General features: G+C 44.0%; 1 protein-coding gene and 1 pseudogene across 1 annotated transcript; both read right to left on the bottom strand.

The window, feature by feature from the left end:
• Window positions 1-2783: 2783 nt before the first annotated feature.
• On the bottom strand, window positions 2784-3197 carry LOC136131542 (2-iminobutanoate/2-iminopropanoate deaminase pseudogene; annotated as a pseudogene).
• A 29118-nt stretch (window positions 3198-32315) lies between these two features.
• On the bottom strand, window positions 32316-45583 carry RBX1 (ring-box 1). Its single transcript, XM_065887508.1, has 5 exons — window positions 45499-45583; window positions 43513-43591; window positions 38540-38610; window positions 35282-35367; window positions 32316-32504 (listed from the first exon to the last, which is right to left on the bottom strand). The coding sequence occupies exons 1-5, from the start codon at window positions 45574-45576 to the stop codon at window positions 32492-32494; spliced, it is 327 nt and encodes a 108-aa protein (XP_065743580.1). The 5' UTR covers window positions 45577-45583; the 3' UTR covers window positions 32316-32491.
• Window positions 45584-65843: the final 20260 nt, after the last annotated feature.

Here is a 65843-nt window from a genome sequence, read left to right on the forward strand (position 1 = left end):
TGGGGATAAGCTGGTCTTCCTTCCCTCTCAGTGCGGTTGAGAAGCAGAATCTGAGGGAACCTGCAGAAGTGACCTTGTTACCACAGTAACAGCCCTGTCATTGCAGCTAGGATTTTGCAGGCAGGATATCAGCCGTACCAGCACATGCCCGCCCTGAGAAGTTCAGGCAGCACCAAAGGGGCTGCACCTGTTAGGGTTCCAGGGCGGTGAGTGGGGCAAAGTCACAGAGGTGGGTCCAGGGGTGAGGGGCCCTGCTATATTGTGTCAGACTGAGGCAACTTCCAAAATATACAACATGCAGGACAGTGCCCTTCGTGGAATAATTGCTTTTCTACTCAAAAACCTTCAGTGGCTCCAAATAATCTGCTGTGATTTACCCTTTTGGGATGAATAGGATGTAGACTGGCCATAATGTGTTTTCTCACCATTAAAAACAAACATCTAGGGAGTTCCCTGGCGGCCCAGTGGTTAGGACTTGGCGCTTTCACTGACGTGGGCCGAGGTTCAATCCTTGGTTGGGGAACTCAGATCCCGCAAGCGTGGCCAAAAAATAAAATAAAAAAATAAAAAGCCATCTAGATTCTAGCTCTGCCATTCCTCTCCCATCTGGGCTTCTTTCTCACCCCCGCACCCCATGGATCCAGCACAGACCTACTTTAATTTTCACCTTGACTGCTGTGATAATTTCTCCCTTATTCTCCCACTACAAGCATCCGTTGGCACAACAAGTATTTCTTAGCTGGAGGATGTGCTTATAGCTGGGGACTCCAAAGAGTAGGCCCACTCCTGCCTCCTGGAACTGGTGGTCCAGCAGGAAGTGCCTGCAACACCAGCCATTGTCTAAACCCAGTGTAAAGCTATGGGGAGCTCAGGTGTTCCTGAAATGCTTAGAAGGACAAAGGTGAGCTAGGGGAGGCATGGGGTGAAGGGCAGAGAGATGAGAAGCTTGAGGGCTGGGCAGGGCTGGAGCCCAGAGGGCATCATACACATTACACTGCAGGCAATGGATGCGGGGTCCACTGAGGGCAACAGGGAGAGGCAACAACTTGTCCAGTTTCTTTTTGTTTTTGGCTGCACCATGTGGTGTGCGGGATCTTACTTCCCTGACTAGGGATCGAACCTGTGCCCCCTGCAGTGGAAGCATGGAGTCCTACCACTGGAACACCAGGGAAGTCCCAACTTCGTCCAAGTTCTAACCTGATTACCCCACCATGGGCTCACCAGGATAGCCCTGGGACCCGATAACAATTCCAGCCTTGGTCTCCCTTGTAAAAAGGGGGGACTGGGTGAGATAGTCTTTCAAATCTTTGAACAATTTTAAACCCTAGAGAAAGGTCAGATTTGCAACAAAGAAAGTTTTCTCAGGCTGGGGAAAGGCTACGCCAGGCCTCTCTTGCTGCTTCTCCCTAATCCATCCTAGGATACCTGAGGTTACAATAAAGGGCCCACACCTCCTCCCCATTAACTTGGAATGTTGGACTTTTTATTTTTCAAAGTAAATTAGAAGTTTAATATATAATGGAATAGAGCTTTAAAACGTCAAGTCACTATAACACTAGGGATACTTTAATAGGAGGTAACTGAAAAAAACAATCTTGGAACGTTACAACCACAGTGAAAATGGATGAACTATATCTGCATAGACCAACCAGGAATGAGCTCTAAAATGTAGCTGAATCCAAGAAGGTTTCAGGAGGGCCTGTGGAGTATGAACCCATATGTTTTGTTTGTTTGTTTGTTTTGTTTTGTTTTTGGCTGCATTGGGTCTTCGTTGCAGTGCACGGGCTTCTCATTGCGGTGGCTTCTCTTGTTGCAGAGCACGGGCTCTAGGCGTGTGGGCTTCAGTAGTTGTGGCACGTGGGCTCAGTAGTTGTGGCCCGTGGGCTTAGTTGGTCCGCGGCATGTGGGATCTTCCCGGACCAGGGATCGAACCCTTGTCGCCTGCATTGGCAGGGGGATGAATAACCACTGCATCACCAGGGAAGTCCAATTCCATATGTTAAAGTTCTCATTTTTTTTCCAACTATAAAATGAGGATATAAAATAGTGGGACCTCACAAGTTAGTTGTGAGGATTTAATGAAGTTATGCTCCTATGACAGGAACAACGCCTGTAACTTGGTAATCACTCAGTAGATGTTAGGCATTCTTACTGTTCTTAAAATTATTTTGGAAACCGTTGGAAGTGTGTACCCCACAATCATAACAGTGGTTGGTGACCCAGACATTATAAGCAAGTAAACACTCACACAAACATGTAATTTTTTAAAATCTGCATGCTATTTTAGTTCCATTAGAAAAATATTATCTATATAAAATTTGGTCCAGTTTCTTCTCCTTTACCTCTACCGTTCAAACTTAAATGCTTTAATTTTACTCAAGTAAAAGCAGAATCATGTATCTGACATGAGAACTAAATAGTTCACACCATTAAATTAATAGAGTCTAATTGAATTAGGTGTGCTCTTTATTATTTCTCAGGAATAGTAACTCATCTTTCCTACATGCTATTTCCCTTTACTTTTATTTTTCTGAGTAACTATGTAATGTGTGTCTCTTTTCCCACATCCAGTAATATGAGTGTTATAGAAGTGTAATTTATAACATCAGTAACTAGATTCATCATTAATCTTCAACTCATGTTCAATCCCCTTATTATATGGTATTTCCATAATAACTTCAGATATTTCAGTCAGCCGTACACTTTCCAACAAATACTGTAAAAATTAAGATGTTAATTTAAAAACATTATTAAAATTCCAGACTGAATAACACTGGGCCCACTTAAAGCGATGCTGTCACGAGAGGTCCTTGGACAGCTACTGCTTCAATCTCAACACGGCCTCCTTTGGGCAAAGCAGCAACCTGGTAAGCAGCTCTTGCAGGAAAGCTACTCTGGAAATATTGCTTGTAGATGTCATTGACAGTATTGAAGTCGTTTATGTCAGCCAACAAAACAGTTGTTTTTACCGCATTCGTGAAGTCACAGCCTGCTGCTTTCAGAATTTCACCCACGTTTGTAAGAGCTTGTTTAGCCTCTTCTGCCACCCCTCCTGGCACAAGCTCTCCACTTGCAGGATCCATGCCTAGCTGTCCTGAAATGTAAACGGTCCTGTCGACTAACACAGCCTGACTGTAGGGACCAATGGCCGCTGGGGCTTTCGCGGTGCTGATCACCTTTCTGATCAAAGACGACATGGCTAATCCTTTTTCCTTGCTGCCCCTCGGAGACAACTACCACGTATGCTGCTTCTACTCGTGTCTCACGGGTCTCATGTGATTGTTAATTATGATAAACGCAAAGCAGGAAAACGGACCTGAGGGACAAGCGTGGGAGTCAGCAAGCAAAGGGGAGGATACAGGCTTTGGGGTCTCCTACCCAGACCACAGGAATTCAGTACTCAGGAATTAGGGAAAATGAGACTTCATGCTGAAGGGAGAAAGGTTACTAAAAAGAAGCTGAGAGGGCTTCTCTGGTGGTGCAGTAGTTAAGAATCCGCCTGCCAATGCAGGGGACACGGGTTCGAGCAATGGTCCCGGAAAAGCCCACATGCCGCGGAGCAACTAAGCCCATACGCCACAACTACTGAAGCCCCCGAGTGCCCGTGCTCCCCAACAAGCGAAGCCACCGCAATGAGAAGCCCTCGCACCACAACAAAGAGTAGCCCTCGCTCGCCGCAACTAGAGAAAGCCCGTGAGCAGCAACGAAGACCCAAGGTAGCCAGAACTAACTAACTAAAAGAAAATTAAAAAAAAAAAAAAGTAAAAACACCTGCAATCTACAACCTAGAGATAACAGCTATTAACATTTTGTAGTCTACCAGTGTCAGTATTTAAAAAAATATGTGTATGTGCCTGTGTATTTTACTAAATTTGGATTATACAATGTATAATCCTTTAGCAACCTGTTTCTGTCATATATTGCCATACCAGTAAATAACCGACCCGTGGATACTTTTTAAGTCTTTTACACCCTGGGTGCTGCAGATGCAGAGTTAAGCCTGATTTCCCACTTCCAGGGGAGCCTGCGATCTAAGGGAGTGAGCAAACGCACCCCTGTGACTCAGTTTGCCCCTCTCTACAATGGGAGTGCCCTTTCTACCTCCCAGCTGTACAGTTTCAAGGACAGAATATTCACTCTGCTGCCCAGGCCTCCCTTCCAAGGGAGACCTGGACTTGATTCTAGGCAGGGAACAACTGCCAGGATCCATCCCGGTGGCCTCCAGGCCTCTGAAGGACAGTGCCCCTTGCATAGTAGGCACTTAAAGTAATATATTCCCTAGCTCCACTTCAGCGCCCGGGGCCTCATTGAATTATCACTACTTTATTGTCCTTCGCATGTTTCTCTGCGCAGCGTCCCTGCCTTCCAGGCTGCAGCAGGGACTCCTCCGGGGCCCAGACCGCCCCCTCCCCCACCCATGGCTGCAATGTGGTTTGCAGTCGCCTTTCTAGCTTCCCCGGCAGACCCCGGGCTCTTCAGGCCCCCAGCGCCTGGCAGAGGGTCCCGCCCAGAGGAAGTTCTCATAAATGTGTGTTGACTAAACAGGAAAGAAAAGCCATCGGCGTGCAGGACCAGGAGGGCGTGTGTTTAATCAAACTCCAAACCCCAATACCAACTCCTCAGGGACGCTTTAAAAATGGAGCGCCGAGAAGTTGAGGATTAGTTGGACGAACTGTTCCCCCCTTTCCTTGGGAGGCGCAGGAGGAAGGATGAAGGGGGAGGGAGAGGTGCTGGTTCTGGGCAGGAGGAAGGGCCCCTTCGTCCAGCCACTGTGCTCCGCTCCGTGAGTCCCTGGGGTTGAGAAAGGGGGCAGGAGGCCCCAGGCGGGTGTCTGGGGCTGGCATCTCCCGTGTGGTAATCGTGATTGCTCCAGAGCCAGCACTCCCCCTCGCCCACACTTCCTCCCAATCTTCCCACCCCTTGGCCCTGGGCCCGCACCCCGGCCTCCCTCCTTGGGGCTTGTTTATCTACCTGGCCAGGTGTGGGATGCTGTGAGGTGTGCTCCTTCGGCCTCGCTCAGCCTGGGGGCCAGGGCTATAGCGTGGGAAGCTGTTTTGTTTCTACTGTAAATGAGGGACATCAGTTCAGATGGTCTCCCCTTTAGTAGAGCTAATGAATTGCTGGGGAGAGGGAGCCCCCTTGATCAGTTTACAAAGCCCGGGGGACACGTTGCCCAGACCTTAGGACCTGAGCTCCTCGCAGCAAGATCCAGACCCACCTCTGTGAGGGTCCCCAGTCGGCTGTACAGGGCCTGGGCTTTCAGCGGGGAGGGGTGCCGGAGGCTTGGGAAATATTTGCTCAATGAATGAATGAGTGAACAATGTTAAGTACAGCTGCAGTGACCACAGGGTAAAGTAGAAAAGAGCAAGAATTCCAAAGCCAAGCAGACAGGCTTGGGTTCCAATCCGTTCTCTGCCAAGTATAACTGTGTGACTTGGGAGAGCTGTCTAACCAGGTTCCTGTAAAACGGAAGCAAAAGCATTTAACCTTCTTTATGAGATTTGAGTGGCATCTTTGTAGGGTATGTGGCACATAATAGGCTTAATAAACGGTTACTATTGTTGTTAGTATTGTTTAGTAATTCGAGAAATGTGCATCAAGCACCTACTATGTGCCGGGTGCTTTCTAGGTACTCGGGCTGATCAAACTTTCTAGGTACTTGGAGTTCACTGAACAAAACAAAAGACTCTTCTCCTCATGGGGTTTGCATTCAGGCAGAGGAGAGAGAGACAATAATACAGAGTGAAGTAAGCCAGAAAGAGAAAAATAAATATCACATATTAATGCATATATGTGGAATCTATAAAAATAGTACAGATAAACCTGTATCCAGGACAGGACTAGAGACACAGATGTAGAGAACAGACACGTGGACACAGGGCGGGAAGGGGAGGGTGGGACAAACTGGGAGATTAGGGTTGAAACATATACGCTACCATGCGTAAAATAGCTCGCCCATGGGAACATGTTATGAAGCACAGGAGGCTCAGCTCGGTGCTCTGTGTTGACCTAGATGGGTGAGATGGGGGCGTCCAAGAGGGAGGGGATATAGGTGCACATATAGCTGATTCACTTCATTGTACAGTAGAAACTAACACAACATTGTAAAGCAATTATACGCCAGTGAAAAATTTTTTTTTAAAATACAATTGATTTTTGTAAAACAAAACAACAACAACAGCAACAAATGAGTAAATGAAGCTGCATGTTTGAAAGTGATAAAAGCCAAGGGGGAAAAAAAGCAGAAAAGTATGAGGAATGAGGAGTGCAAGGGGTGGGGCTGGAGTGTCATTTTAAATAGGGTGACAGAGTGGGCCTCATTGAGAAGGTGGTGTCTGAGTGAAGAATTTAGGTGAGGGAGACAGATGTGCCAGTATTTCAAGGAAGAGTATTTGCACAGAAGGCACATGCCCGAGCAAAGCTCCCCAGGTGAACCGTGCCTGGTTTGGCCGGGGGCAGAGTGGCGTGGAGGCAGTGAGCTGGGTGATGACGTCAGAGGTCAGGCGTCCAGATCCCACGGGGTAGTGCGGGCCACGGTGAACTTGGCTTTTACTCCAGTTGGAAAGGGGCCACTGCAGGGTTTTGAGCAGAAGAACAACGTGATCTGACTTACATTTTAAAAGGATAACCTGGGCAGCCAGGTTGAGCATAGACTGAACAGGGTGAGGGGTGAGTTTGGGAGAACAGGGGCAGAGGTCCCGGCGGGGCAGTGGTGGCAGTGGTGGTGGTGAGAAGTCGTCAGATTCTGTATTTTGAAAGTGGGGCCAGCTTGGTTTCCTGAGGGTTTGGATCTGGAGTGTAAGAAAGGGAGGAGACCCGGATGACAGCGGTGCTGAGCCTGAACTAGCAGAAGGAATCAGGTGCCACCAACTGAGATGGTCAAGGCTGCAAGTGAACCGGGTTTGGGGAGGAGATCCAGAGTTCAATTTGTATGTATTAAGATCTAGATGCCAGACATGCGCACAAAGATATCTAACAGGCTGCTGATGTGAAACAGAGTTGTTAGTGCTGCTATGACTATTTTCCTCCACTTTCACACCCAGTCCTCATGCCAGCCAGTGAGGACGGCAGGCAGGGGTTATTCCCCCAGCTTGACAGAATGGAAATCCTATAGAGTGTATACCCAACAGAATCGAAAACAGGTATTCAAACAAGTACTGGTACATGAATGCTCACAGCAGCACTATTCACAGTCGTCAAAAGGTGCAGATAACTCACATGTCCAGCAGTAGATGAACAGATGTGTAAAATGTGGGAGACACATACAATGGGATATTATTCAGGCATAAAAAGGGATGGAGGACCAATACACGCTACAAGGTGGATAAACCTCAAAAACATTATATTAAATGAAAGAAGCCAGTTGCAAAAGACTACATATTATGATTCCATTGATATGAAGTATCCGGAATAGTTAAATCTATAGAGACAGAGAGCAGATTAGTAGTTGCCAGGGATTGGGGGGAGGAGGAAATAGGGAATGATTACTTAATGGGCACAGGGTCTCCTTTGGAAGTGATGAAAATGGTTTGGAATTAATAGGGGTGATGGTTGTACAACACTGAAAATGCACTAAATGGCACTGAATTATACGCTTTAAAACGTTTACATTTAGTTATGTGAATTTTATCCCAATGGAAAAAAAAAACCCTCTATGAAGAACCTGATGCCAGGCTTATAGCACCCTGCACCATGCAGTGACTCCCACTGCCATTTTTCCGGAAGCCTGTGAAGGACTATCGCCAGTTCCCCATCTCCCTTCTGAGTAAAGTAGCCCAGTGAAGCAAAGGAATGTATCCCCTGCAAGGTACAGTTTACGGCAATTGGATTTTCCAAACTCCAAACCAGGGAATCTGGTCTGACAAGCATGGTATGCACATCTGAAATCAGCACTGCCCTGGAAAACCTGTGTCTGGGGGTTGCTGGTGTCCCAGGGAAGCTGTACTTCCGGGTCTGTTCCAGTGGGGAAGGAAGGAGCAGAAGTGGCCAACCCGGCTGCTCAGAGCTGCCCTATTTAACCCTTCAGGGTCAAGGCTCCTGAGCTGGAAGGGACTTTATGGATCATCTATGAGGAAATGGAAACTCCAGAAAGATAAATACCTTTTCCCAAGTACCCCAGCCAGTAAGCGGCTGAGCTGAGACTAGGAGGAAGGGAGCCATCGTGGATGTGGCACCCACTCCATGTCCAGGAGCCTCAGGGACATTACCTCAACCACTCTGGCAAACAGCTCTTGGCAGCTCCATCTGCAGATGAGATTCAGGGAGGTTTAGGGACCAGGCCGACATCATGCATCTATTAAGAGGCAGGGCTGGCAGCTGAATAGAGGTCTACCTGACTCTTACAATCTGTAATTTTTGCTAGGCCTTTATCTGTCTTCACATATATATCCCCAATACGGAGGAAATGGATGAATGAACCAAGCTCTTTCCAGTCTCCCACACCTCCATCCAGCTTCACCCTGATCAGAGTTAACAGACGCTCTGGGGCTGTCACATGGTTGCCATGGTAACTGAACTTTTAGAACTTTTAGAAATAGCAGCTGCAGGCAATCCAGGACAAAACCAGTGAACCCTTCTCTTGCTGCACTAGTTAAGGCATTTCTGTCCAAGCTGACAAAGGTTAACACAAAGCAGCAAAGACGAGAGATTCCTTAACGTACCTTATTGTTCTTGACCATCCTTGTTGACCAAGGACCCTTTGTTTGCCCCACCACTGCCGCCTTCACCACACATCCATGGTTTAAAAAATGGTATCTACTGAGGACATCTCCCTGTAAGTGGTAATGAAATTGTAACCCCGCTCTTTATACATCAACAGTTACAGAGCTACCACCCGAGCTTCACATCAGCAGGAGACAACCACCATCCCCCCCACAGGGTTGATAGCATTTTAGCCCAAAGTCAGAAACTTGACAGTTTTATGAAGTAGTGCATGCCTGTAAGGGTTTGGACTTTTTGAAATATGGAAAATAGCTTCTTGAGTCCATTCCAAACAAAATAAGAAGTGAGAATGAGGAAATAACCAGAGCTACAAAGAGCCTTAAAAGAGTTGTGATTATTTTGTAAATGAGAAAGCCTGAACTAAACGGGTGGTTTTCTGGGAAACCATAAATTACCAAAATCAATCCTTGGAGACCATTAAATTTTAAACAGACCAAATATCGCATAAGAAAATGAAAATGTTATTAAAGAGCTGTTCTCCCATACACAAAGGGGAAAAAAAGTAGCAAGTCCAAACAAGACTTCAGGTGAGTTCAACCAAAACTTTAAAGAGTGATGAATAAAAATGCCATTCAAATGGTTGCAAACCCTAGAAATTATAATAAGAAAGCCGCTACATTTATTGAGTCCCCACGTGGCAGATACAGTTCTGAGTGTTGTGTTCATTTAATTCTCACAATAACCCTGTTAAGAAGATAAATTATTGTTCTCATTTTAGAGATGAAAAAACTCAGGCAAAAGCAGTAAATAAATAGTTCAGGGTGACACAACTAGTAAGTGGCCGATCCAATTTTTTTTTTTTTTTTGCGGTACGCGGGCCTCTCACTGTTGTGGCCTCTCCCGTTGCAGAGCACAGGCTCCAGACGCGCAGGCTCAGCGGCCATGACTCACGGGCCCAGCCGCTCTGCGGCATGTGGGATCTTCCCGGACCGGTACACGAACCTGTGTTGCCTGCAACAGCAGGCAGACTCCCAACCACTGCGCCACCAGGGAAGCCCTGGCCGAGCCAAACTTGAACCTAGTGAGTTTAGTTCCAGAATTCACTTTTTAAATTATTATTTTTAATATTTATTTATTTATGGCTGCGTTGGGTCTTCGTTGCTGCGCGCACGCTTTCTCTAGTTGTGGCAAGCGGGCGCTACTCTTCGTTGTGGTGCACAGGCTTCTCATTGTGGTGGCTTCTCTTGTTGCGGAGCATGTCGTCTAGGCGCGCCAGCTTCAGTAGTTGTGGCACACAGGCTTAGTTGCTTTGCAGCATGTGGGATCTTCCCGGACCAGGGCTCAAACCCGTGTCCCCTGCATTGGCAGGCGGATTCTTAACCACTGCACCACCAGGGGAGTCCCCAGAATTCACTCTCTTAACCACTATGCCGGGTCAACTCTTCCAGATTCCTTTTATGAATATTACATATCAATACCCAAATCTGTCAAAGATAGCACAAGAGAGGAACACTACAGACTATCTCATTTATGAATATAACAGCAAAAGCTGTAAACCTAATATTAGCAAATAAAATCCAGCCACACACAAAAAAATATGTACTACAGCTGAGTAGGGCATACCAGGAAAACAGGGTGGTTCAATATTAGGAATACCATTAATATTATTCACCATATTGACAAATCATTGGAGAAAAACTGCATGATGATTATGACATAGATGTTGAAAAGATATTTGAAAAAATTCAAAAATCCATGCTTGATTTAAAAAGAAAATCCCTTAACGATTGGAAGGGAAGGATGCGTCCTTAAAATACAATTACACCCCCCACACACATACATATATACCTCAAGCCAGAAAGCCAACTTGTAAGAGTAAAATATTAAAAGACTTCTCATTAAAGTCAGGACAAAACAAGGATATCCACTACCATCACTTTTTTAAAAATTTATTTTTATTTATTTATTCTGGCTGCACTGGGTCTTCGTTGCAGCACGGTCTTCTTTAGTTGAGGCTTGCGGGCTTAGTTTGCAGTATGTGGGATCTTAGTTCCCTGACCAGGGATCGAACCCTGGCCTCCTGCATTGGGAGCACAGAGTCTTAACCACTGGACCACCAGGGAAGTCCCTACCATCACTTTTATTTATCAAATGAAGAGGAATAAAGATTAAAAAAGTGATATAATTATTATTTACAGGTGATGTGATACAATTATATTTTAGAAAACCTACAAAATTCAACTAAAAAATTGTAGCACAAGGCTTCCCTGGTGGCGCAGTGGTTGAGAGTCCACCTGCCGATGCAGGGGACACAGGTTCGTGCCCCGGTCCGGGAGGATCCTACATGCTGCGGAGCGGCTAGGCCCGTGAGCCATGGCCGTTGAGCCTGCGCGTCCGGAGCCTGTGCTCTGCAACGGGAGAGGCCACAACAGTGAGAGGCCCGCGTACCACAAAAAAAAAAAAAAAATTGTAGCACAAAGAGAATTCAGTAATGCATCTAGGTACAAATTTCATATACAAAAATCAATAGCCTTACTAGATATGAAAAAGATTGTTTTGAAAATATAATGGAAGACTTACATTTTGACCCAGCAATCCCACCTCTGAGAATTTATCTTACCAACATACTTGTGCATTCATTCATTCATTCATTTATTCATTCATTCATTTATTCTGCAATTATTACTGAATGCTTACTTATTCAGTATCAGATACTTTTCTGAGTGCCCAGAATACAAATAAACGAACAAACTGACAAAAACAAAACAAAACAAACAACAAACCTTTGTAATCTGGTGGTAGGAAACAGATAATAAATATAATTTTATTTAAAATTTTTTTAAAGCATTTATTTATTTGGCTGAGCCCAGTCTTAGTTGTGGCACATGGGATCTTCATTGCCACGTGCGGGATCTTTAGTTGTGGCATGCGGGATCTAGTTCCCTGACCAGGGATCAAACCTGGGCCCCCTGCCTTGGGAGCACAGAATCTTAGCCACTGGACCACCAGGGAAGTCCCAATAAACATAATTTTAAAAGTAAATGATACAGTGTGTTAGAAGATGGTGATTGCTATCAGCATAGGGAAATTGGGAGCACTGGGTGGTCAGGATGGACCTCCTGGAGAAGGAAGGAGGTAAGGGAGTGAGCCATGTGAATATGGGCAGGGGGCAGGCACAAGTTCCTGGGGTGGTATTGAGCCTGGTGTGTGCACACAAAATGAGTCATGTGTGTAACAGCAAAAGATTCAAAGAATAAGTTATTCATCTATAGGGAACCATTTAAGCAAAGGTACATCTACCAAAGTCTAAGGAAACTCTCTGTGATGTGAGATGGGAAGATCTCCAGGATATATTGTTTAGTGGAAAAAAGCAAGGAGCAGAATAGATTATAAGTTATGCTAGCTTTGTGTACCCAATAGAGGTAAATCAATGTTAGAAAGATGTCAATTCTTTTTCAAATAATTTATAAATTTAATATGGGCTCCCCCAGAAGGAATCAGAAAAGCTAGTTTTTAAGAGCTAAGAAAATTCTTTAAAAGGAGAGTACGGAGGGGGGCTAGCCCAACCAGATATTAAAACATATTGTAAAACTATGGTAATTAAAATATTGGGTTGGCCAAAAAGTTCGTTCAGCTTTTTCCATAAGATGTTACAGAAAAACCCAAACGAACTTTTTGGCCAACCCAATACTTTTGTATGGGAACATGAGTAGAGATCAATAGAATACAATAGAATATCCAGAAACAGATCCAAATACACACAGGAAATAATAATTATGTAATAACTTGTCCTGGGAATGTTGAATAGCTTTTCAGAAACAAATATATTTGTATCCTTCCTGCATTACTTACACTAAAATAAGCTACAAAAGATATAAATGTAAAATATGAAACCATAAAAGTACTGGATTAAAAAAAATTTATAATCTTGCAGTGGGTTGGGCTTGCTTAAGCATGACTCAGAACTCAGAACTCATCAATTCTGACGGCAATAAAAGTTTTAAAATTTTCCATGGAAAAAATAACAAAACAAAAGACAACAAACCAAGCAATAACTTATGCAACACATGTAACAGACAAATTTCTGTAACATAAAAGCAACTCCTATATATCAAAATGCAAAAGTCTATGATCCTATAGAAAAACAGTCCCCGGATATGAACAAAGAGTTCACAGAAATGAAAATTAACATGGCTCTGATATATATATATATATATGTGTGTGTGTGTGTGTATATTTAAAAATTTTTATTCATTTATTTATTTTTGGCTGCATTGGGTCTTCGTTGCTGCACGCGGGCTTTCTCTAGCTGTGGCGAGCGGGGTTACTCTTCATTTCTGCGAGTGGGCTTCTCAATGCGGTGACTTCTCCTGTTCTGGAGCACAGGCTCTATCCGCATGGGCTTCAGTTGAATAGTGCTGATCTAGACTGAAACAAATGCTCCCTTCAACTGCTAAGTCACTGAGCTACAGGGCCTGGAGGACTGGTCCTTCCGTATCCACCAGGACCACTGTGGGAGCCTTCTGAGGCCCAGGCACGGATGTTCATCCCACCGTGCCTGTCGTCCTCGGTCACTGCCCCAAATATCAGCTCTTTTGGCCGTTTCTTTTCTCCACACTGCTCTGTAATTCCCCTCTTGTTTTAACAACCCTCTGCTCTCCACCTTCTGGAACCTTTTTCCTTGGCTCTTTGGAAAGCTGATTCTTGGGCAAGAAAATCACCTACACCCTCACTCTTCTGCCGGCACAGCCTAGGGTTTACTCTGGGGCCCAGCAGGTAAAGAACACGCGTGAAGTGTGAAGGTCAAGGGGTGAATGCCGGTGCCCTCACTGTGTGGTGAGAACTGGGCAAGCTGGAGAGTTCCTGTGCCCTGACGCAACTCCAGGCTGACTGTCGGCACGTAAGAATGTGGACCCAATAGGGCCAGACCTTCAGATGGTTCAAGAGAGGCCAGAAACCCTCATATACCCCTGACGGGAATGTAAAGTGGTACAGCTCTGCCGAAACCGTTTGGTGGTTCCTTAGAAAGTTAGACATAGTGTTACCATATGACCCAGCAATTCCACTCCTAGGTATATACCCCAGAGAACTGAAAATGGTTCACACAAAAACTTGGACATGAATGTTCATAGCAGCAACATTATGTCCAAGAAGTGGAAACAACCAGAAAGTCCATCAAGGGATGAATATATGAACATGTGGTCTAGTCATGCAAAGGAATATTGTCCAGCCATAAGGACAAATGAAGGACTGACACGTGCCGCAACATGGATGAACCTTGAAAACATGCTGAGTGAAAGAAGCCAGACTAAAGGCCACTAATTGTATGATTCCGTTCATATGAAATGTTCAGAATAGGTAAGTCCATAGAGACAGAAAATAGATGAGTGGTTGCTAGGGGCTGGGGGAGAAGGGAGAATGGGGAGTGAGTGCTAATGGTACAGGCTTTCTTTCAGAGATGATGAAAATGTTCCAGAATTAGATAATGGTGATGATTATACACCTTTACAGATATACTCAAAACCACCGCATGGCACACATTAAAATGGTGAATTTTATGGTATGGGAACGATATCTCAGAAACAAAGAGAAAGAGGCCAGCAATCTGGCTCTTTGTGAGAAACCTGATATTTTTCATATTGACTTAATTTTTGAGCAAGCAAAGCAAAGTAAGGTTTGGCCTGTAGGCTACCAGTTCAGAACCTCTGAACAGAAATCACGCTCTGCTGTGAGGTCACCACCCCTTCCTAGCACCCCTCCCGCGCGCAGCGGTTCCTTTCTCCCTGCTTCCTGGCTCCTCTTGCACCCGCCCCAAGGCTTCTTCCAGACCATCGTCCTTTCCTGCCTCCTCTGAAGTCCTTGTCTCTCACTTTCTGTCTTCCTCTCTCCCCCAGTCCCTCCTTTGTTCTTTCTTTTTTAAATATTTATTTATTTGCTGAGCCGGGTCTTAGTGGCAGCATGCAGGACCTTTGTTGCCGCGTGCGGGGTCTTTTGTTGCACGTGCGGGATATTTAGTTGTGGTATATGGGCTCTTAGTTGCAGCAGGTGGGATCTAGTTCCCTGACCAGGGATCAGACCCGGGCCCCTGCACTGGGAGCACAGAGTCTTAGCCACTGGACCACCAGGGAAGTCCCCCTCCTTTATTCTGCTCTCTTCGTGTCCACATCTGAGCCCCTCCCTACTTTCCAGCTGTTTGTTCGTTGCTCAAACTTCCTGTTCTTTGACTCCACTCCTGTCCTCACTTCCTTCCCCTCCCTCACCGATTCCACAATTCCCCACCTTGGCCACTCTCTTGACAACATTCTGACTTCTCTCAACCTGCCTCTCTGTTGTACCTGCCTGGAAGCCCCAACTCTGGGTCAGTCTGATTGCCCTTCCTCTCCCGGGGAGCACCTGGGCCCTGAGGTCTGTTGAAGAAAATCACAGCACCACAGAGTCTGGTGCCATCAATTCATGGACGGTGACCATAACCGGGCCCACAAATACCGTACACCAACGATGCTGTCCTCCTTGTCGGCTCACCCTGCCACCCTCCACAGTGGCTATTGAAAACCCTCGCCACTCTCCCCAAACCTCTGACCTCACCTTCTATTCCACACAGAAACTGGAGGCCTTCAGACAGGAACTCTCCCATCATCCGGCCACTGATGCATGGATTTGACAGGTATTTAAGAGGTTAAAGTTGATGGAGATTGGCGGTAAGTTGTATAGATGAGGGAGAAGGGAGATCAAAGGAGACGCCCATGGGGAGCTCCCTGGTGGCCTAGTGATTAGGATTCTGGGCTTTCACTGCAGTGGCCCGGGTTCAACCCCTGGTCAGGGAACTGAGATCCAGCAAGTCGTGTGGCACAGCATGGCCAAAAAAAAAAAGGAGAGAGAGAGACGCCTATGTTTCTTACTGGAGCCTAGATGGATGTGGTGCTGTTTATGACATGGGGAAGACTTCACAGGAAGAGGCAGAGGAAGAAGGACAGACCCTGAACCAGAAAGCAGGAGGGAAATCTGGGGAGTTTGGCATCACAGACATCAAGGCAGATACCAAAACTGAAGTTACAGAACGTGCGATGGGCTGAGCGCAAACCTTTGCCACATATATAACAGATTCGTCATGGAAAATACAGAGGCTCTTGAAAGAAACAGGAATGAAAAACAACCCAATAGAAAAGCGGGCAACTCATATGAAAGGGCGATTTGCAGAAGAAAGGATCCAAATTTTCAGTAAACATATGAAAAGATATTCGATGTCCGTAAAATTAGAAGAATGTAAATATTATGGGTTGAATTGTGTTCACTCCCCCCTGCCCCCAAATATGCTGAAGTCCTAACCTCCAGTACCTCGGAATGTGAACTTATTTGTAAATAAGGTTGTCACAGATATAATTAGTTAAGATGAGGTCATACTGGAGTGGAGTGGGCCCCTAATCCAATATGACTAGTGGCCTCCTTATAAGAAGAGGGCCATGTGACAACCGAGACCCAGGGAGAATGCCCTGTGGGGACAGAGAATCAGAGTGATACACCAAAGACTGACAGGCACCACCAGAAGTTAGGAAGAGGCTAGGAAGAATGGTCCCCTATGTCCCTAGGTTTCAGAGGGAGCACCGCCCTGTTGACGCCTCAATTTCAGACTTCTTGTCTCCTGAACCATGAGACAATACATTTCTGTTTTTTTTTTTAAGGCACACGTCTCCTGAACCATGAGACAATACATTTCTGTTTTTTTTTTTAAGCCACTATGTTTCTAGTACCTGGTTATAACAGCCCTAGAAACTAATACAGTAAATTAAAATAACACTGAAATGCTTTCTTATTTTTCCCATCAGCTTGGAAAAACAAAAACAAAAAAGATGATAACATCCAGTGCTGTCAAGGACATGAGACAATTCCCCCCATGACTGCCCACTGGAGTGGAATTTAGTGATGCTTCATGGGAGGGCATTTGGCAGTAAACCATCAAATAAAAATGAAAAGGCCCATGACCTAGAACTTGGCAATTCCTATTCTTTCTGTCCCTGGAGAAATACACGTGTTCGCAAAAGAGTTGTGTGTAAGAATGTTCTTTGCAGGAATTCCCTGGCTGTCCAGTGGTTAGGACTCCGAGTGCTTTCACTGCTGGGGGCCCAGGTTCAATCTCTGGTGTAGGAACTAAAGTCCCGCAAGCCGTGTGGCCAAAAAAAAAAAATGTTCTTTGCAGTACTGTTGTAATGGCGCATCCATCCTGTCCACTGGTAGAGAATGCTTACATAAACTTGTCTCTTCTCAGGGAGGATTCGCTATGAAGTTAATGGAGCTTAAGCTTCAGGGCCCCTCACTTGCAGCAGCCCAGGAGAGAATCTAGCAATTTCTCAATGTAACTTTGTAATATTTTTCTTAAAGAGGTTCCCCGCAAATGCATAAGCTTCAGGACCCAAAAAACTTGAAACTGCCCCATCATACTATATAATGCATGGCAACAGTTAAAAAGAGATGTGGCATGGGCTTCCCTGGTGGCGCAGTGGTTAAGAATCTGCCTGCCAATGCAGGGGACACGGGTTCAATCCCTGGTGCTGGAAGATCCCACATGCCACGGAGCAACTAAGCCCATGCACCACAACTACTGAGCCTGCGTGCCACAACTACTGAAGCCCATGCACCTAGAGCCTGTGCTCCGCAACAAGAGAAGCCACCGCAATGAGAAGCCCACACACCACAACAAAGAGTAGCCCCTGCTCACTGCAACTAGAGAAAGCCTGCGTGAAGCAACGAAGACCCAAAGCAGCCAAAAATGAATAAATACATAAATTAAAAAAAAAAATAGATGAGGCAGACAACATGACAGTGGAGGGTTTCACCAAGTGCAGGTCTGAATTCTTACAGAGAAGGACTGAAAGTGGCAAGTTGGTTTGTTATTGGAAGTTCCTGTTGACCTGGGTGGGCAGTTTCAGCGGAATGATGGGTAAGAAATGTCAGACTGCTAGGAGGGATGGTGACAAAGTAGGGACTGTGAATGTGGACAGTCCTTTCAAGAAATCTGGCTGTGAGGAGAGATGAGCTGCAGGAAGAAGTCTCATGAGGGAGGAAGAGGCTTGAGCCACGGTGTTGAGGACAAAGAACCTGGTAGGCCTGAACATTGAGGTTAACAGCAATTCTGAGAGCATTTGTCATGTGGTTGCCTAGCCTCCAAACACTCTTCCAATTTGGGGCATTATCTCAAGCCCCCATCTCCTATCATAGGAGCAGAAATGGATCAGACATCACCCCCTTCCACCCTCCCAGAGTAGCTAGCCAAATTTTTTGAAATATTTGATTTCTACTACTGCTTGCTTCAACTGGAATTTCATAAAAATTGGTACTTGATCTGACACAGTTTGGTATGGCATGCCTGCACGGGCTTATTTGTTGTGGGTTTAGTATGAACCCCCATCTTGTGCTCTGCCATTCAGGAACCCAGAGTCCTGAAAGTCTGAGGCTTCCTGGACAGATCCCTTTCCACTGTGAGATAATCCACCAAATAGGAAGATTCTTATAACACTCAACACTTTGAGATTTGGGTTCCCTGTGTAAGAGGCAAAATGGTTGAGACTTCGTGCAAGTCTAAGCTTGCCTTTGACTAACTGTGCGCCTTTAGGCAAGACTCTTAAATGCTCTAAGCCCCAATGTCCTCGTTTGTAAAGGGGGATAACTGTACTCCATCCTACTGATGATCTGGGAGACCTGAGACTGAAGAAAGAGTCCGAAATGGTCCTTGTGAACAAGTTGTTATGTTTTATTCCTGGGACCTCAGAAATGGGGACTGAGAGATCGGGGCCTGTGGCCAGGGCAGCCAGTTTTGGAGGCCAGTGCCTGATGAGCTGGGTGAGTGTGAAGAGCCCTGCCCAGTCAAGACGGTGACTCCACCAGCCACCCAAGCTTCTCTGGAGGACAGGTTACATGCAAGACCTACACAGAGACTTGGGCAGCAGAGTGACACAGAAACCCAGAGGTGCCCAGAGATTAAAGCCAAAAGTAGAAGCCTGCTGCAGTGGAAGCTTTGAGCGTGCAGAACTCATGAAGTAGTAAAGGCGGAGAGGCGGTAGGTGGTGGTAGCTGCAGACGCTATTGGTGCCCTGCCCGGCAGCCCCTCCGTCCTTCCTAATTTACCTGTAGGTACAGGAGATGCTTTTCTGCATGCACGTTTTTTTAAAAAATTAATTAATTAATTTTTGGCTGTGTTGGGTCTTTGTTGCTGCGCGCAGGCTTTCTCTAGTTGCGGCAAGCAGGGGCTCCTCTTCGTTGTGGTGCGTGGGCTTCTCATTGCGGTGGCTTCTCTTGTTGCGGAGCACGGGCTCTAGGTCTGCAGGCTTCAGTAGTTGTGGCTCGTGGGCTCAGTAGTTGTAGTGCACACGCTTAGCTGCTCCGTGGCATGTGGGCTCTTCCTGGAGCAAGGCTCAAACCCATGTCCCCTGCATTGGCATGTGGATTCTTAACCACTGTGTGCCACCAGGGAAGTCCCTGCATGCACTTTTTACCTCTAGTATTCTCAGGGCTCTGCTTCTCAGCTTGAGGGTTTTTTTCTGGAGTTGTGGGGACTTGCTCAGCCCTTTGTGCTGGGCAGCCCAGAAGGGCCAGAGATTTGAAACCTCTAGGGCAGTGGGAGTCAGTGGATAAATGCCTCAGGAGCACAGCGCTGTGCTGAGTTCTGCGAGGCTCCTCCCAGTAAGACTGGGCCCCAGCTGCCCACAGAGGCTTTCCTCACTTCCTTCTCCCTTTTACTTTCTGTCTCACTTTCCCTTTCCCTTGCTGTGCTTCCGGGAATCTCCTCCAAAATAAGTTATCAAGTTCTTGTCTCAGGGTCTTCTTTGGGGGAATGTGAATTTAGACAGTAGCACTAGAAGAGAGAAGCAAAATGGAAGATCTACTTCAGGTGCGGAGAAGCAGTGGACACTTGCTCAGAGACAACCAGATGATGGCCTGTTGAGGCATCTGGTCTCCCCAGGCTGACTGTGCAGATGAGGATGGTCTCCCATTAGACAAACTTCCCAGTGTGTCTGAGGGAACCTGAGTGTGTCCCTGGTCCTTCCAGCCTGAAAGCACATAACCAGCCTTCCCGTAAGGATAGTTGTCGTTTGTTAAGCACCTACTATGTGCCAAGCTCTGCGCCAGGCACTTCACTTTCATTATCTCTCATTCTCATGACAACTTGCAAGGGGGGTAATATCCTTTTATAACAAACAAAGCAGTGTGGTACTGGCATGAAGACAGACATGTAGACCAATGGATTAGAATAGAGCACCCAGAAAGAAATCTTCACATATATGGTCAAAAGACTTTTGAGAAGAGTGCCAAGACTATTCAATGGGGAAAGGACAGTCTCTGCAACAAATAGTGTTGGGAAAACCGGATATCCACAAAAAATGAAGTTGTGCCTTTACCTTACACTATATACAAAAATTAACTCAAAGTAGATCAAAGAGCTAAATCTAAGAGCTAAAACTATAAAACTCTTAGAGGAAAAAATAAGAGCAAATATCCATGACCTTGGATTTGACAATGGTTTCTTAAATATGACACCAAAAGCATAGACAATGACATTTTTTAAAAAAAGATAAATTAGACTTCATCAAAATTTAAAACTTCTGTGTATTAAGGGACATTATCAAGAGTGAAAACAGAGCTCACAGAAAAGGAGCAAGTTTTTGCAAATCATATATCTAACAAGCATTTAATATCCAGTTTATATAAAGAACTCCTACAACTCATCACCAAACAACCCAGTTAAAATGGGTGTGTGTGGGGGGGCACTTCCCTGGTGGTGCAGTGGTTAAGAATCCGCCTGCCAACGCAGGGGACATGGGTTCGAGCCCTGGTCTGGGAAGATCCCACATGCTGCGGAGCAACTAAGCCCATGCGCCACAACTACTGAGCTTGTGTGCCCCACAACTACTGAAGCCCGTGTGCCTAGAGCCTGTGCTCCACAAAGAAGAGTAGCCCTTGCTCGTGCAACTAGAGAAAGCCCGCGTGCAGAAATGAAGACCCAATGCAGCCAAAATAAATAAATAAATAAAAGTTATTTTTTAAAAAATGGGTGAGAATTCCCTGGTGGTCCAGTGGTTAAGACTCTACACTTTCACTGCCGAGGGCATGGGTTCAGTCCCTGGGTGGGGAACTAAGACCCCCCAAGCCACGTGGTATGGCCAAAAAAAAAAAAATGGGTAAAGGATTTGAATAGACATTTTGCCAGGGAAGACATGCAAATAGCTAATAAGCACATGAAAATATGCTCAACATCATTAGTCATTAAAGAAATGTAAATCAAAACTACTATTGCTTCACACCCCCTAGAATAGCTATTATTTTTTAAAAATGGAAGATAGTAAGTGTTGACAAGGATGTTGCTATGGATCCAGTTGTGTCTCTCCCCCATCGCTAATTCATAGTTGAAGGCATAGCCCCCAATGTGACTGTATTTGGATATAGGCTGAGGGAATTTTTTGTAAATATTTATTTATTTATTTATTTGGTTGTGTCGGGTCTTAGTTGTGGCACTCGGGATCTTCGCTGTGGCATGCAGGATCTTTCATTGTGGCTCGTGGGCTCAGTAGTTGCAGAGCTTGGGCTTAGTTGTCTCACAGCCTGTGGGATCTTAGTTCCCCGACCAGGGATCGAACCCGCGTCCTCTGCATTGGAAGGCAGATTCTTAACCACTGGACCACCAGGGAAGTCCCATAACGGAGTTAAAGTCAAATGAGGTAATAAGGATGGGACCCTTATCCAATAGATTTGGTGCTCTTTTAAGAAGAGGAAGAGAAATTCTACTCAGTGCTCCCTGGTGAGTAGAAGGAAATCCAAAAAAGAGGGGATATATGTATATGTATAGCTGATTCACTTTTCTGTACAGCAGAAACTAACGCAACATTGTAAAGCAACTATACTCCAATAAAAGTTAACTTAAGGGCTTCCCTGGTGGCGCAGTGGTTGAGAGTTCACCTGCCGATGCAGGGGACACGGGTTCGTGCCCCGGTCTGGGAAGATCACACGTGCCGCGGAGCGGCTGGGCCCGTGGGCCATGGCCGCTGAGCCTGCGCATCCGGAGCCTGTGCTCCGCAATGGCAGAGGCCACAACAGTGAGAGGCCCGCGTACCGCAAAAAAAAAAAAAAAAAAAAAAAAAAAAAAAAAAAACAAAAAAAGTTAACTTAAAAAAAACATAAAGAGGAAGAGAAACCAGAGTTCTCTTTCACTTTCTCTGCCTAAGTTCATGCACCAAAGAAAGGACATAGCCAGAAAGTGATTATCTACAAGCCAGACAGAGAGCTCTCACCAGAAAGCAAATTTGCCAGAACTTTGATCTTGGACTTTGCAACCTACAGACCTGTGAGTCATACATTTCTGTTGTTGAAGCTGCCAAGTTTGTGGTATTTTGTTATAGCAGCCTGAGCAGACTAATACAGCTGTAGAGAAATTAGAGTGCATTGCTAGTGAGAATGCAAAATAGTGCACTGCTGTGGAAGACAATTTGGCAACTCCTCAGAAAGCTAAAATTTAACATTTCCACTTCCAGCAATTCCACTTCTAGGTATTACCCAAAGGAACTGAAAGACGGGCCTCAAAGAGATATTTGTACACATCATGTGCATTGCAGCAGTAGTCACGATAGCCAAAAGAAGGAAAAAAACCAAGCGTCCATCAGCAGGTGAGTGCGTAGACACAATGCGGAATGTACATACAATGGAATATTATTCAGTGAAAAAAGGAATGAAATTCCAATATGTGCTACAGTATGGATGAACCTTTAAAACTTAGTGCTAATGAAGTCAGTCAGACACAAAAGGACATATATTGTATGATTCCACTTATATGAGGTACCTAGAATAGGCAAACTCATAGAGACAGGAAGTAGAACAGAAGTTACCAGGGGCAGGAGGGAGGAAGGAGTGGGGAGTTACTGTTTAATGGGTAGAATTTCTGTTTGGGATGATGAAAAATTTTTGGAAATAGTTGGTGATGGTTATACTATGTTTGAGTGCACTTAATGCCACCAGATTGTACCCTTAAAGTGGTAAATTTTATGTCATGTATATTTTATGTCACGTATATTGTATATTTTATTGCCATTTTCAAAAACTTGTAAAAAACAAAAACAAACAACAACAAAAGCATGGGAAACAACCCAAGTGTCCTTCAACAGGTGAATGAATAAGAAAACTGTGGTATCTCCATGTGATGAAATGGATAAAATGGAACAAACTATGCACACACGTGATAACTTGGATTAATCACAGAGGTATTGTGTTATAGTAAAGAAGTCAGTCTTGATAGGTGACATACTGTATGACCCCATTATATGACATTCTTGAAAAGACAACACTGTATGGATGGAGAACAAGTCAGTGGTCCTCAGGGATTAGAGGCGGGGGAAAGAGAGCGCGCGAGGGAGGTTTGGGGGGCAATGGATCGTGGTGATGATTATACTAATCTATATATACATTAAGACTCGTAAAACTATTCACCAAGATGTTTTACAAAGTTCAGTTCATTGTATGATCATTTCTTTTTTTTTTTTTTTTTGCGGTACGCGGGCCTCTCACCGTTGTGGCCTCCCCCGCTGCAGAGCACAGGCTCCGGACGCGCAGGCCCAGCGGCCATGGCTCACGGGCCCAGCCGCTCCGCGGCATGAGGGATCCTCCCAGACCGGGGCACGAACCCGTGTCCCCTGCATCGAAAGGCGGACTCCCAACCACTGCGCCACCAGGGAAGCCCCTGTATGATCATTTTTTAAAAAATGAGTGACTCAGATCAAGTGACCTGTCCAAGGTCACATGACTCCTCGGTGTTGGGCTGGGATGTGGACCCAGGTTTATCTCCTTCCTAGGTTGCCTCCTCTCCACCAGCCCAGGCTGCCTCTCCAAGGGCTAGTGTGAGGGAAACATGAGATAATGGAGTGAAAGCCCTTTGTAAATGGTTAAGGGCTACACAAATGTCAGGCCTCCTTATCAATCAGGGAACATGGCTGTTCCTCCAAGCCCCAACTTAATGAATAGCATTAGTATTATTGATTTGTACATTCAACTCTGACCTTCAATATATTAAGAACTGAGCTTCTAAAAAAACAAAGCAAGCAAACAAAATACAACAGGTGGCATCTTCACTCCTTCCCTAAAGGTCATGTCTCTAGAAGAGAAAAGAGCTTAAAGGAGGAATATCTGGCCACAGTTTAAAATAAAAAGACTGCCTACTCTGGGTCATGGATGACAGCATTGCAGGGTGGGCAGGCCTCTGCAAGTGTGAGGTGGAAACATCATCACCAAAGACCAACAGAGGGTGAGCTGAATCCCCTGGGTGCAGGTAGGGGGAGGGTTCAGTGTCAACTGTGGGCCTGGGGAAGAGCACACAAGTTTTTGTGTCAGACCAACCTCAATGAAAAGTTTGTCTCTGCCATGATTCCCTACAGTGAGAACTTACATAGTCATTTAAGCTCTCTGAGTCTCATTTTCCTGATCTGGAACATGGTCCAGAGCAGCACTAATCTTAAAAATAGATTTTATTTTTGTGACGATTAAGTGGATGGTAAAGTTCCCGTCTATGGCTGGCACATCATTAACAGTCAATGAATAATAACTAGTCATAAAAATAAACATCAGCAATAATTACCAAGCTCTTAGACTTATATATAAAAAGATAACACAAAAATAATTTCAAAGCGAACCACAACTATTACAGGAATCAGAAAAAAATACATCTACACCATTGGTTTAATACTCTTTCCCAGTAGACCACCAAACCCTGATCAGACAGTTGGCTTGGTAGGCATGAACAAAATAAATGAAAGAGCAGTTTATTTGCTCATTCCTTTGTTTTTTTATTCAACTAGTGAAGGCACTGTGGTAGGTGCTGGAGATTCAGGGGTGAATAGGACAGGTGAGGTTTTTGTTCTCCTGGAAATTCAGAACCAGGTAAACAAGTGATCACATAAGAGACCAAGACAATGTAGATCACTAAGTGCTGTGCAGACAATAAAATGGGTTGATGTGATAGAGTGAATGGGGTGGCAGGGAAGTCCTCCTTGGGGAGGTGACAATTAAGGTGAGTTCTGAGACCTGGAGAAGCCAGCCATGCAGAAATGCGGGAGAGCCCCAGGCAAAGGCCAATGGCCAGGTGATGACTCCCAGAGGTGGGGAGAGGGATGGAGCTCTGCGAATACCAAAGGGAATGACATTCTTAGATGACCTCGGGAAGGAAGCCAGGGTTCAGCTCACCTGGGGATGAGCTGCTCTGGGTAAGAAGTTTCAATTTTAGTTAAGTTCAATGGGCGGCCAAGGAAGAGCTCTTTAAAGTTAGTTAGATGATGCATATATTTAAAGCAGACTAAGTTCTCCAAACAGAGGTTAGCTTTGTCAATGGGCTGTTACTAGTCGAAGCCTATTGGCCAAGACTGCTTCTTCTGCAGAGAGTAGGGGTGGGCACTGCCTACTTTTGCCTCAGTGAGGCTCCAGTTTTAGGTTTCCAAGATTAAGCCCCTTTAGGAGTCAACGTGTTATTTATTTGGATATATTAACACCCTCAATCCCTTTACAGTCCATTCTTGCTTGCCTAGGATCTGCTTTTTCTCTGTCTGCCCGTCAGTAATCCCAGGTCTGAGCTCTTCGATGTTAATTTCAGCAGGTAATCTAATTTTCTTTGTTTCTCACTTTTCATCCCTAGGTATACCATTTTTATTCTTCTGCCTATTTAATTTTTTTTTGGCCATGCCACGAGGCTTGTGGGATCTTGGTTCCCCCACCAGGGATGGAACCCGCGCCCCCTGCAGTGGAAGCACGGAGTATTAACCACTGATCTCCAGGGAAGTCCCTCTTATGCCTATTTTAAAGATGAGGATGCCAGGCTCAGAACCTTGTTCAGAGTCACCTCGTGTGTTGGTAGCAGAGCCAGGATTTTAACCTAAACTCATTTGACCCTTCACCATGGGAAGACAGTGGGGATGAAGAAGGCTTTAGGGAGAAACCTGAGTAGGAGTGTGAAAACACACAGATGATGCTGTGTACTCAGGAGGACAGGGATATAACGAAGTAAGATATAATGACAGCAGAGGAGGTGCTTGGAAACTCAGGTAAAGCAAGAGAGAGAGAAGGGCTCCAGAGCTTTACAGCATCTGCCATCTTTATAGCAACACACGGTGGGTAAGTAATGAAGAGTGAAGTTGTCAGTGTGACACAAGGGGCTAAACGCAGTCTCAGGTGTCTCCAAGATGCCCCAGGATGGGAGTGGAGACAAGGAGCCCAGAAACTGACTTTGTTTAAAAGCAAAGATCCGATAGAAGCAGTGATTAGGTAGATCAGATGAGACTGTGTATATGAGAGCACGATGGAAGTGGTGAATTGTGAGGCTCATCCTTCAAGAGCTTGAGTCACTGATCTTGGTAAGCAGAGCTTTCCCGAGTCTAAAGACAATTTAGCATCTTGGGGGGGATTCTTTTTTCCTTAGTTTAAATGTGAGAGAAAACATAGCAAGGGTAAATGAAACATGGTTATAAACAACCCACAGTGTAATCTACCTAAGTGCAATCTCATTTTTGCATGTTGTATGTATTTTTTACTGAGGTATATTGTAGATTTCTTTATATTGTTGCGATCACAATGCCCATGATAATTCTATTTCCTTTCGGCATCATATAATAAATGCTTTCCTGTGTTTCTTATCAGTTGGCACAATTAAAGAAAATATACTACCCCATCGAAGTCCCATCGTGTAATTATTATTCCACTTGATTAGTGTTAGAGCATTTCCATATGTTTATACCTTTTGGGCAATTGTATTTTTAAGAAGTTCTAAAATTCAGTGATGGGAATTCCCTGATGGTCCAGTGGTTGGGATTCCACCCATCCACTGCAGGGGGCGCGGGTTTGATCCTTGGTGGGGGAACTAAGATCCCACATGCTACGTGGCGCAGCCAAAAAAAATAGTAATAATAAATAAAATAAAATTCAGTGAGATTTAAACATTAATGGTATAAAGAAATAAATAGTTGGCAAAAGTAACCTCCTTCTTCCTTTGTCTTTGCCATGTTCCCCAACAGCTTTGGATGAATGCAGATGCCTTCTGCAGACTCTTGAGAATATAGCTCAGAAGATTCAGGGAACATGAGTTTGTTTAAGGGGCAGACTCTTTAGACAATATAGAACTGGGCCTTCTGAATTATGCTTTTATGAGATTTTCTATTATTAGGGCTCCTAAATCTTTTCTTTTTTAAATAAATTTATTTATTTATTTATTTTTGGTTGAGTTGGGTCTTCGTTGCTGTGCGTGGGCTTTCTCTAGTTGCAACGAGCAGGGGACATTCTTCGTTGCGGTGCACGGGCTTCTCATTTTGGTGGCTTCTCTTGTTGCAGAGCACGGACTCGAGGCACGTGAGCTTCAGTACTTTTGGCTCACAGGCCCAGTAGTTGTGGCGCACGGGCTTAGTTGCTCCGCGGCATGTGGGATCTTCCCAGACCAGGGATCAGACCCATGTCCCCTGCATTGTCAGGTGGATTCTTAACCTCTGTGCCACCAGGGAAGTCCCAGGGCTCCTAAATCTTGTAGGTGAGGAGAGTAACGGACTCATTTCAACAATTCAGATGATGATCAAGGCCTGAATAGTGGAGGCAGAGCAGGTGAGCTTGCATCTGAGTGATGTAAAATTGAAGTACAATAGATAGGATATGTAACCACATGGATATTGGGGATGAGGGTCGAGGTGGCATTAAAGATGACTTTAAGGTTTCTAGACTGTTTAATGGGATGGCAGTGTCTTTGAGCAAGATAGAGGCTGTCAGTTACAGGAGGAGGAGTTTGGCAGAAAATAGAATAATTATCAAGACATCTGAAAACAGTTTCATTCTCCTGTAAGTATAGGATGATAGGTTCTACTTTTGTGTAATGGATAGTTTCACATCTCAGAATGCAAAATGTGGACGCAACTAGTCTGAAAAATTGCTACTCTGAGCTTACTCTAAGTAGAAGAAAGGGGACGCTTTGGTGAAAGAGACCATGCTGTTTCAGACTTCATCACAGCCTGGGTTTAGCTAGAAATATGGCCTTGCTTTGGGGGAGATTTCAAAAAGTGCAGAGAAAAGAGGATGCCTCAATGCTGGGGGCCCTAATGGGAGGCTAGTGCCCTGTCTCTGTTTAGAGGAGTCTAGGGGAGGACCAGCCTCTCAGGTAACCTGGCACTGAGACAAGGGAGTAGGGAGCTTGACTGGGTTGGTTAGGACCGAGGTTCTTGGAAGGAAGAGGTTCAAGCAAGTCCAGCAGAAGCTACAACGCAACACTGGGATCGAGTCAGAGGAGCTCATGCCAGGCTGGAAAGAGATGAAAAGAGATGGAGATGTTCCAGGCTTTGAAGTTCCAGGCCGTGTGTGGCTCTACATACCATGGGGTGAAGGCTCAGGTAAGAGGGCAGGGCAGTGGGCTCAGCAGGGGCAAGAGGCCCACAAAAGGTGTTCCAACAGTAGGTTGAAAATTTGTCCAAGTAGGAAGAAAATAATGGGTATCAAAAGAAAAAATGCACTACATAGGGCATCAACTCTTCAGTGAGTTCTTTGCAAGGAGATTGATCATGGGACTTCCCTGGTGGTCCAGTGGTTAAGACTCCACACTTCCACTGAAGGGGGCAATGGTTCGATCCCTGGTTGGGGAACTAAGATCCCTCATGCCAAGTGGCACGGCCAAAAAAAAGAAAAAGGAAAAAGAAAAGAAATTGATCAAATATGGGACAAAAATAAAGGAGAGAAAAGACAGGCAAAGGACTCTTAGAAGAGTGTTCTGTTGGCTGAGGAAATGAGTGAAAAACATCAGATGACATTATAATAAAATGATGGGCTTTTTAGGAATGTTTCGAGAATGAAAAGGAAATGGTGTGGGCCTACCCATTAGGGACAGGAGGAGATAATGATGAGCGTTGAAAACCAAAGACCTGGCTGATTGTTGTAGCAGAGTGGATACGGAGAGAATGCTGGAGAGCTCACAGCCCACAGGGGATGTTGGGGAATTAATCAGGCTCAGAAAATGGGTGGCAACTGGGACCACAGCCAAAATGATGCCACAAAACTAGTCTGGGGAGGTGTTGGCTATTGAGGCTGTTAAAACACCGGATGCCACCACCCATTTGGCCGTCTGCACTGGGACTTGGGTGCTGCCCACAGCCGTAAGGGATGGCAGGTTGAGTATCTCTGACGGAGGTTAGCTACCCTACCTTGTTCCAGCTGCACAGAAACTGGAGGAGCCAGGATTTGGCATGCTCAACGTCTACGATGGGAAGTGAACTCTGCATCCTTCAAGGTGGGGCTTTCTCAACTAGTGGAGGGGGGCATCACACCAAATTAAAGACTCGTTTCAGGTTGTAGCAAGGAGACTAATGACAGCATGACCAGTAAAGGAACTGCAGTTGTTTCAGAGGAACATGAAGAAGGCATGGGCCCTGTCAGTGGCGGTGGGAATGGAGAAGAGGGTACAGACTGCAGTGAGAGTACAACAGCAGAGTGAATAGAGTTTAATGACTACTTAGATGCAGAGGCGGAGAGGAGAATATCTAAAATGCCTTTGAATGCCTATGTCTTCATGAATTGGATGAGTGGCAGTGCCATTAACCAGGCTAAGTCATCCAGGAGGAGGGGTATGTTTTGGGAAAATGACAGGTCAGTCATTTTTTTTTTTTTTTTTTTGCGGTACGCGGGCCTCTCACTGTTGTGGCCTCTCCCGTTGCGGAGCATAGGCTCCGGACGCACAGGCTCAGCGGCCATGGCTCACGGGCCCAGCCGCTCCGCGGCATGTGGGATCTTCCCGGACCGGGACACGAACCTGTGTCCCCTGCATCGGCAGGTGGACTCTCAACCACTGCGCCACCAGGGAAGCCCAGGTCAGTCATTTTTGACAGGCTGAGTTTGAAGCGTCCAAGAGACGCACAGCCAGGGAGAGACAATGGACACATTTGGGTGCCATGTTCCCAGACAGTAACTATGCAGTGGGGTGCTGGTAAATGACTAGCAACAGGCTTTCCGGAGAAAAGAAATTCTGATTTGTAGCATTTCTCAATTCTGTGGTGTAAATACAACCACTATGGCCAATTTCTAGGTATCAATACAAGGTTACTAAGAGTGGATTTGGGGGACTTCCCTGGTGGCACAGTGGTTAAGACTGTGCTCTCAATGCAGGGGGCCCAGGTTCCATCCCTGGTTGGGGAACTAGACCCCACATGCATGCTGCAGCTAAGGAGCCCACGTGCCTCAACTAAGGAGCCCGCCTGCTGCAACTAAGACCCGGCGCAACCAAATAAATAAATGTTAAAATAAATAAATAAAACATTAAAGTTAAAAATGAAAACATTAAAAAAAAAAAGAAAGAGTGGATTTGGGAAGAGATGCACACAATCAGTTGTCAAGAGGCCACCTGGGGGGCCACTATGGTGACTATGGGTGAGGCTAAGGTCTCCCAGACAGGGCAGAACCCGGAGAACAGAATCTTCAGGGACGGACTGAAGAAGAGGGGCTGCCGGAAGGAATCTAAGAGAGAATGGGCAAGTCAAGATCAAGCCCAGATCTGGGCCCTGTCAAGCTCTCCAGAGGTAGCTTCCACCACTCATTCATTTTAAGAAAATCTGCTAGACTGTAAGCTATTTGAGGGAAAAGACTTTGTCTACTTCAGCTGTGTCCTCTAGGTTTGGAACACAGTAAGCGCTCAATTAATTCCACTAATATCTTAGGGAAGAATTATGTCCACCAGTTTCATGAGGCAACACAAGAAAAACTGAATTGTGTTACAAGGAGACATTTTGGCTCAATGTAAGAAACACTTCCTACCAAGTCTTGCAGACGTAGACACCTTGTTTGGTCTGCCCCATACCACTCCCATTCTTCTGGGAACTGTCACTCTACCTTTCAACTCTGAGGTTCTCAAGACAGTCACTATTTTCTAAGTGAATCTACCGATTAGTCTAGGTGTCGGCACCTGACACAGCTGGGATTTTTGGAATCAGGACTTGGAGTAAGTCCCTCTCTTGTGGCAGAAACTGGGAGAAGAGGTGCCAGAAGAGGTGTCAGCATCCAGGGTTTTCCTGCCATATATAAAGCTAGTTTCAGGGATTCCCTGGCGGTCCAGTGGTCAGGACTCTGCGCTTCCACTACGGAGGGCAAAGGTTTGATCCCTGGTCAGGGAAGTAAGATCCCGCAAGCCGAACAGCGCAGCCAAAACAAAAAACAAAAAACCAAAGCTAGTCTCTGCAAAACACAGGCAGGGAGAATCCCAGCAGCGATGCCTCAGTTCTATTCACTCATTCTTAGGTCCAGCTAGTTCTCTGTCCCTTTCTCTTATTACAGGACATAGCCCCATAGCCCTCTCATAAATGTCCCGTGCCTTAGAAGCTGGATTCGGGTACCCTGCAACCAAGGGTCCCAATGAATACCCAAGCAGAACTCTCCAAACGTGTAACGCCACCTGTGTGAAAAGTGCTGTGCTCTTCACCGCTCAAGTATTCACGCAGTTTGAATGGCCACTTGAAAAGGGTTTAAAGGAGCGGATTTCTGCCGAGGGTGGAAGCCCTAAAGTAACAGTGATGGCAGCAGCCACCTCTCCGTGAGCACTTGCTCTGTGTGGTGGCAAAGTGGGGAAGCTGGGCTCGATCCAGGTTTGAATTCGAAGTTCTTAATTACTAAGCTAGAGGTTCTCAAACTTTTTAGTCTCAGGATCCCTTTATGATCTTAAAAGTTGAAGACCCCAAAGAGATTTGGTGTGGGTTATATCTATTTACTACAGTGGAAATCTTACCGAGAAATTTAAAAGATTTTAAAAGAACAAAAATCCATCACATGTTAACGTAAATATCTTTATTAAAAGTAACTAGCTTTCAAAACAAAAAATTAGAAGAGTGGCATTGTTTTACATTTTTGCAAATCTCTTTTATATCCGACTTAGTAGAAGACAGCTGGATTCTCACCTCTGCTTCTTCACTCAATATGTTGCTTTGGTTGAAGGATATAAAGAAAAGCTGGCCTCGTACAGTCATGCAGTCGGAAGAGGAACTTTGTGAACCTGCTGAAAGGGTTTCTGGAACCCTCGGAAGTCCTCAGCCTATACTTTGAGAACCACTGCAGTAAACTAACCTGCCTCTCAGTTAAAGACTATATAGCCATTGAATTAGTATTAGACCTGGCAGTTCTTTCCATGGCCAAGGCGTTTGAAACAAATTGCAAAGGGTGGTGGTGGGGAAGGAAACTTGAATTCTCCTGTTAACTCAATTTTAAATGACATCAATTTCCAACTTGAGTTCACAGATTACTCCTTTGGCAGCCAAGATTACTTATTAGATTTCTTCAAGTTTACTTTTCTAAACTAAGAAGAGAAAGCAACATGTCATACACAAAGTTAACATTTGTATAGTGTCCTTAACAGTTCACAAAGCCTCTTCCTGTGCCCACATGACACCATTTAGTCCTCAGCAGCCACTTTACAGAAGAAGAGCTCGGAGCAGAGAGGCGACTCGCCCAACACTGCCATCAGTAGCCGGGCTGTGGACCAGGCTTCCTCATGACCGAGAGACATGCTCGCAGGACAACTCTGCTCTGGCTCTAACGAACAAACACCTCACTTTCAAAAGCTGGCTTTCCAACCTAGAAAGAGGGGTCCTTTTATGTTCACTTTTTTCACATACACAAGAGGCGGCATCTGTTCTAGAATCCAACTGGATTTTATTTGACACAGAATACAATATGGGTGCAGGAATAGCAAACTGAAAAGACAAAGCAGAAAAAACACAGTTCTATCTAATTTATAATTAAGTAACAGGAGGGCAAGTCATTAAGTGGCTAATGATACAGTTGAGCTTGACGGAACAATTCTCTTTTTCTAGTGCCCATACCTGAAAGACAAGGTAAATTATTTAATTAATTCCTTAGTAATTTCCTGTTTGAGACTCTAAAACCTGCTTAAATACATCCACAAACTTGGTTAAAACTTTGAAAAGAAGTAAGTGACCACAAGTGTGTGCCAAGACCGGGTTACGACCCCGGTCTCTGCCCCTTTCATCTTCCCGGCCCCTATAACATCTTACTTATCACCCGCTTCTTACGACGGTCCCGCCTCACCACGGACTCAGCTGCACCCACCTGACTCCTGCCAGCTACCAGGCAGACACCAGGCAGTAACAGGGAGGCGAGAGGGAGAAGTCAGAGCCGGTGCTTGTGAAAGGGAGCTCCACCTGTTTGCCCCAGGCAGTGGCTCAGACAGCATGAACTCTTGGCCTCCCCTACCTGTGGTGGCCTCTTCACCTCAACTCCAGTCCTCAGGTAAGTTTAGGGTAAGGCAAATACAGAAACCAGTAACTGAACAGCCTTCAATGTCAAAATCTATCACCAGTTCCAATTATAGCCCTGAGTCCACTCAGCAGTGCAGAAAGAGAACTGTGGAGAGAAACTAGGTATGGATCTCAGGTCCTTTCTGATTTCCCCAGAAGCCAAAAGTTGGCTCTAGCAAGATTATAAACAAGGGCAGGAAATTTCTTCCACATATAAATGGATTTCTTTTCTTCTTTTTTTAAAAAATATTTATTTATTTATTTATTCACTAGTCTGCAGCAGGTCTTAGTTGCGGCACACAGGGTCTTCATTGCTGCGTGTGGAATCTTTACCTGTGGCACACAAACTCTTAGTTGCGGCATGTGGGATCTAGTTCCCTGACCAGGGATCAAACCCAGGCCCCCTGCATTGGGAGCGTGGAGTCTTAGCCACTGGACCGCCAGGCAAGTCCCTAAATGGATTTTGTAAACACAAAATCCTTCATTATTATCTTACTTAATAATCTTTTGTTGTGGTTCTTTGTGGGCAGTTCACCTCTGATTAAAATACTTTGTTATATGGATGGAAACCAGGGCACTAGAACTCTGCATCACTGCTTCCATCATCCTGAAGGGGTACTAGATTCTTTAAGCACTTCACGTAAGAAATTCACTTAAATATTGTCTAAAAAAGTCCTCATAGGGTAGAGCTCCAGTGTGCGTTAGAGGGCTGGAGAATAACCCGGAAGTTGTCCATCAGATTTAAGCATGCTGCAATTTGCTTCTTATGAATTTGTTTTCCCAGTGCACTGATAACCATGGCCAGGCAAAGTCACCAGCTGGATACACTGACAGTGTCAAAGCCCAACAGGAGGGTTCTTTACACCCCCCACTTCTTAGGCTCAGCCCCAGGCACATGTAATGGGCTACATGAGACAGTTTTGGTCCAAGACGGAACCTGGAGCCTGCTCCAGGGCAGAGCCAATTACAAAGGCCTCTTGAGAACCTAGAACAGTGCTTCTGCCGTGACATGTATTACTTGTCATGTCATGGCTCCACTCAGAATGCAAGCTCCCCAAGGACAGGGAAGGACTGTCTCACACATTTTTATATCTTACACATTACTTAGCATATACATTGCTGAAAGGAATGTGACGGTATGAAGATATTGAGTTATTTGGCAGGTTTCTTAAAAAATGAACATGCATTTCACTTTCAAAATTCTTTACCAAAATAAATAAGTCTAAAAACAAAATAACTGTACCAATAAGTGATTTGTAAACATTTCACAAACTAAAGAACCCTATTTATTGGTTTTTAAACATAAGAATATTCTGCTAGCCAAAACTCATATTTAAGTAAAAATCTCCCTTTTCATTAAAAATTTGATCAAGAAAATGACTGAAAATTCAACAGATAAAAGAGCGTTTCGCACAAAAATATAATAGGCATAAAAATATATAAAAAGTAGCCCAATTTCACTGAAAATTTTAAAAAATGCAATTGAATACTAATTTTCACCTGTCAGTAGCTAAGATGGAAAAGTTTGATAACAGAACATTGGCAAGAAATGGAGAATGGGGCCTCCTGCTTCACTGTTTGTAGGGACTGTGAATTAGCACATATTCTTGGGAAAGGAAAATCTGACACCATCAAAAATAAAAACATACATACTCTTTAATCAGAAATTCCTCTTTTAGGAATTACTACTACAGATATAAAAAATTCTACATGTATATCCAAATACATTCAAGTACATATACGGGGACACTCGGGAAAGCCACTAAGAAGCTGTTGCTGACGGCCACCTCCAGGAAAGAGATGAGGAGAACAAGGTGAGACTCATCTTTTGTGGTAAACCCTTTAACCACTTGAATTTCTGAAAATTTACATGTCATGTTTTATTTACATACTACTAACAGCCACAACAATAATGATTTAGTTGAGATAGCCATAAACGCTGTATCAGAATTAATCAGCATGAGATAAAACCAATGAAACATGATAGGTGGATATAATTCTAGCCCAAGGCAAAGACACCTGACATTAGTTAGCCTCTGGAGCCTTATTACTGATGTGATTTTGGAAATATTTAATAGTTTGCAAATTCTCATATTTTCTACTTTCATAGAACCTGGATAGTTGGGAAACTCTAGGCTGCAAGCTTCTAACGTGGATTCACCTATGCATTTTCCACATCGATGAGTCCTTATCTAACTAACCAAAAGCTAGTTTATGAAAACAAGGCATGTTCCATGTCTCCATTTTCTAAGACTGTGCACCCTCCAGCTTGACATGAGTCCAAGAATGATACGGACCACAAAGCCCAACCTTAAAACGTCAAAGCATCCAGAGACACCTACTTTTGGAATTCCCACTCTCTGTTGTCCAACGGACACACCTGCCGTGTTTTGAGCCAGCGGGAGATGCAGTGGAAGTGAAAAGCATGCTGGAAGAAAAGATACATTTTATTAAAAATAATCCTGTGAAGGCTCAGCTCTCTGATGACAATACATCTCAAGTGCAGTGGGGTAGTTACACACAGGGGCTGGAGAAGAGTGATGGAAGGCAACACACAACGGGAGACAAAAGGTCAACAACGGGTTACACCTTGGTTAGGCACGAGGCTAAGTCTAGTGAAACATGTCAGAAACGTCATTCCTACAAAGGGAAGAGTGCATTTAGGAAGCACGGCAGTGTTCTAGCAGTGAGCTCTCTTTCCGTAAGGGAAGATGGAGTGGGGCTTTCTGGTCCTATGCGGCCTGTAGTGGGGGCTTACTCTACTGGGGCTCACGCAGGGAGGCCCTTGATCACATGTGGATTTCAAACATTCCCCCTTCTTGGTCCCCAGCTGCCCTCCCCACCTTGGAGAAGGGAACCCCAGGAGCAGAGGCATCTACTCAGTGTGGGTAGTGTGCCATCCCTGACATCATCCAGAGCTGAGAGGGGCACTTCCCCGACCTTCCACACGCAGCTCAACTCCTTCCAAAGGACTTTATTTCCCCATTTGTTTATAGGTGTATTGATATGACAACAGCCTGGTACTCAGTGAGCCTTTAGTGGGCGAGAGACTGTGTCTTAAAAAGGAATGAGATAAAAACTTAGGGTAAAAGGAAGTATTACGATGGGCACACTGCACGCAAACAGCTGAAAGAGCATCGAAGGGCTTATTCCATGATCAAGACAGGAAGTAAAAGGGCAAAAGTACCAAGACTACTGGGAACTGACAGGGAGCGAGGAGTTGGCCTTCGGATATGGGGAGAAGGATAGTCCGTATGCAGCTTTTTGGTATGCGTTAATGACGTGCAGACGCTAACCACAGCACCTCTGCACGGATGTTTATCCTCTGCCCCTGCTCGTGTGAGCAGCGAACTCGGACGGAACAAGAGTCCCCTCACCCGAGCCATGATGGGTCGGCTGAGTGGGGACAGGGGAGCAGTGCTGACGCCCCAACACACCATGAAAGCTGTGGCAGGCTTGGCTTAATAACAGCCCTGAACTCTGGTCAGCGTGTCCCCCCAAACATACATGGAACTTAAGAATCACAATGTGGATTATCATTTGTGAATTGTCTTTGCACAAAGACAGAAAGAGAATTCAGTGACAAACACTAGAGTCCACGGCTGGTACACTGGGGCTACTCAACAGGACAAACACTCTCCCAGAGCAGTGGCCCTTTGCAAGATCCCTTTCCTCCTGACGCTCACACAACTCATTATTTCTGAAAAAGAGAAAAAACAAGATTTCCAAAAGGCAGCAAGCGGAGGCATTTTTCTCAATCCCCAGGCGGTGGGGACAGGCTCACCTAAGGGCGTTCAGGACACCCTTCTCCACCTCCCAGCTGCCCCGTTAGGCACCTTGCAGCAGTACAGGGTCCTGTACTCCCCAGCCACCTCTGAGGACAGAGGGAAAGATGGGCTGCAAATGAGGCTGCAGGGCTGGTGACAGCATCCCTGAATGCCTCTGTTCCCAGCTTCCCTCCTGTTAACCATCTAGGACATACTGATGCGTACACTGAGCAGTCTCAAAATACACTGCCTGGTGCTTCACACTTTGCAAGCAGTCTGTAAACATCTATTACCTCACTGGAGCCTCCAGCAACCCAGGCAAGCAAGCATGACGGCTATTACTATCTTCATTTTACAGACAGGAAACTGTCTGTATAACCAGAAGAGTTAAGTGACTTGCCTAATTCATAGAGCAGGTTAGTAGAAGACCCAGCACTAGAACCTGGGACTAGTCCAAAGGTTTCAGGCACACCTGCTGGCTCTTCTTGGTGGCAGGCTCTCTGAGCTCGACTCTCCTGAGCTGAATTTAAGGAGAAGCTCACTCCTTTTACTTCCACCACAAAGTGACAAGGTTCTTAGTATACGCCTGGATGCCAGGGAGAGCAAAGAGCCCGATAAGCTTTATTCTTTATCCCCATAAATGATAAACACTGTCCCTTGGCCAGAGGCTACTGTGAAACTGTCGAAGGGCCCCGAAAGCATGGAGAAGGTGCCCCACAAGGTGTAGGCTGGGAGGAGAGCCTCAACCCGAGGGAGAAAAGTACTGATAGCTCTCTCTTCAGGAACTACAGCCACCCCAAATTTTATTTATTTATATTTATTAACAAAGACGCTTACTGCATGCAGGAGGTGTTCTAAGCAGTTTTTTTTTTTTTTTTTTTTTTGAGCAGAGAAAGGTTTACTGCAGGGGCATGCAAGGAGATGGGTGGCTCATGTCCCAAAAAAACCCCAACTCCTCTAAGCACTTTTTAACATAAAATCACTTCATCGTGATTGTGACACTATGCAGTCTACTATCAGCTCCATTTCATACGATGCTTAGAGAGGCCAATACCTTGCCCAAAGTCACCTAGCAAGTCCCAGAGACGGGGAATGATGGTCTGACTCCAGAGCCTGACTTCTTAGGCCTGTGTCATGCTGGGAGCCCTCTGTTCCCTGGGCACAGGACGCCCGGACAGGACAATTTTAGCTCCTATGACGGGGACTACATGTCTATAAGGATGAATTTTTAACACGTGCTGGAAATAACATATTTGATGTCTATTATCCTTCACAGCTGTCACTCTCTGGAAGGCCGTACATTCAGTCCAGAGATGCTGTACAAAACATTTCTGGCATGAGCCACATTAAAAAAAAAACCCAAATCCTAACTTAGAACATTTGCCACACCTAAAACACACACACACACACACACACACACACACACACACACACACACGGACACTCAATTTATTCACCTTAGTTCCACAAGACACCTAGCCTTTTAAAAATGTGTTACGAAAGTAAAGATTTCCACTAACAGAATATTCCAAAGACTGTACCACAGGCTTTGAAGGCAATTCCCAAAGATGAATCCCCAAAATGTTGCTGACAAAAGTTGGTACACTTTATAAGTAAGACAAACTATTGTCTCTGCAATAACTAATAATTTTTACCCTATAACAGGTGAACAGTACAATGCTTTTAAATTTTTTTTTTTTTTTTAATATTTGTGTACCTTTTGGGAGAAAAGTGGGCTAGTCATTTTTTTCCTAGTTAGTTTCAAGACTGGCAAAGCAGGAAAAGTGGTACTATGTTTACAAGCCATGCTGATAGGGAAAGATGTTTCCTTACGTTACAGACTCCCCACGCAACGGTGCACTCTTCAGAAGTAGCAGACGCCTGGTTGGCTTGACACTCTATGCCTGTGGGAACAAGAGCAGACAGCACTGGACCCCGGCAACAACCTTTTCACCTACAGCTGCCCTACCTGCACGACTACACGATGACATGACTGGGGCTGGGGGGTGGGGGTTGGTGGTGATGGCATAAACATGAACAAAATCTCAAGTGGTTAATTAGTCATAATCGTTTTTTAATGAATGTGGAAAGGGGTGAAGAATAGAGAAGGCAGAGATATGACTTAACAGCATGCTTTGCAATGAATCCCTCCCCTTGTTCAAAAACCAGAGTAACGAAGGAAAGAGTACTTTTTAACTCTGAACATAACCTGACTTGTCCAAATGACAGTGATTCCTCCTAATCTGGTAAATATAGTAAATTCTTAAAGCCACCTCATAACTCTTACTGTTCTGAGAACTGGCATCTCTATTCTTGGTGAATGCTTCCTCTCAGGCCCTTACAACACCCAGGTTTGCCACATGAAAGCCTAGCTGGGGGACAAGCTCTAGTCCTTAAAGGAGTCAGGCAGACATATGGAGCTGGGAGAGAGCAAGTAAAAGGGGGTGAAGAGGCCTGTGGCGAAGTGCAGTGTACGCTCTGCATGAGGACGTCAAATCTCAAGTCCTTAAAACACCGTCAACACAGCAGATCTGTGAGGCCAACGGGTTAGAGGAGACTCAGGGCTACCACTTAAGTGACACTTATTGCCCCTGAGGTGATTCTCACCAGTGAATGGAGCAAATTGCTGCAAATGTATCCGAATATCAATTTCATAGAGGGGGAAGGGAGGGAACTTAAAAAAAAAAAAAAATCTGACTGAGATCCAGAAAGGATGAGTAAAGCTCTATTAGGATAAATATTCAACGAACAAGAATTACTAATGTGTAATTTGCTTTCTCTGAAGGTGGTAACTAAATGGAGTCTCCCTTCTGAAGAACAAAAAGCTTCAGGAAAGACTATTTAATGAGACAATTACTTCAAACTTCCACAGGCGGAAAATACTAAAATTGTATGAAAGTAATGCTGAGATGTTAATGCATACATTTGGTCTTAGGGGAAGAGATATACCAGAATGTTCTTTCCCCCACCCTTCAAAAATATGAAAGGCAAAGGATCTGAAATCACAGAAGTTGCTTATGCTACCCAGATTCACACTACAAAGAAAATAACTGGTTTTCCTTCTGATAAAAGTGGAGAATCTAGGGCCTATGCCATATATTCAAGAATGTATGGGGGCTGTGAATGCACCCTATTCAAAGAGATGGCAGAGAAGATAAAATCTGATGTCCTTCAAGTTGGATCATCTCACTTAGATGAGGACTATGTATTAAGAAATTAGCTAAGCAAGAGGCACAATTATTATTATTTAAGTAAATAATGAAACTGTTTCAAGGTACATTATCATGTTTAAATTTTTCTAGGTCTGCGTATTTTTAAGGGGCTGTCGTTCTATGCCTAGTGCAAAGTAGGCTTTCAGTATCTGAATAAGCAAACAAAAAACACTTCTATAAATAGAGAGAATGGGGGCCAAATATACATTTGTTCTTATCAGAAAACTCCTAACAAAGAACAAAAATATATTGTACAGCACAGGGAATATAGGAAATATTTTATAACAACTTTAAAGGGAGTATAATCTATAAAAGCATTCAATCATTATGTTGTACACCTGAAATTAATATAATATTGTAAATCAACTATACTTTAATAATAATAAGAAGAGATCAGAAATAGGATTGCAATACAGAACGTCAGATAAAAGGGGATAAGGCATGAAAAATTACTAAATACAAGTGTAAAATGTTCTCAAAGATAAAATGTTTTCAAGCTTTTGGTCCAGAGGCTGAGCACTGGGGTTTAGTCATTTGTTTAAATAGGGGAAGGAATTGTTCTCTGTCAGTCTAGAACAGACAGAAAGGCAGCACACAACAGGTGTGCAAAGGCAGAAGTTGATTTCATGTGACTTATAAAGCTTGAGGACTTTTATACTTCAATACAAGAGCATTACAACCAGAGGACTGCTAAGGAAGCAATGGCTTCTTCTTGGAAGTGAAGAGATTTCACACTTTGAAAATATTGATGGACCTGTGGTTTTAGGAAAAGACTAACTTAGGGGCAGAGGCTGGGTCTAAGCACTTCTGGATGCCCCCTTCATCTGGAACAAGATTACCTGAGGCAATGGAGAAAATTACACCTAGCAGATGATGTTCTCTAAAAGAACCAAGAAATAGGGCAATGCAAAATAAGTATGAAGCTATAGTAGGACAGGTAGTAACAATTTGGATTCCAAAGAGGAAGTCTTTAGACCAAGAATGCTTTGTAGGTGAGTTCAACTGGAGCACAGCCATAATCACTCGTTTATTTACGGCTCTGTATACAATTATTCATTTAATGCCGGACCAGAATTTATTAGAAAATGGCCATTGCTAGATCAAGATTCTTATTTTCATCTTTAACAAAAGTGTCTTTTTTTTTTTTTTTTTTTCTTGCAGTACGCGGGCCTCTCACTGTTGTGGCCTCTCCTGTTGCGGAGCACAGGCTCCAGACGCGCAGGCTCAGCGGCCATGGCTCACGGGCCTAGCTGCTCCGCGGCATATGGGATCTTCCCGGAACGGGGCACGAACCTGTGTCCCCTGCATCGGCAGGCGGACTCTCAACCAGTGCGCCACTAGGGAAGCCCCAAAAGTGTCTTTTTACAAGCATCATAATTCATCTATTTTTGAAAGGAAGACAAGCCCAGTTGCAGCAACCAGATTTCTCTTTAGTGTCTGTAATAAACAGAAGGGTATGTTCCACAAGGGTAAAGATCTGATCTCAGGTCTTTCATCCTAGACCTTGCAAAATGCCCAGGATATAAATATTCATCAAATGAACATAAGACATGACTTGAAAATACTTTGTTTGTTATAGGAATTCAACGTCCTACTTCTGCATCTGACATTTAAAATATATGATAAAGCAGGTGTCTAACTAAAAGCCCACATTGACCCCTCAAGTGTTCAACACTAAGAGAAGATATAGAATATCAGTGGCCTTTGTCTGTCACCATCTTCCCAAGTGCATTCTCTTGCATCCAGAGAGACACACAATGACTTAAATACAGAGGTTAAAAACAAGTCAGGATTACAGAAAAGAGCCCCAAGAAAGTAAAATTTTCTCTGGGCACAACTCCTTGTGAAAACGCACAGCAAGGAATTGGCAAGCACGTAATCAAAAACCCCACCCTAGCACATTTAACACTGTGCATGTGTTTTTCTGTGATGGGTTCCTTCTCTCTGCATTAAACATCATGGTAGCTGCTGATCTGCTTTGACTGTTGTGTGAAAAGGTAAACAGGGTCAAAACTCAAAGAAACCAAGGGCAGTAAACTACCAACACATGCCATGATTGTTTTCCCACACAAAATATTTGATTTGTGCTTTCCAAGTTGCAATGACCACAGACTAGTTTCCTATTCTGTGTTTTTATTATTCACTGAGCAAATATCTAGTGAGAACCTATTATAGTTTATCACTAGATATAGTAGTATTATAGTACGAAACACTGCTAGATGCTAGGAACACATCAGTAAATAACATGGAATTATAAAGAACCAACTAAATTAAATGACTGCTACAAAGGAAACTATAGGATGTCTTGGAAATATTTAACAGAACTGGCATAGCTTGTGTTTGTGTGTATGTAAGTATGGTCAGGGAAAACATCTTTGAGCAAGTTCAAGGTGAGATCTGAAGACCAACTATGGGTTAGTTCTACATTGCCCAATAAAGTAGCCACTGGCCACGTGTGAGAATTGAGCACTTGAAATGTGGCTAGTCTGAAATGAGATGCTGTGGAAGTGTGAAATACACTTTGAAGACTTAGTACAACAACAAAAAAAAGTAAAATATTTCACTTTAAAATGTTGATTACATATTGAAATAAAAATATTTTGGATATAGTAGGATAAATAAAATACAAATCATCTGTTTCGTTTTACTTTGTTAATATGAGTACTAGAAAACTTTAAATTACGTATGTGCTCACAATTGAGGCTTACGTTTAGATTAGACAGTGCTGCATTAGACAAAGATAGGGGGAGAAGAGGTGAAGAACATTTCAGCAGAGGGAACAGGATATGTAAGGGCTCTAAACAAGAGCATGGACACTTGAAGAATGAAAAGAAAGTCAGAGGAACCAGCAGAGTATGCAGGAGAGTGGCTCAAGATAAAGTTGAAGAGGCAGGTAAGTCATTTAAAAAATAAGTTATAATTTCAATTCGAGAAAGTTGCAGTTTCTTTGCCCTATTCCTGATCTCAATAACAAACCATTTTAGTACCTGGATGAATAGTGACTGTCCCTGGTGTGATCAACATTCTTGCCCCTATTACTACAAGGATACTAAGTCCACTATGTGTTGACCACTATGTGTAATGAAATATGTGGAAATTTAAATTAAATTTCTTTAGAGCAATTAACTGCCTATTTAGATGTCGGCAGTGATGTCCCCTTAACTACACTTGGGCTAACACTGAAAATCCATGCTCAGGCTTCTTTTCTTCATAAATCCCCAGCAAAAACTAGTTCTAACAGAACATTTTAGCTCAAAGTTATTTTTCTTTCTTTCACTATTTTTGCCTTTGAGTCTGGTTACAAGATGGGAAACAGAGAGGATATAATCAATAGTACCTCTGTGTCCACAATTCATTCTAAATGGGGCCTTGCCATCTTTAGATTGAGTAGATTTATTCTGATAGAGGGGTATGCCTGCAGGACATCATAAAAAACTACTTTATTTCAAACATACCAATGGCCTAGATGCACAAGACCCCAAGTGCTCTGACTGTACTTTATATCTCCTTGGGAAGAAGAAAACTGGTCACATCAGGATGGCCGCAATCTCTGTAACCTTCTCAACTTCCTCCCATCCTCCTCCAATTACTTACAAAGATCCATAATGTGGTTCCGGCAGATGGCACAGTTATCAACCACAATATCCCAGGCCCAGAGGGCTACCGCATTCCACTGCAAAGAGAAAAAGGGGGAACAATGCACTCTACTCTCCTTGTAACACAAGCATAGACACACATAGAACACACACACACGACACTCTAGGATTTCATGCTGCAGTTATCATCTTTTTGGCCACAAGGACCACTAAACAAAAGAGCTTCTAGAGGTTACATTACTCTTTATTATATCAGACAGCAAGATAGGCTACACGTACGCTCACCCATTCTCCAAACAGTTGAGTATATAAATACAGAAATGAATGTCATCTTTTATTTTTTTCCTACAGTTTAGTCAGCCATATCAATGCAAACAAATCAGGAATAATTTATAAGTGCCTGTTTTAGGTCTAATAATCACAAACTTGAATTACTGTGCAGGTTCTCCTGGCAGTTGCAGAAGAGCTCAATTTCTGCATAAACAAATACCTGCTCTTCAAGGAGACTTTAGAAGCAGGAATGGGGAGGTCGAAAACAAGGAACACAATGAACTAAGATGATGACTGGATCATAAAACGGGTAATCGTGGGAAAAGCTGGATAACTAATTACACAGTGTCAATACTCAGAACAAGGTCATCACTTAAATCTTACAAGATAACTGCACAACAAACTCTAAAATTCACCAGAATTTTGTTTAGTTCCTATCATCAAATAAACTGTTTTCAACTTTTACATGCTCAAACTGTTATATTCAGTTAAGATAATTTCCATAAGAGTTTATCTAAAAGTAGCATTTAAGTAACTCAACCCTCTGGCTTCTGCAATTATAAATATTCCCAAACTCCCTTTCATCCACGAATTTGGTGCTACTTCTCAAACCTTCATCTCTTTCAAGCCTAATTCTCAGTGTCTAAGTAACTTCTTCAGCACTTTTCACCCTACAGCTTCAACTTGCAGGAAAAAAATCCTACTTCTATTCTTCAACATGGCTGCTGGCTGTAACTGAGCATGCAGGGCCCACAATGAAACGCCAAAAAGCACTAGGAGGGTGAATATTGTCAGGGTTTAGCCAGATGTTCCAGGAATAACATCTTCCCTATTTCAGGTCTTCATTTTGTACAGATGTTTTATCTTGGGTGGGAATCGGCATTTTTCTCCCCAACTGCTGGCAAACAACTATAAGGCATTTCACGCAAAAAGACACGTCCCACATTGCTTTCCCACTTTTACCAGGTCGTTCGCAACTAGTACTCAACCCTCCCTAAATGACACAAGATTTGGGCTCGCATTTTCTTTTTAACAAATTCCACCATGTTTCTTTTTTTTTTGGACAGCGGGATTCTGAATATGACCACAGGACTGGGGCAGCTGTGTGACAAACCAACAGACCTCTCAGAAGAACCAAGAGTTACACTCGAGACACTTTAACTCGGCAGGGGCGAGGACCAGAGAGGGCTAATGGAGGCCTCGATTAGGCGAAGACCGGGTCGGGGTCCCTCAGAGGGACCCCAAGCTTCGGACAGGGGCGGGGCACGGAGATAGCCAGCCCGGGTCCTCAGAGGCCTCCAAAGCGGTAGGACCTCAGGTTCCCGGCTTTCGCCACACCGCCCCATCCTCCATCCACCGCAGCACTCCGACTCCCCCTTCCTCCCACCCCACCCTCTCCTTCCCCACCCCTCCACCACTCCAGTGACAGCTCAGGCGCTTGGCTCCTGCAGCCAAGTCGCAATCCCGCGTATCTCAATAAGCACCTCCGTGATTGGCCCCTCAGCTTCCTAACGAAACCAATACTGCCACTGACAGTGGGCGGCAGTCACGCCGATCAACCCTAAAACCCGCCCACCGGCTTCCTTTCGTGGTACCCTGTCCCAGGAACGCCCTGAAGTGAAGCCCTTTCCTCCGCGCCTTGGCCATCCTCGGGCCTGCCAGCCAGATCCACGCCTCTCTAGCTTCCCTGAGGAAGGCGCTGGCGAGACCCAACCTTTTTCACTTCAAAGCGCTTCTTGCCCGCGCCGCTGTTCGTGCCGCTCGGGGTATCCACATCCATCGCTGCCGCCATTTTGGAAACACACGCTCCGTCGCCCGGCTACTGCGCCTGCGCGTCAGCGCAAGCCTCGCTCCCCCTCCCGCCCCGGCACCTCCTCCCGCGTCCCACCCCCTCACTGGCGCGCGAGGGGCAGGTGGGGGTGGAGCATGTGGCCACGCCTCTTAAAGGCGCTGGCGCTGTCCTCCCCCACCCCCCACCTACCCAGCGTTGGCGGAGAGGAGGCGGTGGCCCGAGCGTCTCGGGCGGGGCCGGGCGGGGCAGGGCCGAAGTGAGCGAGCCGGGTGGAAACGTTCGAAAGGGCTCGTTCTCGTCGCCCTCCCCCGGGAAGCCCCCGGCCACACTCCCTCAGCTGGGGCGGCGGCTGCTTCCTCCGCTTGGGCCGCGACCTGCAGCACCGGCCCCGCCTCGCCTTCCCCGGCGCCTCGGAGCTCCCCGGCTCGCTGGTCCCCGTCGCGTTCTTCTGGGGAAGGGGCGAGGTTGGGCGTCCCGCCTCCCGCTGCCGAAACCCGAGACCTCACACTGGTCTTTCCAGATCCTGACCCGCTTACGAGGCCGGCCTGAGTTGCTACCCTCCCTGGGAGGCCTGAAGCACCGTTTGGTTTCCTAATTCCAATTCGGGAAATACTCAGGATTAGATGGGGAGACTGGAGCCCCCCGCCTCCGTGTCCTCCGCAGGATCAAATTGAGCAGGCATTATGTAGCCCTGCCTTCACCTGCCCACCTGAAATAGGTGGAGGGAGGAGGCTTAGGAGACTGGGAGATGACAGCCACAGCCCACCCAAAATACCAGTCCAAATCGGAATGGCCTTTGGTTAAAGAACACGATTTACATTTAACTCACTTGAGCACACACTTCCTTCCCATTCCTCAATTGGTCATCGGACTATGGGGTCCTTTCTCCTTAATTTCGGTCCTCTTTCCTCTCTTTGAGCCATGATCACATCTGCAGTCACTGTACTTCTTGAAGTGTTTGTGTGAGGCATTTGCCACTTACTCTTACTGGTAATTCCTTCCCAGCCAAAGCACCTGAACTTTATGTCACCCTTCCTTTTCTAGACCAGCACCCCCCCCCTTTTCATCTCTAATCTTGCGGAGGTATGACTCTGCTAGATAACTCTTAAATCTTGTATTAGCTTGTTTGAAATCTCATATTTTCTATTAGAATTGAAGAGTGATTGATTGTGTTGACTCCATTGTTAAACCAGAAGAAGTAGGATTTGTTTCCTTGTCTTAATCATAAACAAGAACAACGAATCTGTGAAAACACCACCACAGCTTTAACCAGACTAGAATAGAGAATAATTGTGTGAGAACTTAAAGCATTATAGGAACCTTACAAAGTTTTTCTAAGCCCAAGTTTTGTTAAATTAATGCTTCCACGTTAAGAGTTCTGTCATTTATTGTGTTCCTGCAGGAATACCCGAAACGCATAGTAAACTAAGGTATTGAGTGCATATTTATCCTTCATTCAACAAATTCACTGAGTATGTACCAGGTCCTGTTATAAACAGGAGAGATTGTGATGAAGGAGTCTAACTCCTGGTAGGGAGATAATACACAAGTCAACAAATAAACACCAGAAAATCTCAGATATCAATAAGTGGAAACAAGGTCATGAGACTGAAGGGAGATGGAAGCAGTATTAAATTCAGTGGTCAAATAAGTCCCCTATGAGGAGTAACATTACAGCTGAAGTCCTTCCAAGGGCTTAAAAGGCCCTGTATGATATGCTTCCCATTCATTTTATTGTGCTTTTCTTCTTTTCTTTAATGGTACATGTACCTTCTAACATATTTTTTCACTTACTCATTAGATTTATTGTTTTTTGTGTGTCCCACCAAGAGGAATTTTTTTATTGTTTTCTTTATTGGCAACAAATACTCCTAGAACAGTGCTCGGTAAGTTGTATGTGCTCAGTATGTGTTGAATGAATAAACTTGAAGCTTATTGAGCAAGGGGAGTGGGGTAAGAGAGGTTGGACAGGTAGAGATTTTATTGAAGATGTTATGGGAAAATATTGGAGGGATAAAGCAGGGGAGGGGACTAACAGTGACATAATCTTATTTAAGTTTTTTAAAGTTTTTAAGCTTTGTAGGAAGAAGGTATGGTAGTAAACCATACCTTGCAAACAAGTAAACTTGTAAACAACAATTTACAAGTTGTTTGCTTTGTAAAGAGCTACAGTGGGGCAGTTCCATTAAGCTATGAAAACCTCATGTACTGATCTCTCCTTTGGAGATTTACCTTGCTGTGATGATTGGCCACCGCGTTCTGTATACTAGATCCTGCTGCATAAACCTAAGAAAACTTTTTGTAGACCCCGTACAGATTCCTATCCTTCAAAATTTTACTTAGTTTACAATGCCATAGGTTGTAATTTTACTTTAGTTCTATTCAGTTCATCCAGCCAGCCATTCTTTCATTCAACAAATATTTTTTATTTAAAACTTTTCCCCTCCCCGACAATGGTAGGTCAGAAGCACAGGTAACAACAACCTGGACTTTTAAATTTTTTTTTTTTCCCCCTGGTACGCGGGTCTCTCACTGTTGTGGCCTCTCCCGCTGCGGAGCACAGGCTCCGGATGCGTAGGCTCAGCGGCCATGGCTCACGGGCCCAGCCGCTCCGCGGCATGTGGGATCTTCCCGGACCGGGGCACGAACCCGTGTCCCCTGCATCGGCAGGCGGACTCTCAACCACTGCGCCACCAGGGAAGCCCCTTAAATATTTTTAAATATTTGGCCGTGTTGGGTCTTTGTTGCTGCGTACGGACTTTCTCTCGTTGTGGTGAGCGGGGCTACTCTTCATTGCGGTGTGCGGGCTTCTCATGGCGGTGGCTTCCCTTGTTGCGGAGCACGGGCTCTAGGCGCGTGGACTCAGTAGTTGTGGCTCATGGGCTCTAGAACTCAGCCCCAGTAGCTGTGGCGCACGGGCTTAGTTGCTCTGTGGCATGTGGGATCTTCCCAGACCAAGGCTCAAACCCATGTCTTCTGCATTGGCCGGCGGATTCTTAACAACTGCACCACCAAGGAAGCCCCTCAACAAATATTTCTAAAACATCTACAGAACCTGCTGTGTGTTAATTATACCATGCTGATCTGGATAAAAAGACATCTGACATTTTAAGTACTTGCAAAAGTCCCCTTTCATCATTGAACTTATGATGTGAAACAGGAGAGGCAATAGTCAGTTCATGATAATTCCAATGAATTTTAGGAAAGGGGAAGTATAGGGTGCCTTGAAGCAGAAGGACAGTCTGGAGGGTGGGGGAAGTCTTCTTAGAGGAAATGTTTTGAGATTGAAGGATGAGCCAGACAAAGAGGAGTGGATGCAGTGGTATGCTGGTAAATGTTAAAAAAAACCCAGCTCTTAAAAAAAGAAAGGGGGAAAAAAAAAGCCCTGATTTGTAGCTTTAGCAGCCAGACTGCAAAATTCCTGAAAATTTAACAATTGCTTCCATAAGCTGATGCAAGCTGGCTCCAGCACTCACACATACTGAGGGATATGGAAGACGGTGGCATTCCAGGTTAAGCCAACAGTGTACAGAAGGAGCTGGAAGCTGGAGAATGCACAGTGCACTCATAAAGAAGCCTGGAATGGCTGCAGTATGAAGAGAATGAGGGTGATATAAAATGTCTGCAAAGATGTGCAAGAATCAATTGTTAGTCTCTCTTCCCAATTCTATATTTAGCAATGTCATGTTGTTAGCTTGAAATTGGCCATAATCGAGTATTTACACTGTGGAAATCAGCCAACACTACAAACCAGGGGTCCCCTTACCCTCCTAGAGTCAGTTGTTAAACATTTACTGCTGGTATGGGCCAGGTCTTGCAAGAATGTTCAGTACAGCCATGCAAAGAGTTTTGGTCTTTATCCTCAGTGTTGAGAAGCCACTGAAGGATTTTAACCGGTCAGCCACATGGTCAGATATGCCTTTTTCAAAAGTGCTCGGCAGGACTTCCGCTTCTGGGAAGATGGAGTAGACATACTTTTTCCTATCCTTCTCTCTAAGTACAACTAAAATCCCTGGATAAGATATGTATTTTTTAAAACGTAAGACTCTGAAAGATGGAGAGAAGAGGGCAGACCTGTTAGGGACCTCAGGACTTGAGGAATGACATGGTAGTGAGTTCTCTAGGTTTTCTTTTTACCTCCTATATCCCTGTCTTGGAACTGAAGAAGCCAGCAACCTGGAAATGCCAGTGAGTGCAGATAAAACAACAGCAACAGGTTGCTTTCTCTAGCAGACAGAAAAGTTTTAGACAATAACTTCTCTACTCCATTCAAATTACACAGAAAAAAAAAAAAGTGGCCCCACTCCAACCCAAGTGGGGAGCTTAGACTGTACAGTTCACAAGTCTGTAACCAGGTGGTATAGGCCAATTAGGGAGTTGGAACTTTCCAGGTGTTAACGAGCTCCCCTACCCTTGTGGTGTAACAGGGGACCATGAAGGGGTATGGACTTCCACTCCCACTCAGCAGTAATGAGGCACCCCTTCCCTTCCCTGCTGGAGTGGTATTGGAGGAGGCCTAATGGAGAGTTAGGACTTTCACCGTCACCCAGCAATAATGAGCCCCCCAACCGCCACTGCAGTGTCAGTAGAGACCATGTAGGGAGATGGAACTCCCACCCCTGCCCAGCAGTGATGAGGAGCACCCTCACCTTTGGGTGTTAATGGAGACTAACTGGGGAATCTGGACTTCTACCTCTACCCTCCCTTGCAGGAGCAGTGTCAAAAAAAGGAAGGTTTAAATAAGATCCAGAGTCTCATAAAATAATATTAAGATGTCCAATGTCAGTTGAAAATCACTCAACTTACCAAGAGCTGTGAGATCTAAAAATGAATGAAAAAAGACTATGTATCAATAGATGCCAACACCAAGATGACGGATGTTAGAATTATCTGACAAAGATTTCAAACCAGCAATGATAAAAATTTTTCAACAAGCAATTACACACAAGCTTAAAACAAATCTCAGGAAATAAATAGAAGAGATAAAGAAGACCCAAATGGAAATTATAGAACAGAAAACTTCTATAACTGAAATATCTCAGTGGATAGGCTCAACAGCAGAATGGAAGTGACAGAGAAGAAAAAAAAAAGTCACTGAAATGGAAGATAGAACAATAGAAACTACTCAATCTGGACAAGAGAGAGAAAATAGACTGAAAAAACAAAACCAAAAACTTCCAGAGCGAAAATAACAAAAGATCTAACATTTGTGTCGTCAGGAGTCCCAGAAAGGAAGGACAAAGAGAGCCAGGCTGAAAATGTAATTGATGAAGTCATGGCTGAAATACTTCTCAAATTTGGCAAGAAACATAAAACTATAGATTCAAGAAACTGAGTAAATCCTAAATAGGATAAGCCCAAAACATCCATGCCAAGACACAATTAAACTTCTAAAAACTAAAGAGAAAGAAAAAAGTCTTGAAAGCAGCCAGAGAAAATGACAGCTTACCTATTGAGGAAAAATAATTCGAATGACAGCAGATTTCTCATCAGAAACCATGGGGGCCAGAAAGAAGTGGCGAAGTATTTTTTCAGTACAGAAAAAACAAAAACAAAATTTGTCAACCCAGAATCCTATAGCCAGTGAAAATATTCTTCAGCAATGAAGGGGCAATCAAGACATTCTAAGATGAAGGAAAACTAAGAGAGAATTTGTCAGCAGCATACCCACCCAAAAAATGGCTAAAGGAAGTTCTCTAAAGTAGGAAGGAAACAATAAAACAAGGAACCTTGGAACATCAGGAATAAGAAAGAACACACGGTAAGCAAAAACAGAGGTAAATGCAATAGGCTTTCCTTCTCCTCGAGTTTTCTAAATCATGTTTGACAGTTGAAGTAAACATTATAAGACTGCCTTACGTGGTTCTAAATTTATGTGGAGGAAATATTTAAGAAAATTATAAATGAACATAGAGGAAGGTAAGCTATCTATACTTCACTCAAACTGGTAGAATGATGACACCAGTAAACTGTCATAAGTTATGTATATATAATGTAATACCTCGAACAACCACCTTAAAAATATACAAAGAGATACACTTAAAAACATTATAGATGAATCAAGATGGAATTCTAAAAAATGCTTAAGTAACCCACAGGAAGGCAGGAAAATAAAAATAGAGAAATGAAAAACAGAGAGAACAAACAGAAAACAAAAAATAAAACAGACTAAATTCTTAAGATATCAATAACTACATTAAGCATAAATGGTGTACATATACCAATTAAGAGACAGAGATTGGCAGAGTAGATTAAAAAAATGACCCAATCAATATATACTGTCTACAAGAATCTCACTTCAAAAATTATGATATAGGAAGGGTGCCAGTAAAATAACGGAAAAACGATGTCATACAAACATTAAGCAAAGGTGTCATACAAACATTAAGCAAAGGAAAGTAGAAATGACTATATTAATATCAGATTAAGTAGACTTTAGACCAAAGAATATTACCAAAGAGAGAAGGTAACATCATAAATGCTAAAAAAAAATCAATCCACCAAGAAGACATAGCAGTTCAAAATGTATATGCATCAAAAAAAAAGCTGTGCTACAAAAACATGTGAAGAAAAACTGATAGCTGTTAAAGTAGAAATAGACAAATCCACCATTACAGTGGCAACTTTTAACACCTCTCTTTCAGCAATGGATAGAACTAGACAATCAGCAAGAATATAAAAGAACTCAACACCACCACCAACCAATGGGATCTAATAAACATTTTTAGAACACTCCATCCAATAACAGCAGCATACATGTTCTTTTTCAAGTGCCATGCAGCATATACCAAATGGACCATATCGTGGGCCATAAAACAAACCTTAAAAATTTTTAAAGTATTGAAATCATATAGTATATTCTCCAACCACAATGAAATCAAACTATAAGTCAATAAGAGAAAGGTAACAGAAAATTCTCTAAACACCTAGAAACAATAATACATGAGTCAAAGGTGAAGTCTTTTTTTAAAAAATTTAATTAATTAATTTATTTTTGGCTGTGTTGGGTCTTCGTTGCTGCGCGCAGGCTTTCTCTACTTGAGGCGAGTGGGGGCTACTCTTCGTTGCGGTGCGTGGGCTTCCCATTGAGGTGGTGTCTCTTGTAGCGGAGCACGGGCTCTAGGTGCGCGGGCTTTAGTAGCTGTGGCACGTGGGCTCAGTAGTTGTGGCTCACGGGCTCTAGAGCGCAGGCTCAGTAGTTGTGGCGCACGGGCTTAGTTGCTTCGCGACACGTGGGATGTTCCCAGACCAGGGCTCGAACCTGTGTCCCCTGCATTGGCAGGCAGATTCTCAACCACTGCACCACCAGGGAAGTCCCAAAGACGAAGTCTTAAGGGAAATAAAAATATGTATATTGAACTGAATGAAAATAAAAACAGAACTTGTCAAAATTTGTGGGACACTGCTAAAACAGTGCTGAGAGGAAAATTTTTAGCACCAAATGTAGACATTAGAAGAGAGAAAAAGGACTTCCCTGGAGGTCCACTGGTTAAGTCTCCGAGCTTCCACTGCAGGGGGTGTGGGTTCGATCCCTGTTTGGGGAACTAAGATCCCACATGCCTCGCAGCGCAGCCAAAAAAGTAAAAAAAAAAAAAAAAAGAAAAAAGAGAGAGGAAAAGAGTAATCTAAGTTCCCATTTCAAGAACCTAGAAAAATAAGAGCAAAATAAACCCAAAGCAAGCAGATTGAAAGAAATTATAAAGAACAGAAATCATTAAAGTTGAAAACAGAAGAACAATAAAGAAAATTAAGGAAACAAAAAAATAGGTTCTTTGAAAAGATCAGTTAAATTGACGTACTTCTAGCAAGACTGACAAAGGAAAAAGGGAGAAGACACAAATTACCAATATCAGGATTGAAACAGGAGATATTATTACAGACATAAAAGTATCATAAGGAAATACCACAAACTCTACACACATAAATTTAACAACTTAGGCAAAGTGGACTATCTCCTCAAAAAACACAAATTATCACAACTCACACAAACAAACCACAAAAAAATAATTTGAATAGCCCTATAACTATTAGGGAAATTGAATTTATAATTAAAAAACACATCATGCACTGAGTTATCAATATTTGAACAGCTTTATTGAGATGTATTACACATATTGTAGAAGGCGCCCATTAAGTGTACATTTTAAAGATTTCAGGATATTTGTAGATACGTGCAATCATCACCACAGTCAATTTTTTTTTTTTTTTGGCTGTGCCATGTGGCACGTGGAATCTTAATTCCCCAACCAGGGATTGAACCTAAGTCCCCTGCTGTGCACGGCCCCGGGCGTCCCCGGGAGTCCCGACCAGCAGGACAAATCCTTGTGAGTCCGAGGAGGAACCTGTAGGGGTTGAAAAGAGAAGAAGGGGCAGGAGACGCGAAAGAATGGAGGCAAGACAAAATCCTGATCAAGCCTCAAACTTTTATTGCTGCAGTAGCTGTATTTATACAGTACAGAGAAAGGGGGGCGGGATCCAGAATAAGGGAAGTACTTGGCAAATTATCATTGGTGCTGCGTGCGCGGGCTTTCGTTTTAGGCGCGGGCTTTTATCTCATTAAGCAGGAAGAGAAGCAGGATGTCGGCCATCTTCTAATGGCGAAAACTTCTTGGCTCCCAACATCTCCTCCCTTTTTATTTCTTTTAAGGAGGTGGGCATTAACCGAGTGAGGGAGTAGTGACCTGAATCCTCCCGTGGACAATGTATGTGTGTCCACCATTGCTGGCTCTTGGTATCTTTTGGGGAGGAGAGGCAGAGCCAAGAATAATCTTAGATACTGAAGCCAAAAACAATGTTTAGATACCAACCTCTTTCATAATTCAGGTATACTCACAGGGAATAACAGAGATTACCTTATGTATAAAGGTTTTCCCTTGTGCATGCTTTGCTGTCACACTCAACTCGGTACCCATACCCTCCCATCAAAGAGGGGGGTAGGCATGTCTCTGTCTCATGCCGCTCCAGTGGAGGGGCAGCCAGAATCATCTTTTGGTTCTGCTTCAGGTTAAATTCTGAGGCAAGTGTGGAGGGGGTTCAGCCTGGCTGACAACCTGCAAAGATGACAGGATCAGGGTCACAACGGATAGTCCTTGTTGTCTTTGTCGTCTTTTCAATGCCAAGAGGATCTCCATCTTTTTCTGAAAAGGAAAAGAAATACAATCTCAGGGAAAAGGGCCCTGGATAATTTTCATTATTTCATAGAATTTATAGGTTTAATAAGACGCTCGGGCAGCCAACGTCTGGGTGAGGGGAACTTGTCCAGATTTTTGAGGAACAAACCGAATCGCCCCTTGGTTCGGTTCCAAGGAAGGGGCCAGGGGCTGGCCCCGTGAAAAGTTTCCCTGTTTTTTTTTTTTTGGGGAGTAGTTGGCCATTTATGTCCGTTTTTAAATAACATTCCGAAGACCAATGTTTGCCTCTTTTACAGCGAGGACAAACGGTGATGGGAGGAGCTCGGGACTGATGTTGGGGTTGTTGTGGGTTAGCCTTTGATGACTGTCCTTGTCTATATAGTGGACAATCCCGGGCAAAGTGTCCAGGTTGTTTGCAATTATAGCAAGTTTTTTGTTGTTTGTCTAGGGCGGATGTGTCTTTAATAAAATCTTTTAGGGCGGCTCCTATTGCAAGACCAACAAAATGGGAGGGACCAATTCCGGAACACAATTTAATATAATCAGCAAGGCTACCACCACGATGAGCCCGAAGGGCAGCCTGGCAGGCCGGATTAGCATTTTCATAAGCTAAATGTTTAACAAAGGCGTTATCAGTTTCACTGTCGCCCACCAGACGTTCGGTGGCGTCCGTGAGGCGGCTAATAAACTCACAATAAGGCTCTTCTGGTCCCTGGCGAATTTTCGCCAAGGAAGTTGTGGCCGAACCCTTAGGCGGAAGGCGGCGCCAGGCCTTAAGGCCAGCATTTTGTATTTGAGCCAACAGACCAGAGGGAAAAGCAGCCTGAGCCTCATTGGAATCATAGGGGCTGCTTTAAGAATTGTTTCTCCGGTCTCAACAACCTTTTGGATATCGGGGTCAAAAGAATGACCCATAAGAATCTCTCTAATTAAATTCCAATATGAAAATGCAGTCACAGGTACTTTAGAAGGCCCAAAAGTCTTATAATAATCATTTAAACAATCTCCTACACGATTCCAACATTTTTTATCTATCGTCCCTTCTTGTGGGAACCATGGGCAAACATCAGACAAAAATATAAAAAAAATCACGCAAATCTTTTTTTTCTAGCCTTAATCTTTCGCATCTTGAGGGAATCCTCGATCCCCTGAAGAAAGAGTTCGTGGGAACTCAATTCCTGTCCCATTTTTAAGCTCCACTTACCTTACTCTCTACCGGTCACAACTGCCGAAGGGCGGCTAGTCCTCCGGGGACCTAATCGAGCCGCACTTTCGAGTTCACTCTCGCGGCGGCTCAGTGGGTGCCTGGCCAGGCGTTCGTAAGCGTGCTACCTCCGTTAGGATCCGTTCCTCGAGCCCCACGTTGGGCGCCAATTGTGCACGGCCCCGGGCGTCCCCGGGAGTCCCGACCAGCAGGACAAATCCTTGTGAGTCCGAGGAGGAACCTGTAGGGGTTGAAAAGAGAAGAAGGGGCAGGAGACGCGAAAGAATGGAGGCAAGACAAAATCCTGATCAAGCCTCAAACTTTTATTGCTGCAGTAGCTGTATTTATACAGTACAGAGAAAGGGGGGCGGGATCCAGAATAAGGGAAGTACTTGGCAAATTATCATTGGTGCTGCGTGCGCGGGCTTTCGTTTTAGGCGCGGGCTTTTATCTCATTAAGCAGGAAGAGAAGCAGGATGTCGGCCATCTTCTAATGGCGAAAACTTCTTGGCTCCCAACACCCTGCATTGGAAGCATGGAGTCTTAACCACTGGACCACAAGGGAAGTCCCTGAATTTATAATTTTAAAGTTTCCTCAAAAGAAATCTCCAGGGCTTCCCTGGTGGCGCAGTGGTTGAGAGTCCGCCTGCCGATGCAGGGGACATGGGTTTGTGCCCCGGTCCAGGAAGATCCCACATGCCGCGGAGCGGCTAGGCCCGTGAGCCGTGGCCGCTGAGCCTGCGCGTCCGGAGCCTTTGCTCCGCAACAGGAGAGGCCACAACAGTGAGAGGCCCGTGTACCGCAAAAAAAAAAAAAAGAAAAAAGAAAAAAAAAAGAAATCTCCAGGCCCAGCTGGTTTCACTGGAGAATTCCACCAAATGGTTAAAGAAGAATTAAACCAATTCTACAAAATCTCTTCCAGAAAATAGACGAGCACTTTCCAATTCATTTTACGAAGCTAGGTTTACCCTAACAAAACTAGACAAAGACAGTACCAAAAAAGAAAACTACAGACTAATATCTCTCATGAATATAGACACAAAAATTATTAACAAAATATTAGCTCACATAATTTATCAATATACAAAAAGAATTATTTACCATGACCAAGTGGGGTTTATTCCAGGGAGGCAAGTTTGGTTCAGTATTTAAAAATCAGTCAGTGGATTCTACCATATTAAAAGGTTCAAGATGAAAAAAATCACATGATCATATCAGTATATATAGAAAAAACTTTTGACAAATTTCAACATCCATTCATGATAAAAAAAAAAAACTCTCAGAGAAATAAGAATAGAGGAGAACTTCCTGAACTTGATAAAGGACACTTATAAAAACATGCAGCTACCATACTTAATGCTGAAAAACTGAATGCTTTCCCCCTAAAATTGGGAACAAGGTAAGGATGGCTTCTTTTATCACTTTTATTCAATATGACACTGGAAGTTCTAGCCAGTCCAGTAATGGGGAATGATATAAAAGACATATAGATCAGAAAATTGGCTGCATTGAGTCTTCGTTGCTGTGCACGGGCTTTCTCTAGTTGCAGCAAGCGGGGCTACTCTTTGTTGTGGTGTGCGGGCTTCTCAATGCAGTGGCTTTTCTTGTTGCAGAGCACGGGCTTTAGGCACGTGAGCTTCAGTAGTTGTGGCACGTGGGCTCTAGGGCACAGCCTCAGTAGTTGTGGTGCATGGGCTTAGTTGCTCCGCGGCATGTGGGATCTTCTTGGACCAGGGCTCGAACCCGTGTTCCCTGCATTGGCAGGTGGATTCTTAACCACTGTGCCACCAGGGAAGCCCAAAACTGTCCTATTTTTAGATGACACATAGTTTGTGTAGAAAATTTCAAGGAATTAAAAAAAAAAACTCTTAGAACTAATATGTAAGATCAGTAAGTTCACAGGATACAAGACAAACATATAAAAATTAATTGTATTTGTATGTACAAGCTATGAACATGACATAGAAATTAAAAATATACCATTTATAATCATCAAAAAATTAAAGTTATAAATTTAATGAAACATGTATAGGACTTGTATGCTTAAAACTAAACAACACTGATAAGAGAAATTAAAAAAAGAAAACTTTTTGGACTTTTTTTTTTGCCATGCCGCATAAGTTGCAGGATCTTAGTTCCCTGACCAGGGATCAAATCCGGGCCCCTGCAGTGAAAGCACCAAGTCCTAACCACTGGACTGCCAGGGAATTCCAAAAAAAACTTTTTTAATAAATGGAGACACATACTGTGTTCATGGAGTGAAAGATTAAACATAGCAAAGATGTCAATTTTCACCAAACTGATAAAGTTGAACACAATTCCCATCTAAATCCCAGCAATTTCTTTGCTTTGTTTTTAGTTAACAGACAAAATTATTCTAAAATTTATACGGAAAAGCCAAGGTACTAGAGCAGCTAAAACAATTTTGAAAAGGAAGAATAAAATGGGAGGAATTACTTTATCTGCTTTTAAGACTTATTACAGGTAATCAAGACTGTGTGGTACTGGTAGAGGAATAGACAGATAGATCAATGGAACAGAGCAGAAAACCCAGGAAAAGACCCACCCAAAATGCCCAACTAAAATTTGAAAAACGTGTAAAAGCAATTCAGTGGAGAAAAGAGCATTTTCAACAAATGGTGCTGGAGTAATTAGACATTCATAGGCAACCAAAACCAACCAAACAAACAAAATCCTTGACCTATTCTCACACCGTATATGAAAATTATCAACATGTATCATGAACTTAAATAAAAACATAAAACTTTTAGAATAAAACACAGGAGGAAATATTCAGGATTTAGGGACAGAGTACTTAGACGTGGGACTTCTTGGCAGTCCAGGGTTAAGACTCTGCCCTTCACTGCAGGGGGCTCGGGTTGGATCCCTGGTCAGGGAACTAAGATTCTGCATGCTGCATATGGCGCAGCCCCCTAAAAAAAAAAAAAAAAAGGAGAAAGAGAGAGAGAGAGATCAGAGGGACAATTAATAAATTGGACTTCATCAGAATTAAAATCTTTTGCTCTGTGAAAGACTGTTAAGAGGATGAAAAGACAGTTACAGGGTGGGAGAATGTATTAGCAAAGCAAGTTTACGAAAAAGCGCTAGTATCTAGAATATAGAAGGAAATCTTAAAACTCAACAGTCAAAAACCAAACCAATTAGAAAATGGGCAAAAGACAGAAAGAGATATTTTATTGATGAGTATATGCAGATGGCAGATAAGCGCATGAAGAGATGCTCAACATCATTAGTCATTAGAGAAATGTAAATTAAAACCACAATGAGAGGGCTTTCCTGGTGGCGCAGTTGTTGGGAGTCCGCCTGCCGATGCAGGGGACACGGGTTCGTGCCCCGGTCTGGGAAGATCCCACATGCCGCGGAGCGGCTGGGCCCGTGAGCCATGGCCGCTGAGCCTGCGCATCCAGAGCCTGTGCTCCGCAACGGGAGAGGCCACAGCAGTGAGGGGCCCGCGTACCTTCAAAAAAAACAAAGCACAATGAGATATCACTATACACGTGTCAGAATGGCTAAAATAAAATCTGTGACAACACCAAATTCTGGTGAGAATGCAGAGAAACTGGATCACTCATACATTGCAGGTGGGAATGCAAAACGGTACGGCCACTTGGGAAAACAGTTTGGTATGCAAAACAGTACAGCCACTTGGGAAAACAGTTTGGTAGTATCTTTTTTTTTTTTTAAAGTAAATTTATTTATTTATTTTTGGCTGTGTTGGGTCTTTGTTGCTGTGCATGGATTTTTCTCTAGTTGCGGCGAGCGGGGGCTACTCTTTGTTGCGGTGCGCGGGCTTCTCATTGCAGTGGCTTCTCTTTGCAGTTGCTTCTCTTGTTGCGGCGCACGGGCTCTAGGCGCGTGGGCTTCAGTAGTTGTGGCACATGGGCTTCAGTAGTTGTGGCTCTCGGGCTCTAGAGCGCAGGCTCAGTAGTTGTGGCGCACGGGCTTAGTTGCTCCACGGCATGTGGGATCTTCTTGGACCAGGGCTCGAACCCGTGTCCCCTGCATCGGCAGGCGGCTTCTCAACCGATATGCCACCAGGGAAGCCCTGGTTGTATCTTTAAAAGGTAAACATGCAACTCCCATACAACCCAGCAGTTGCATTCCTGGGCATTTTCCTCAGAGAAATGAAGACTTCTGTCCATTTTAACATCCATTCACAAGTTTTAGCAGCTTTATTTATGGTAGCCCCAAACTGGAAGCATCCAGATGTCCTCCAGTGGGTGAATGGTTAAACTGTGGTACCTCTATACCACTCAACCAGAAAAAGGAATGAACTATTGACACATGCAACTACTGGATGACTCTCCAGAGAATTATGCTGAGTGAAAGAAGCCAATCCCACAAGGTTACATACTCAATGATTCTTGAAATGATGAAATTATAGAAACGGAGAACAGATTAGTGCTTGCCAGGGGTTAAGGAGGGAAGGAGGTGGGGGGGAAAGTGGCAGGGGTGGGGGTGGTGGTGTGATGAATTGGGAGATTGGGATTGACATGTATACACTAATATGTGTAAAATGGATGACTAATAAGAACCTGCTGTATAAAAAAATAAATAAATAAAATTCAAAAAAGAAAGGAGGGAAGGAGGTGGGAGGGAAGTGGGTGTGGCCATAAACGGGCAACTTGAGAAAACTTGTGGTGATGGCAGTGTTTGGTAGCTATGTCAATATCCTGCTGCTGATGTTGTACAAGAGTTTTGCAAGATGCTCCCACTGGAGAAAACTGAGTAAAGGGCATTGAATCTTACTGTATTATTTCTTACAACTTGCAAGTAGAATCTACAATTATCTCAAAATAATCAGCTTAATTAAAAGAAAATGCTAGGCACCATTTTAAACTATAGACAGGACTGAATAAGGTATTATATCTGCCTTCAAGGAACTCATAGTCTATCTCGTGAGGAGTTGAGCATATAGCTGCATTGCTCAAGGTAGATGTACACAGTGTCCAAAGTTTTGGACTTTCCAGAATCCTCTGACCTTGTTTTGGTAGAAATATTGCCTCTTGTTCCCCTTTCTCCTCCCTCACCATCCATTCGATGTGATCAGGATCAGCTACAAGACTTGCAGTGCCCTGTATAAACTGAAAATGCAAGGGTCCTTGTTTAGAAATGATTAAGAATTTCAAGACGGCAACAGCTGAGCATAAAACATGTGGAGGGCCCTTCTGAACTCAGAGTCTGGTGCATTTGCACAGGTCACACTCTTGTGATGCTGGCTCTGCTTGTGATTCTGGTAAGATTGAAAATCCCCTTCTCACCTCCTTTGGCAGGAGATGGTCCTGAATCACCCAGGAGTGGTCATTCATAATACCTCATTGCCCTGGTTACTTCTATTAGAATCCTTCCAGGGAAGTCATATATAATAAAGCAGGGAGAGAGAGAACTCTGTTTCCTCTGGGTTGAGTTATGTATTGAACAAATATTTATTGGGTATCTTCCATGTGTTACACATCAGAGATACGATGGTGAACAAGATGCATATAGATAGTCCTAGCCCTCATGTAGCTTATATGCTACAGGTAGAGGCAGATAACAGCAATGAATTACAGATTGGGTTAAATGCAAAATAAAAGAATAAGTGGAGATGTTGTGAGTAGAATAACCAGGGTGGCCGGATATGTACGATTACTATTCTATAGAGGAGGAAAGTGAAGGTAAGAGAAGGTTAAGCAAATTGTCTTAAGATCAGAGAGCTGGCAAATGGCCAAGGAGAAATTCTAACGCGCGTGTGTCTGACACCAACTGCACCCTGCCAGTCTGGAAAGTACTCACTTACTTCCCATAAAGATGGGAAGTAGCACAGTGTAGTAGAGTTTTTAAGGGCTCAGGTTCTGAGGCATAGCTAAATTCAAATCCTGGCTTGGACAGCTTATTTTAACTCCTGAAAAAGTCTTGCTTTTCTCATTTATAAAATGAGGAGTGATAGGAATTGTTGCTACAGGGATTAAATGAGATACCGCACATGGAATGATCAGCCCAAAACATCACACCTAGTAAGTGTTCAATGAGTTTATAAATCATAGTTTCAAGTCCAAAGAACTGAATTCCATCCAGATCTTCTACTTACTCTGTGAAGTTGTGTAAATCACATCCTTAGGGAGCCTATTTTCCTCATCTGTAAAATTAGGAGAATGGAGTGCCTCATGGGGTCATCACAAGCATAAATGAGATCATGTAAGTGAAAGTGCTATCCAAATGTGGCAATTCTATAATAAAACTCATAGGGTATTTTCTCTGACCAGTGGTCCGAATTTCTTCTCAAATTCAGCTCATCCCTCTGACCTTTGTGCCATCACTGTAGCTCTAATATGACATGATACTGCATTGTAATTTTTTTTAAAGGGAGAGGTATTTTTATTTTATTTTTGTTTATTTATTTAATCTTTTGGCTGAGCCACGTGGCATATGGAATCTTAGTTCCCCAACCAGGGATCGAAACTGTGCCCCCTGCAGTGGAAGCCTGGAGTCCTAACCACTGGACGGCCAGGGAAGTCTCTGTATTGTAATTCTTTATAGGCCAGTGTCTCTTAGCAGACTAAGAACTCTTTGAGGGAGGGACTGTGTATTGCCCCTTCACCTAGCACCTGGCTCAGTTGCAGCTAGGGAAAGTTGAATGAGTATGGACCCTGCCCCTGGGTTCGCACATGGGGTGCTGTGTTCGCTCCGGGACCCCTCACCTAGCAGCTTCGTGTAGCTGCTCCACTCGTGTATTTCCCCCACAGCAAAATTTCAACTGCAGGGCGGCTCTTCCTGTGGCCCAGCAGGACATATCTGCACTGCCTCTCTCTTGTGTCAGTTGTTTGTGGAGAATGCAAAACTACATTCGTTATTAAAAGAAAAGGTCTATAGGGTTCTACGTTGACCCGTTCTATCTTGTTCCCTTTTGCATCGAAGAGCTTAATTATTTGGGATGCATTTTGGTATAAATCATTGCATTCTGTAGTTAGGTTGTGCTGATGTGTGCTATTGTGAAAGTCTTGAGGCCAAGATTTACTGTAGAGGGAAAACGGACACTTCATTATCTCAAAAAAAAGAAGGGCATTCAGTCCTTTAGTCAACTGTGTATCCCCACACTCACTATTGAGCTGTCTCCTGGTATGCATCTGTCCTCACCCTTTGCCTAATTCGCTCTGGTCAGGAGCTACACGTGGACAGTCATCCTTGGGCAATACAAAGGATATCTGCGTAATCTTCTCTCAAGCTCAGAATCAACATTTTAAAGTTAAGAATGATCGTGTCATTCAAAGAGTTTGGGGATAATTTGGGGAGGGACAATTTTTTTTTTGATTAAAAAAATTTTTATTTAGGCATAATTGACATTATACTAGCTTCAGGTATACAACATAATGATTTGAAATTTGTATATATCATGAAATGATCAGCACAATAAGTCTACTTAACATCTGGGATTATAATTTTTTTTTTTTTTTTTGCCGTACGCGGGCCTCTCACTGCTGTGGTCTCTGGACGCGCAGGCTCAGCGGCCATGGCTCACGGGCCTAGCCGCTCTGCGGCATGTGGGATCTTCCCAGACCGGGGCACGATCCCGTGTCCCCTGCATCGGCAGGCGGACCCTTAACCACTGCGCCACCAGGGAAGCCCTGGGATTATAATTTTAATGTTGAATTTTTACTGGCACAATTCATAGAATAAGAAATCATTCTTAGTGCCATCATGCTTTTTTTTTAATTGTTTTCACTTATTTTTTATTGAATTATAATTAACATACAAGATTATATTAGAATCAGGTGTACAACATAGTGATTCAATATTTTTATACATTATGAAAATGATTACAATAAGTCACTGTCACCATACACACTCCTTACAATATTACTGACTATATTCCCTGTGTATACAGTACATAGTTTGTAACTCTTTTTTTTTTAATTAATTTTTATTGGAGTATAGTTGCTTTATGGGGGACAATTTTTTATAAGTAATATATTGGATGGAGCTGGCTGGGATTGCAGCTAGACTTTTTATATTAATTCCTATGAAAATAATTCCCCCTTTTCTATAACTTGGAGTTTTCTTGGAATGTAATCTTAACATAAAATGATACCATTCCATAAAAAAAAATTCCAAAGTAAAAGATAAATGAGTTGAGGATTGTTTTTAATCCTCTCCATGTACATATTAAAACAAGTAATTGAAGTCTCTCAGAAAACACCTTTCGGTTGTACATTAATTTATCAGGGTGTGTTTTGGTTGTCCAGAAATGATTTAGGTAAATATGATCAAAGTGGTTGCCCAGGATTGGAATCAGATGTAAGATGGATTCTAGATGGTCCAGAACCAAAAGTTGGGAAGAAAATGGAGAAGGAACTCAATCAAGAATATACTCTGGGGGGACTTCCCTGGTGGTGCAGTGGTTAAGAATCTGCCTGCCAACGCAGGGGACACGGGTTCGAGCCCTGGTCTGGGAAGATCCCACATGCCACGGAGCAACTAAGCCTGTGCTCCACAACTACTGAGCCTGCGCTCTAGAGCCCGTGAGCCACAACTACTGACCCTGCGTGCCACAACTACTGAAGCCTGTGTGCCTAGGGCCTGTGCTCTGCAACAAAGAGAAGCCACCACAACGAGAAGCCCATGCACTGCAACAAAGAGTAGACCCTGCTCGCCACAACTAGCGAAAGCCCATGTGCAGCAACAAAGACCCAACGCAGACAAAAATAAATAAATAAATAAAATTTATTTTTTTAAAAAAGAACATATTTTGGGGACTTCCCTGGTAGTCCAGTGGCTAAGACTCTGCGCTCCCAATGCAGGGGTCCCGGGTTTGATCCCTGGTCAGGGAACTAGATCCCACATGCTGCAACTAAGAGTTCGTGTGCTACAACTAAAGACCCCCGCATGCCCACAACTAAAAATAAAAAAAAAAAAGATCCCACATGCCGCAACGAAGATCCTGTGTGTCACCACTAAAACCCGGTGCAGCCAAAATAAATTAATAAATATTAAAAAATAAGAATGTATTTCATTTTCAGTGTGACCTTGTGCAAGTTACAAGGTGTGTTATATCAATTAGCAACTTGATGTAAAACAATAAAATGGCAGAAAAGCCGGTAATTTTTAGAAAGAATGGTATCAAACTTAGTCATTTTGTTGGAAGAAGGTTTATACACTGTAACTTAGCTATTTGTACACTCATAAAAATCACAAAATCTGTTTGCCTTCAGGTCTATTCTTTGCCCTTTCCCTGTGTCGCTTCATGTCATTAGGTGGGGGCGGCACTGACCTAGAGAGGTCAGCATCAGCTGGCCTTTGGCTTGGCCAGTGGGATGCACTGGCTGGAGAGGAGAGGATGGTGTAAAAGGACAGTCAATGGATGTCCCTCCCTCTCTTGGCCTTGGGCGGCATCTCTGGAAGCAGCTGAGTCTGAGATCTCAGCTCCTGTCAGCAGGCAGGCCTTCTGTGGCCCAGCTTCTGCAGTTGACCTGGCTCCTGGTCTAGAGAAACTCCACTTACTTCTCTCCTCCTCCAGCCTGGAGGTAGTGTCTTCCTGTTGTTGCTAATCTTTAGGATGCCTCACCATCCCATCTGGCTGCTCTTTCAGTTCCTGTGAGACCAATTCTGGATGTTACATTTTCTGTTTAAATATTTAGAGTAGCTTGTTTTCCTGACTGGAGTCTGACTGATAACATATGTCCCTAAGCCTTTAGTGGTTAAGTATTATGATAATGAATAATAATCCTTTTGTCACCCTGGTTGGTTTCAGAGTAGTAGTACCTGCTTAGTAAAGAATCTGTTGATTCACTCAAGAAATGTAACTACAAAATGGAGCAACAGGGAACTCCCTGGTGGTCCAGTGGTTAGGACTCCACGCTTTCAGTGCCACGGGCCTGGGTTCAATATCTGGTCAGGGAACTTCCCTGCAGTGGAAGCACAGAGTCTTAACCACT

Source organism: Phocoena phocoena, chromosome 11 (genome assembly GCF_963924675.1).
Source record: "Phocoena phocoena chromosome 11, mPhoPho1.1, whole genome shotgun sequence".
NCBI lineage: Eukaryota > Metazoa > Chordata > Mammalia > Artiodactyla > Phocoenidae > Phocoena > Phocoena phocoena.

Coding starts and splice junctions, on each gene's coding strand:
- RBX1 (XM_065887508.1), bottom strand. CDS start 45,576: ATGGCGGCAGCGATGGATGTGGATACCCCGAGCGGCACGAACAGCGGC. Junction 43,592..45,498: donor AGCGCTTTGAAGTGAAAAAG/GTTGGGTCTCGC, acceptor TTCTCTTTGCAG/TGGAATGCGGTAGCCCTCTG. Junction 38,611..43,512: donor GAACCACATTATGGATCTTT/GTAAGTAATTGG, acceptor TTGTTCCCACAG/GCATAGAGTGTCAAGCCAAC.